At 44.5% G+C, this 63,092-nt stretch overlaps 1 protein-coding gene and 1 long non-coding RNA gene across 2 annotated transcripts; both read left to right on the plus strand.

Annotated features, from left to right (window-relative positions):
- Positions 1 to 31,681: 31,681 nt before the first annotated feature.
- On the plus strand, positions 31,682 to 37,627 carry LOC132388945 (NACHT, LRR and PYD domains-containing protein 3-like). The gene is made up of 5 exons (XM_059961358.1): positions 31,682 to 32,868; positions 34,708 to 34,794; positions 34,956 to 35,126; positions 35,280 to 35,447; positions 35,612 to 37,627. Exons 1-5 carry the CDS (start codon positions 32,000 to 32,002, stop codon positions 35,697 to 35,699), a joined length of 1,383 nt encoding a protein of 460 aa, XP_059817341.1. The 5' UTR covers positions 31,682 to 31,999; the 3' UTR covers positions 35,700 to 37,627.
- A 7,936-nt stretch (positions 37,628 to 45,563) lies between these two features.
- On the plus strand, positions 45,564 to 52,651 carry LOC132388938 (uncharacterized). Its single transcript, XR_009510371.1, has 3 exons — positions 45,564 to 45,959; positions 47,895 to 48,057; positions 51,261 to 52,651. It is a non-coding gene; the product is annotated as an uncharacterized LOC132388938 (long non-coding RNA).
- The last annotated feature ends 10,441 nt before the right edge of the window (positions 52,652 to 63,092 follow it).

Raw genomic sequence — 63,092 nt, forward strand, 5'->3', positions numbered from 1 at the left:
GTTACCAATAAAATAGTGTTTGTTCACTGCAAAACCAGACTCCCAAGTGTGTTCAATTGTTGCTGGTAGTTTTATAGGTTTGCGTCTGTGTGACACCTGAAGTAACAAATGGTACATAATATGTGATTACACTATTAAGATTTATAATTCTTACTTTTAATAAAGGGTCAGTAAAGAAAACAAAAAAAAAAAAATGAAAAAGGGCCCACTCTCTCCATTCACGTCTTCTCATCTCTCCCCAGCAAAAGGCCATGAAAATCTCTCTTCCAGACTCACAAGGAAGAACATTTCTGTCATTGGATAGTCCCACACTCCAAAACCCTGTTATCTCTAGTCGTAACCTAAACATTGCTGCTGCAGAGAAACCATTACCTCAGCAGTGAAACATTACAGAGAGGCCATTACATCAGCAATGAATCCTTACAGTGTGTTACACTTTCAAACTGGGAAGAAAGTTTCCCAGCTGCATGCTGGATATTAGTCCATCACCGTTGCTGAATGCAATTTCGAGAGTGACTGTCGGTGCTGAACTCTGCAATTATTGCTGCTGCTCACCACATCCAGTTCTGCACCCTGGTCACTGGGCATGGGAGGAGTTTTTTCTGCTGCACATTCACCTTTAATGGAACTGCAGTTTAATATTCTGGATCTGAGACAAATAAACCAGTTCTATTTTAAACTCCGTCTTCCACCTACTAAATCTGCCTCAGCTATTCAATCGTTTCTCTCTAATTATGATATCGCTGATATATGGTGTTTCCTTCATCCTACTGAGAGAGATTATTCTTTTTTTTTCACATGTTCACCATACCTTTACTAGAAATGACTACTTCTTACTCGACAATCAACTCATTCCATTTGTCTATTCTTGTGATTATCAGAGTGTACTGATTTCTGACCATGCCCCAATTACTCTGTCCTTAAATTTTCCTGGCCTTCCTCAGAGGAATAAACACTGGCGGTTTGATTAGACTTTACTATCGGATGATGATTTTCTAAAATTTATCGAAGATCAGATAACCTTTTATTTTAACACCAATACATCACCTGAAGTGTCATCCCAGATTGTCTGGGATGCCATGAAAGCGTATCTGAGGGGTCAAATAATCTCCTATACAGCAATTCTTAATAGAAAGTCCTGTGCAGATTGATTAGACCTCATTAATCAGATTAAAGAGTTGAATCAACTCCATGCGCAAACTAAGAATCTTGAACTATACAAGAAACGTGTAGAACTTCAAACTAAATTTAATCTTCTGTCCACTCAATCTGTCGAACGCCAACTTCTTGAAAGTAAGAGTGGTTTTTATATTCATGGTGACAAATCTGGTAAATTTCTAGCCAATCAGCTGAGGCATTCCAAACCCAAGCAACATATTACAAAGATCCGGAAGGAGAATGGAGACCTTATATCGGATCACTTAGAAATCAATGACGCATTTAAAAAATTCTATTCTCGACTTTATTCCTCTGAATCATTAAATGACAATATCTCTATCGATCATTTTTTAAATAATCTGAATATTCCTTCACTTTCATCTGATTTTAAAGCCAAACTTAATGCACCTATATCATTAGAAGAAATATCTTCTGCAATTTCTGCATTGTCCTCAGGGAAATCTCCAGGACCTGATGGGTTCCCCATAGAATTTTATAAATCATTCTCTTCACTTCTCTCCCCTCAGTTACTTTCAGTATTATCTGACTCGTTTAACTACAGCAAATTGCCACCCTCTTTCAATGAGGCTTCTATTATTCTTTTATTTAGAAAGGGTAAAGACACAACAGAGTGTTCCTCGTATAGGCCGTTTTCATTGCTTAATGTTGATGTTAAAATCTTGGCCAAAGTTTTGGCATAGATTAGAAACTTATTCCCTGTATTGTTTCTGATGATCAAACTGGTTTTATTAAAAACCGTCTTCCTTTTTTTTTAACATTCGGCGTTTATTTAACATTTTATATTCACCTCCAACTGGGATTCCTGAATGTGTTATTTCCCTTGATGCGGAGAAAGCATTTGATCGTATAGAGTGGAACTACCATTTTGCAGTTTTAGAAAAAATTTGACTTCGGTCAAAGTTTTATCTCTTGGATCAAATTGCTGTATTTGTGTCCGACTGCCTCTGTTTTAACAAAATCTCAGAAATCCCAGTTATTTAACCTCAAACGTGGCACCCGTCAGGGATGGATGCCCTTTAAGTCCCTTTCTCTTTGATTTGGCTATAGAACCTTTGGCGATAGCTTTTCGAAATTGTCCTGAACTGACCGGGATTTGGAGATGGGGTGTTGAGCATAAAGTTTCTCTTTATGTTGATGACTTATTACTTTTTCTTTCAAATCGGTCTACATCCTTACCTCCAATGTTTTCACTTCTTGACCAGTTTAGCCAGTTCTCTGGATATAAACTTAATTTACATAAGAGCGAACTTTCCCCAATTAATAAAAAAGCACAAGAATTAACATTTCGTGATCTCCCCTTTAAAGTAGTCCACGATCAATTTACTTATCTTGGGATTATATTCACAAGGAAGTTTAAAGATCTCTTTCGTGAAAATTTTGCCAATCTTTCATATACTATAAAACAGAGTCTGTTACATTGGTCACCTCTATCTATGTCTTTGGTAGGTCGTATTAATGTTGTTAAAATGTATGTTCTCCCTAAACTTTTATATTTATTTCAATCAATCCCAATTTTTATTCCTAAATCCTTATTTGATTCCTTAGACTCTGTTATTTTGTCATATCTGTGGAAGAATAAGCGCTCTAGAATTAACAAAGTTTATCTCCAAAAATCTAAAGAAGATGGTGGCATGGCTTTACCTAACTTTTGTTTATATTATTGGGCAGCCAATATATGTTGTGCTACCTTCTGGTCTTTTTTCCATGGCCAACCCGAGTGCCCTAAATAGGTGGCAATGGAGTTGAGCTCCACTAAAGAATTATCTATCTCTGCACTTCTCGGCACCGTACTCCCTAGTAGTTTGTCCAGATTAATAGTTAATCCTCTTGTCAGACACACTTTGCGTATATGGGCTCGGTTTAGGAAACTTTATGGGTTCCATGGTATTTCCTTTTCTAGCCCTATCTTACATAATCACCTTTTTTTTTTACCTACTGCATATGACTCAGCCTTCCATGATTGGTATAGGAAGGGCATTAGACATTTTGAAGATTTTTTTATTGATAATCGCTTTGCCTCTTTTCAACAGCTCTCTGCTAAGTTTAATCTGCCTAATGCTCATTTTTTTAGATATCTCCAAATTAGACACTTTATTACTCCTTTAATCCCTAACTTCCCTGAAATGCCTGAGAAAAATGTTATGGACTTATTTCTTTCTATTAATCCACTAGGTAAAGTTTTAATATCATTTATTCGTGATAAATTAGCAGCCCTACGACGTGCCCTTGTGGATAAACTTAAAATGGCATGGGAGGATGATTTAAATACCTCTTTATCCGATGAGACTTGGAACTCGAATCTCAAATCGGTTAACCCAACCTCGCTGTGTGCTCGCCATTGCCTTTTATAGTTTAAGATTGTTCATAGAGCCCATATGTCTAAATCCAAATGATCTCGGTTTTACTGTAACATCAGTCCGCTTTGTGATAAATGCAAAAGGGGCGAGGCCTCTCTCATTCATATGTAATGGCTTTGTCCTAGCTGGAGAAATTTTGGAAAGATGTCTTCATAACATTATCGTATATTCAGAATCACCACCTAGAACCTAACCCTTTAATTGCTTTGTTTGGTTTCGGGGGTGAGACAGATTTACGTCTGAGTTTGACTCAGTGTCGAATATTATCTTTTGCCTCTCTCCTGGCTAGGCGTTTAATCTTCCTTAGATGGAGAGATGTTGCCCCGCCCACACATGCTCAATGGCTTAACGATATCATGGCCTGCTTAGACCTTGAAAAAAAATCATTATTCAGTCCTTAATTCGGATTTAAAGTTCCATAAGGTCTGGGGACCTTTTATTGAGTACTTTCATAACCTTCCTCTTGACTAAGGTTTTTTTTCGGTCCCTTGCTTTCAGCTCCTTTTTTTTGGTAGTAGGCATTAATACCTTCTATTGCTAAGTGTATTCACAGTTCGGGGGTTTGATTGTCCTGATTTATATTCTCTATATTGTGTTGTGGTTGGTCTGGAGTTTTTTTTTTGTTGCGGGGCTTGGGGAGGACACTAATTTTACATGTCTTCAATTTGGCTGCTTTCTCAATTATCTTTCTTCGTATCATATTATTATTGTATGTTTATTTTTGCACTGTATCAATGTTCTTCATTTTGATCCGGGCTTTTTTTTATCTGTAGCTATGTAGAAAATGTATAAAAAAACTAATAAAAAAACTCTGTGTTTGGTACTTAGTGAATTTATAACACAACTGGTGTACTCAGGCCTGCTGAACCCGGCCAGTGAATCTGTTCCACATCCGTCCATCTGAATCCTCCCCTGTCGTTTCCCTTGAATTCTCTGCAGACTGAGGAAGTCGAGATGACTGCAGTTCTAATCTCTGGGCTGATGAAGAATGACATTGTTCGTTAACCTCCTTAATCACAACTCATTTCCACATTATGACTCATTTTCCCTGCTTTTAAAGGGTTGTTGGAAACGCCACTGTCCTCTAAAGACTTAAATTGGAATGGGAACCCATAAATTGGATGTTCGAAGGAGCAGGGTCAGAAACCAGAGGCGGGTCTGCACAGGGCAGAGTTTGGGACTCTGGGCGATGGATGGACTAAGAACGTATGATGAGGAAAAAGGACTCAACAGTGGGGCATGGCAATGGATGACAGAGTAGCAACATTTGGGCGCTAATTGGCAGACGAAATAACTTGGTTACCTGACTGACGAAAAATGCCTGTGGTGAGGGGCCCCATTGGTCGAAGCACATGTGTGTGTTGAGAATGGTTATACCTACTGCTTGTTTATCCTGTAATATTATATCTGAATGGTTATTTGAGATGATCCTATCTGAAACAATGTATTGATTATCATATAAATTGTGAGATTATGTCCTTAACTGAATCAGGCTTGAAGTCATTGTGCCTTAATGAAGTTACCGTGGTCATTCATCAGTTTGTGTTTTAAAGCAAGATTTTGGTGAATGATTTTTGCCACTTGATTTTACCTGCATAAGTAATCAGATTGAGTTCAACTACTGCAGGATCCTGGAATGTGTTGGATTGTGTCTGGATTCTCGTGGCATTTTCTGCGTTTAGTGTCTTGTTTGCTTGTATTGCATGTATTTCAGATTTTTTTCTTTTTCTTAAACACCTTGTCCTGTATTTCCGCAAGGAACTCCTCTGTTTCTGGGAAGAGATCTCCAACTCTCAGTCAGGTGCTCGGTGCTTCCTTGTCACCATCTAGTCTGCTCAGATCGTTGGGATGTCTCCCGTGGAGGGGTCATGCTCATTCCACTGGTTCATGTTTTCTTCCAGAGTGATGATTCATTTTTCTGAGTTGACCTCTCATTTAAGTTTTCTGCTCTGTATTTCTTATCACGATTGCATATACACACATGGAGTGCTGAATCCAGTTCATTTTTGATGAAAATACATATAACTAGAAGTTTAATCTGACTGTTGTGTGATTTCGTTTTATTTCATGTGTGTTATTTCTCTTCCTGCTCCTGTCCAAGGTAGTGTTAATCTAAGTGGGTTTGAGTGTAAATGGTCTTTTCTAAAGCTTTCTTAAGTTCTTGTTTATCATTCTAATTTTTACTGATTGAAATGGGACAATGATATTTTTATTTAAAAAAATTCAATGTCGGTATTGATGAAAATGTTTATTGCCTGTATTGTATTTGTTAATTATTGAGCTCTATTTGGTAGTTTTTTTAAAGCCTTGGACTAAATTTTGTCAAAGGTTTTCCCTATTCCGCACTACTTTCTATTTTCTTTGGTTGTTGATATTCCAGATACGTGGCTATCAAGAGTCCCGGTGAAGGGTCTTGACCTGAAATGTTGATTCCCATCCATAGATGCTGCCTGACATGCTGAGCTCCTCCAGCACTTTGTGTGTAGTTCTCTAGATTTCTACCATCTGCAGGTCCTCTTGTTTCCCAGATACTTATGTTTCTTGAAAGAACAAGCCAAGAACAAGCGAGTAGTGGGGTTGTGTGGCTCTGTTGGTGAAATATTAAATAAAATCATTAGAAAGAGGTAGTAAAGGGTTGGAAGGTGTAGAATCTGTGGGTAGCATTAAGGAACAGCAAATGTTAAGAAAAACCCTGATGGGAATTTTGCAGAGACTTCCAAACAATAGTAAGAATGAGGTCCCCAAATTACAATGGGAAATAGAAAATGTGTGCCATACGGGCGATGTTACCAGAGTCATGGGGGATTGTCATTCAGGTGATTAGGAAAATTAGGATGCTATTGGTCTCAAGAGGAGGAATTCCTGGAATGCCTACGAGATGGGTTTTTTTTTAGAGCAGCTCGTGGTTGAGCCCGCTTGGGGATCAGATATACTGGATTATTGTAATGAACTGGAATTAATTAGGTCACTTAAGTCCAAAGAACCCTTAGGGGTAAGTGTTCTTAATATGATAAAATTCACCCCGACATTAGAGAAGGAGAAGCTAAAGTCAGATATGGAATAAAGAGAATTAGAGAGGCATGAGATTAAAAATTGGTCAAAATTGATTTTAAAAGAACATGGGCAGGGACGAAAACAGAACAGCAATGGCTGGAATTTCTGGAAGCAATTTGGAAGGAACAGGATATATACAGGGGCATGCAAAAGTTTGGGCACCCCGGTCAAAATTTCTATTCCTGTGAATAGCTAAGGGAGTAAAAGATGACCTGATTACAAAAAGCATAAAGTTAAAGATGACTCATTTCTTTAATATTTTAAGCAAGATTACACTTTTAGTTCCATCTTTTACAATCTCAAAATAATAAACAAGGAAAAAGGCCGGAAGCAAAAGTTTGTGGGCCCTGCATTGTCAGTACTGAGTGACACCCCCTTTGGCAAGTATCACAGCTTGTAAACATTTTCTGTAGCCAGCCAAGAGTCTTTCGGTTCTTGTTTGGGTAAATGTCTGGGTTCAGTCATAAGTAGCAAAGTACTGACTGTGGAAATTACAAATCAGATATTATTAGAGTCACAGAGAGCAGCAGCACTGAAACAGGCCACTCGGCCCTTCTAGTCCATGCCGACCTGTTTTTGTTGTTACTGCCCAGTTCCATCTACCTGCACCACAGCCTCCATACACCTCCCATCCACGTGCTCACACAAATTCCCTTTTAGTGTCTAAAGCAAACCCACATCCTCCATTTCCACTGGCAGCTCATTCCACACTCTCACCAACCTCTGAGTGAAGAATTCCCCTTCAGACTCCCCGAAAATAATTCACTTTCACCCTGAACGAATGTCCAATGTCAGGGTGAGAGGGAGGACGGGGCAGAGAGGGAAGACAATAAAGGGAGGGGGTGGTCAAATGCAGAGAGGGAAACAGAGCAGAGAGATTATACTGAATATATTTCAGAAAAAGTAATTGAACTTGCTGCAAACCTACTCTCCATATCCTGTACATTCTTAACCAAATTATTGATCTAGATGACAATAATGGTTGATGTTCAAAGTAAATGTTATTTATCAGAGTGCATATATGTCACCACGTACAACCCTGAGATTGTTTTTCCTACAGGAACGCTTAGCAAATCTATAGAATAGTAACAGGAGCAATGAAAGATCAAGTGGAGCATCGAATTCAACAAACTGTGCAAATGCAAATATCATTAAATATCAATGAATAATGAGCGCAATGTGGTGTAACCCTGGGGAACCTCACTAAACCCAGGCCTCGAGTCCAATAAACAGCCTCCCACCATCACTCTCTGCTTCCTACCATCAAAACAACTGTGCATCCAGTGAGCCAGCTCTCCCTGGATCCCGTGTGATCTGACTTTCCACAGCAACTTACCATGTGAACCTTAACAAAGGCCTCACTGATGCCCAAATAGGCCACGATGCTGGGACAGAGGTTTCACAGATAAAAGGGCATGGATTGAAGCAGAGGATGAGCAGGTTTAGCGGGATCTGAGGAGGAGATTTTTCACTCAGACGGCAGCTGAAATCTGGAACTCTCTGTCCGAGGTGGTGGTGAAGGCAGGTCCCTTCACAACATTTACGAAGTGGATGAGCATTGAAACTGCCGAGATACAGTCGGCTATAAACCAAGTGCTGATGAATGGGACCAGTGTAGACAGTGAGTGGATGGTCAGAACAGGTATGGCCGGCCAAAGGCCTGTTTCCGTGCTGTGTGATCCACCACTCCGGACATGCTAAATTAACGATAGGGACACCGCAAGGCATTGATTTCAAAACTCCACGCCCCTCTCCAACCTGAAATAAACCAGACTGCACCCCTTTGTCACCACTGTGAGTATCTGTTTCTGTCAAAGTAATATACAAATTGATCACTTCTGCTAAACAACTGGCAATTGATGAAGTTCCTGTGTCTTCTTCCATTAATGTTGCTGCCTTACAGCAAAACTAACCCTCTCACTGTGGCAGAATCAGTGATTAAATCCGGCCCCAAACATCGTGATTTCATCCCTGCACATTGTAACTTGAACCATCTCACTGACGGTATGATGGAAAAACAGCCCCTGCCCTCTGCACGTGTGATCACATCTCCCCTGCCTCTGACAATTCAAATACCCTCAGAATGGTTTTCTGATTCAGTCTGAAGGTTATGGTACATTCAGCTCATCATCTGACCTGAAAAATCATGTCTTCCCACAGCTGGTTCCACCTGTTGGTGTGTCCTCTTTCCTCCTCCTCCAGGGAAGCTGCATCTCTGCACAAACTCCTCACTTGAGACGACTGTCTATACCCGTGACACAGGAAATCACATCACTGTCACTCTCCTGATACCGTGTCTGACCTGCTCACCTCCGGGTCTCCTCCCTCAACAAGCTTCTTCCTCAGTCACCGTCTGTGAGATTATATAAAAACACTATTACTGTAAAACGATCTATCAGACAGCTCCTGCACCCCTCCACCCCGGACGATGGTTTGCTGGTTAAAACACTTTTTCCTCACCCCTTCCCTATCCCCTTTCCCTTTGCAAACTCCAGATATGCCAGCTGATCCGAATCCACAGTGAGGACATTTATATCTCACAGGAGGATATAGAAACCCGTGTTGTTCTCTGATACAGAGATCACTGACACCCCACCGCCATCACAATCTGTACCAACAGCCCATGACGGTGACAGCTTTTCCAGACACTGGGGCTTTGTAACAAACATAATGTTAACAGCAAGATTAGACAACAATTCATTTGAAGAGAGCATTGCTGCTTCCTGAAAGAACACGCGAGCGTCCGATACAACGGAGCAGATCCTCCCCTGTTTACAACTTTATTTGAACCGGGTCACGGAACGTCCGATCATCCCACTTTCTCACAACATCAGCCCCACACCCATCCCCCACCCGACTACAGTCCACCTATAACCTCTACCCACACACACACACAGATCCCCTTCACCCTAAACCCCACCGAGCCCGGGAACCACAACTAACTGATCCCTCAGCCCGGGCTCGGGCGCAAAGCTAATACCGGGGCTGCGGGATCGGAGAGCCCGGAGCCTCCAGCCGTCCGGCAGAGCTCGTTCCCGGTACTTTTCATAGAAACATGGAAAACCTACAGCACAATACAGGCCCTTCGGCCCACAAAGTTGTGATTCCACACCAACCGGCCCCCGTTTTCCACAAACCCGAGATCAGACCCTTCTTCACGGACGCCTGGACAGAATAATAGCTACGGTCGGCACTCTGCTTGCCTTTAGCAGGAGCTTCTGGGCTGCACCAGCCGTGGCCGGAGGTCCCAGTGGCCGGAGGCGGGAGGGACAACGAAGAGGTAGATCGCAAACGTGACAAAGTCTGCAGATGCTGGAAATCCAAAGCATCACAAACAAAATGCTGGCGGAACTCAGCAGGTCGGGCAACATCTATCGAAAAGAATCAACAGTCAACGTTTCCAGTTGAACCCTCCTGCGTTAGTGATCCTGGAGCCTGAGGCACAAGTTGGGCTGACACGGTGGAATGGAAATCGGAATGAAAATGTTTGTGCACTGGGAAGTCCCGATCGGAGCGGATGGTTCAACGGTTAGTTTATTCTCAAAGCAGTATTCCATAACCAGCGCTTTGTTTTTTCTTCTCCAGAGAACCACGAAACAATGAAAGCATGAAAGTCGGTCAGAGAGAAAAAAAATGGAACTCCCTCCCCACCCCCCGTATCAAAAAGGACGGCATCCTGATTATCAACCCCAAAAAACCCACCACTCCCGCACAAAAGGGAAGAAAAATATTGACACCCGTTAAAAAATATTCCTACCCGGCACAACTGCGGAGGAGCCGGTGTCACCAGTGTCGAGGCGGCCGCATCGGGAGCAGCGGACACAACAGGCGACCCCGGAAAATTCACAGGTGTTGTGTCGCCTCACCTGGAAGGATGTTTGTACAACGGGTAGAGTTCGGCCGTCCGGCCCTTTCACTGTGACACCCCGAACTCCACATCAAATCCGTCCAAACGGATCTGGGTGAACTTTAATGACCAATAAATATAATTCTTCTCAGCGATCAGCTGTATGAATGATCCCCTGACTCTGAGAGGAGGGGATATCTATGGTCCGCACTGTCAGGGTGTTGAGTTTACCAGGAGACAAAGACTGCAGGGACGAGAGGTTTTCTGTTGACTAATACACTGTGTGTGGACCCCGCTGGCAATTCTGGTGTTGTGACCCGAATCGAGACAAACACCACGCTGCCCACTCCACCAACAACACGGCAGAGCCGGACACATAACAGGGGACTTTCCATCCCACAACACTGGAGTCAGTGATGAAACCCGTGATTAATGTTGTTGTCCCACTGAAATCATAAGAAACTTCCATTACGGTGCTATTAAATACCGGCGCTCCGCCACAGATGACATCACACCCCCACGAGCCTGACGTCACACATGGGCTCCCCGCACCGGGATCTGCCGTCACGCGCGTGGTGTCTTACATCACCCACGCGCTGCTGTGCTCGAGGTTTATCGGTTTAACGGCTGAGCTACCAATCGCGTGACTATCCCCTCCCCCTCCGCTGAAAACCAATGCCTCAGGCGCTGCGCTCTTCGTATTGGTGCGCAGGAATATCAATCAGTGGTTACACCCAATAGCGGAAGCGGAGCAGTGTAGAGGGCTTTACCCCCTCTAAATCCATCACCCGCTCTCGCACAAACTCTGAATCAGAGCGGAACAAATCTTAAAGTAAATGTCCCATTTTTAGATTTATTTCCATTTCCCCCTGATGGAAGTTGGGACTTTTGTGAAGCGTCAACTGCGGCCAGGTATTGCTGAGAACTAGGAGAAGACCACTCGGCCCGTCGGTTTGATGCCGGTTCCCCGGGGAGGGAGAGAGAGAAGGGATTTTATTGGAAGGATGAAGATGGTGAGAGAGGGGGCGGACAGGATGTTTGTCCCGGTGCGGACAGGAGGGGCTCATCTGTGGAAATGTCTGAGCCCACGGTGGTGTCGAGCAGAGGGATTCACCACACTGGGGGAAACACCGGCAGACTGTTGACCTGCAAGCGGGGCCTATCGTTCGGGCAAAGTGACAATTATTTGTACTTTGTTGAGATTGTACCTGGGATATGGTGTCATAACCCGTTCCCCATACTGACACGGGTTATACAGACCAAAGAACAAACTGCCGGAGGAACTCAGTGGGTCGGGCAGCATCTGTGGAGGGAAATGTACCGTCAACATTTCTGGCCGAGACCCTCTCTCTGGACTGAGAGTGGACGGGGAATATTCAAAGAAAAGAGGTGAGGGGTGGGGATGGGGCAGGAGCTGAGGAGTGAGAGGTGGATCCAGGTGAGATGGAGGTGGGAAGGTGAAAATAGTGACGAGGTGGGAGGTGAGTGATTGGGGCAACACGGGGCTGCAGAAGATGGAAATTAATTCCATGATCGAGGAAATGAGGATCGGGCAGAAACGTGTGTCTGAGATGGGAGATCTGTGAATGTGAAATAATGTAGGAAATGAGGCCGATGTTTCGGGCAGTGTGTGAGGGGCGAGGAACAGTCACCGGTCACGTGGGAGACCCTCCACCGTTACGTGATCATGTTTTACTGCAGATCGGCAGCATCTGCGTGTTTGTCTCCGAGGCCCCGCCCCCTCTCTGATGACGCAATAAGCACACTGCGCACTCTCACATCCCCGGGATGGGTTGTGAATCTTTTACTTTGTCTCTGTTCAAGCGGGTACGGTGCGGCTTATTTTCTGCGGAATCCTGCTCGGCAGAGTTTGCTCGCCGCCTCGGACGGAGAGCCGGGGGTGGAACGGATGATTCTCTGCGGAGCGAGACCGACAAGATCCATGCGGTGAGTACTGAGTCCGGTCCCGACCGATGCTGGTCAGTGAGTCCCGTTAACTTTCCCGAACTTGCGATCTCACCCTGCTTCCTCGACAAAACCTATCGGGGTCTGTCCGGGTTGTAAGACCTTCACTCCGAACGTGTGGATACTTTCTATGGTGTGTTGATAAAAGTTGGTTCGGGGAGAAGGGTAAATGCTAAAGTTCCTGTTGTTCTATCTTTGTCATTTTAGTACATAGTAGCATGTACTGTTAATTCAGTGTCTGTGCATTGCTGGAGGACCGTCAATGATCGTCCTTGATCCCTGCTCCCCCCCCCCCCCGTTCCATCTGCTTAATCCCTGCCCATCTTGTTCAACCTCGGTCCAGCTTGCATCCCACCACCTCGATGATAAATATCGCCAATAAAGACAGTCACTACAATTTTAGTTTCAAAGTTACCAAATGGCCGTTGTGTTATTCTTTGCCAGACGGAACCACCCAGTATTTAAAGTTGAGTCTGATATTTCCTGTTTTGGTCATGTTTGGAGAGGCAATTTTCCTGTTACCGGGAACAGCCAGGATCTACAGGGAGTGGTGCACATTTTAATCGCTCTCTGGTCATTTCCTCTCATTGAGAGTTAGTGGCCTCGGGAGCAGATGGAACAGCCTGATAGTGGGGTGGGGAGGATGTTGTGAACATTCACTGTGTCGACTGTATTAACCCTGTGTTGGAATGAAGAGAAAACTGATGAATGTGGGCATTAAATTTGTGCAACTTTGTTCATGCCGTCACAAACAGCTTGTAATCAGTCAATAGTTGTGCATCGTTTAAAGTAAAAAGAGAAAATGCTGAAACCGTTCAACAGATCGGGCAGTGATAGTGAGTCTTCCACAGTTTCTCTTTCCACAGATCCAATCTGATGTACCGAGTTTCCAGTATTTAATTTCAATTTGAACTGAAAAGCCTGTTATTCCTGTTAGCCCACAGGAAATGCGACGGCCAATTGTGCTGGGCAAGATCTCATTTAACAATCGGATAATGATAAAATGCTTTCAGTTTATCTGCTCGAGACAATGTGAAACGTATTCCTGCCTGCTGGTGACCCACGCCCAGGTTTTCCAGCCCAATATCTGGCCCAGTCAAAGGATTATCAGGTTCCCATTCTGCCATAGGTTGATGCAGGAGTGTCAGCTTTTGAACTCTGAATGGCGGACACACTGCAGCATTGTACCGGCCGCAAGGGAGTCCTGGGAAATTGGTGCTTGGGCTGTAAACCTGGGATGTAGACTCCGGGAAGATGGAATTGTCAGTTTTTGAGATTTGACCAGGACAGTACTTCTGCAGATCGGGCTGAATGTTCCTCCTTCCACAATGAATCACAAGTCTCGGGTTGCTGGAAACCCCTGGTTGTGGGGAAATCCCCGATGTGGGGACGAAGTGTGAGGATTCTGGGTTAGGTCAGTGGTACGTGTGACCCTATCACGAATTTTGATCAAGGTAAAATGGATCTGTGGCTCGAGCTGCTCGGGCTTATGAGGTGTTAAACGAGTATTTCTGGTCTGGTCTCTGCTGTTTGTTTCTGGGGTTCCTTTGGAGGCAATGACTGCTAATCTGAGGTGAGAATGAGTTCCTATACCATCCCTCACATCGAGAGGAGGTCATTAAATGTTTGCAGCAATAGAATTGGACCCAGGGGTTCAGTGTTCAAACCATTTTGCATACTTCCCCTCACTGTCACCTGTCTGTTAGTCACTGGTTCTGGGTCTGTGCTCAATGGAGTTCAGAAGGACAGTAGGGGCTGTGTTGGTGCTTGTTTGAGGAAACCTACCAAAATGCTGAAAGAACCTGGTTACAGTGGACATGGAGAGGATGTTTCCATTAGATGGAGAGTCTGGGAACTGACAGCCCAGTCTCAGAATAAAGATGGTTTCCCTTAAAATTGAGAGAAGGAGAATGTCTTAAGTAAAGGGTGACTGATCTGTGTGTAAAGGGGGCATCTTCTTTTTCTTTATTAATGCGTATGTTAATCAAAATGGCTTACAAAGGAATACAATTCTTGTGATCAGTAACTTTTAAACCAAACAAGCTTCCAGCAGTCTCTCGCAACAAAGAAGCATTCCTGCTTTTAACAAAGCAAAGAAGCCATTTTGATTAACATACGCAGTAACAAAGAAAAAGAAGAAACCCCCTTTACATGTGGTATTTGTTGCCACAGAGATTGGCTGAAACTGGAATTTGGGTATATTTATGGCAGATATTAATACATTTGTGATAGTTCCAAGTAGCGGCAGGGTTACAGGAGGAAAGCAGGAACATGGAGTTGGAATAAAATCAGCCCTGGTTGAGTGGTGGGCAGACCAGATGGATCGAATCACCTAATTCTGTTCCTGTGTCTTAGGCCCTACCATGACTGAATGATGGATCCTTTGTGTCCCATATCAGGTTTTGTAACATGTGAGGGACAATTACAGATTTGTTCACTCAGATCATTATATTTGTCTTAATGTTTAAATTTCAGTGAGTCTTATTTTTAGGAACATTGAGCAGTCATGTTTTGTTCTCCTTTGTATTGTTAACGTGCTTCATTATCTCTCTGGTTAAAGTTAGACCTGCAGTGAGAGGTTTATTGGAATAAAAACCCACAATGGGAAGCAAACCACGACTGAAGACGAGGGAACGGCAACAAGTGAAGCAGCCCGAGGACTGAGAGCACCGACTGGAGAGAACCCATCTGACTCAGAGATTCCATTGATTCAGTCAGCAGAAAGTTTGGTGAGTCTCATTTACTGTGATACTGGTCCTTTAGACATTATATACCTGTACAAAGGAAGATAGGAAATAGTTGGAGTGAGACTGAATGTACCCAGAAGTACCAGTTATGCCTCTGTCAGACCCAGATGCAATCACTCCAGCTCTGGTGATGTGCTGTCAGTATCCCAGCTCTTTAAAGTCACTCACATTCCCTCAGTGTTTGCTCATTTCAAGGTCTTCCACCCTGTGAAGTAGCGTTTGGGCACTTCTGAGTGGGGAGATGGAAACAGAGGGGGGAGTTTATACATAATAACTTTCAAAAAAAGTAATTCTTTGAACTTACTCGCTGCAAACTTGCTGGGCCTTTTCTCCTTGTAGTGACGGAGAATGAGAGATGACCTGATAGAGCTGTATAAAATGATGACATGTTTTGATCATGTGGATAGCCAGAGATTTTTTGCCAGGGCTGAAATGATTGACATGAGGGGGCACAGTTTTAAGGAGCTTGGAAGCAGGTAGAGGGGGGATGTCAGGGGAGTTTTTCCGCACACAGTGGTGGGTCTGGAATGAATTGCTGCCGACGGTGGTGGAGGCGGACGCAAAAGTGTTTTTTAAAAGACTCTCAGATAGGTACATGGAGCTCAGAAAAACAATGTTATACAGTTGGGTAATTCTAGACTGTTCCTAGAGTGGGTTACAAGGTCAGCAGAACATTGTGGGCTGAATGGCCTGTAATGCGCTCTATATTTCTATGTTCCATGTTCAAACTTACTACCTACACCCTGTATATTCCCAACCAAATGATTGATATAGATGACAAGTAACAATAGGTATAACCGTGGGGAGCATCACGAGACACTGGCCTCGAGTCCAATGAACAGCCGTTCACCATCACCCTCTGCTTCCTGCCATTCTGCTGTTACCAGATTCTGGGGCTTTGTGACAAACACAATGTTAACAGGAAGATTAGACAGTAATTAATATGAAAAGAGAATTGTTGCTTCCTGAAAGGTCACGGATACTGTCAGATTCAATGGACCAACTCCTCCGTGGTTTACGATTTAATTTGTCCTGGGACCCATCTTCCTGGGTGAGTCAACGTCCGATAACCCACATCCCCGACCTCCCTCCACCCCGCCAATGGCCCCACAACTGCTCCCCATTTACCCCACACCCGCACACGTAAACAGATCCACTTCACCCACATCCTCCCTCCCAGCTTGGGGAACCACAGCTAATTGATCCCATACTCTCGGCTCGGGCACAAAACTAAACCCAGAACTGCAAGACCAGACAACCTGTACTCTCCAGTCGTCCAGCTCGGTCCAGGCTTTTTTCCACTGCAGCCGATGCTCAATTTACACAGATCTGGGATCAGTCTCTTCCTCACCGCTGCCCGAACATGAGAAACTCTGGATGACACCTGTTATGTTTCCTTCATTGTTCCCCCTAAATCATGAAAAACGTCCATTGAACAGCTTTTGAAAACAAGTTCTCACCCACATGTGACGTCACTCTGCGCCCCCACATGCCTGATGTCACGTGTGTACCCCACACCGGGATCTGACGTTGTGTGTGCAGTTCTTTATGTCACACTGGCGCTGAGATGGTTGAAATTTACCGGCTGATGTAACAATTAAATGGCTCACACACCCCACCCCACAGTCAACAGAGGAGTTACACTCTTCCCATTTGTGAAAAACAATGACAATCACTGGTTACACAAATAGCTGAGATGGGCCATACGAGGGGGCATTACCCCTGCTGATCACTTCTGACGCTCCCGTCTTGAACTCGACATCAAAGCGGAACAAACCTCAAAGTAATTGTCCCACCTTTTGAATTATTTCCATTTCTCTCCGAGGAAAGTTGGAAGTGTTTCTGAAGCATCTTCTGCTCCCGTCAGTTGATGCTGATTCCCTGGAGAAGGAGGGATCCCGGCCAAAGGAGGAGCGAGAGGGAATTAACAGGGAGGATAAATATGGTGTGACGGGTTGGATAGAATGGAGTCTGAGTGGTTGTTTGTCCTGGTAGTGGATCAAGGAGCAGGATGGGGAAAGGAGCCCATTGACATTGGGGAAGGGACATGAGGGACACGTGTGATGGAGAGCACAGATATTCACCTTATTGGTGGACAAACATTGGTAGACTGTATTTTCATATTGCTTGTGACACAGGATTGCATAATATCTGTTCCATCTGTTATCTGAATGTACTTGCCTGTGATGCTGCTGAACGTCAGTGTTTCTCTGTACCTGTACCTTCCCGTACTTGTGCACTTGGCAATAAATTCAACAGGACCTGAGAAATCTCAGTGAGATTTGATTAGTGATGATCACCTTGGCAGCTCGGTAGGACAAGTGTAAAGAACATAGAATATAGAAATCTAAAGCACGTAACAGGCCCTTCAGCCCACAATGTTGTGCTGGCCATGTAACCTGATCTAGAAATTTACTAGAATTTACTTGCTGCGCAGCCATTTATTTTTATAAGCACCATGTAGCTATTTAATGAGTCTCTTAAAATGCTCTATTGTATCTGCCTCTACCACCATCACTGCCAGAGCATTCCACGCACCCACCGCTCACTGTGTGAGGATCTTACCCCTGACGTCCCACTTGTACCTACTTCCAAACACCTTAATTCTAGGCTCCTTCTTGTTCGTCATTTCAAGCCTGGGGAAAAGCCTCTGGCTATCGATACAACCAATGCCACCCATCTTTTACACCTCTGTCAGGTCACCTCTCATCGTCCATCGCTTCAAGGAGAAAAAGCCAAGTTCACTCAACCTATTCTCATCAGCAATGCTCCCCAATCCGGACAACACCTTTGTAAATCTCCTCTGCACACTCTCTATAGCATCCATATTGTTTCCTGTAATGAGGTGACCAGAACTGAACACAGTACTCCCAGGTGGAGTCTAATCATGGTCTTATATACAGTCGGCCCTCCTCTTAAAAGACCCCATTGGATGCACCTCTACCACCGTTGGTGCCAGTGCATTCCACGCACCCACCGCTCACTGTGTGGAAAACTTACCCCAGACGTCCCCCTTGTACCTACTTCCAAGCACCTTAATACTATGCTCCCTCTTGTTAGCCATTTCAAACCTCGGAAAAAGCCTCGGCTAAGGATGCAACAAATCCCTTTCATCTTTTACACCTCTGACAGGTCACCTCTCATCGTCCATCGCTTCAAAGAGAAAAGGCCAAGGTCACTCAACCTATTCTCATCAGGCATGCTCCCCAATCCAGATGTCATCCTTGTAAATCTCCTCTGCGCTCTCTCTATAACATCTGTATATTTTCCTGTAGTGGGGTAACCAGAACTGAACACTGTACTCCCAAGTGGAGTCTAATCGAGTTCTTGTATAGCTGTAACATTACCTCACGCTATTGAACTCAATTCCATAGTTGATGAATGTCAACACAGCATATACTTTCTTACCAACACTGTCAACGTGTGCAGCACCTTTGAGTATTCTATCGACACGGACCCCAAGATCTCACTGATCCTCCACATTGCCAAGAGTCTTACCATTGATGTTATATTCTGTCTTTGAATTTCATTTATCAAAAAGAACCACTTCACGCTTATCAGTATTGAACTCCATCTGCCACTTCTCCACCCAGTTCTGTATCCTAGCGATGTTGCACTGTAACATCTGAGAATCCTGCAGATGATCCGCAACACTCCCAACTTTTGTGTCATCAGCAAACCTACTAACCCATCCTTCACCTTCCTCATCCAGGTCATTTGTAAAAATCACAAAGAGAAGAAATCCCAGAACAGATCCCAACGGAACACTATTAGTCACTATCATCAATGCAGAATACGAACCATCTATAATCTGCCTTCTCTGGGAATGCCAGTTCTGGATCCACAAAGCAAGGTCTCCTTGGATCCAATACCTCATTATGTTCTGTATGAGCTTTCCATGCGGAACCTTAGCTAACCCTGAAATCCATATACAGTACTTCCACTGCTCTACCTTCATCAATGTGTTTTGTTACATCTTCAAAGAATTCGATCAGGTTCTTAAGGCATAACCTGCCCTTGGCAAAGCCATGCTGACTATCCCTAATCAGACCCTACCTCTCAGGATCTTCTCCAAAACTTGCCCACAACTGAAGTAAGGCTCACTGGTCTAAAATTTCCTGGGATATCTCTACTCCCTTTTTTGAACAAAGGAACAATATTTGCAACCTTCCAATCCTCTGGTACTTCTCCCGTCCCTATTGATGATGCAAAGATCATCGACAGAGGCTCAGCAATCTCCTCCCTCGTTTTTCCGAGTAGCCTGGGGTATATCTCATCCAGTCCCGGCAACTTATCGAACTTAATGACGTTGAAAAGCTCCAGCACATCCTCTTTCTTAAAGTCTATTTACTCAAGCGTTTTAGACCGCTGTAAGTCATCCCCACAACTTCCAAGCTCCTTTTCACTTATGAATACTGAAGCAAAGTCATCATTAAGTACCTCAGAATATTTTAACTGATCAGCAGATTGAGAAACGTCTGTTGAGAATGTAGTGGTGAAATTTAACCAAACCAAGTTGCCGTTGCTGGCGACCGCACGGATTTGTTATATTGGCATGGCGTCCCCTCAGCTCCAATGATGGTTGTTACAAATGTCGGTGATATGTATTCGATCCGTTATTAGCAATCAGCAAACATACAATCTTGAAGGGATAAAACTGAAGTGTACCCAAGTGTAAGTTTAGCGTATTTAAGAGGATAATAACAAAATATATGACATCGGTCAGTCCCCAGCTGTGTACTGCACGGAACAAATCAAAACTATGTAACTGATTCCCTTTGCGTTTACCACACCACAACGGATCCATATACGTTCTGGACATTGGGGTGAAAGAGAAGGTTTTCACGGTGGACCGGCTCAAACCAGCCCATGTGGTCTTGGCGCAGCCGGTCAATGTTCAGGCACCGCGGCGTAGAGGCAGACCGCCCAAACCGAGACTGGTCCTGACTGTAGAATTTGGGGGATGTATCGCCGGATCTGGGGTGGGGAGTTATGTAGCGACCCACTATCTACACAGGCGAACCAGCTCACAAATAGCCCACGCGCGGGAAGAGTCTTTTGTAATGCATCTCTGACGTCATATCCGCCCGGAGAGGGCGGGAACAGTACTGAGTAAAAGCCAGCGCCGCGAAGTTTGAATAAACTAGTTCTGAGTGCAGCTTACTGATTGAGTGTCATTATTCCCAGCTCTGTGAGTAGCACATCGCTACAATGCAAAGCTCATCCTCAGAGGCTCAGCAATCTCCTTACTCGATTTCTACAGTAGCATGGAGTATATCTGATTCAGTCCCGGCGACTTATCTCACTTAATACCTCTCAAAAGATCCAGCGCATGCTCTTTCTTATAGTCCATACACTAGTGCGTTTCAGTCTGCGGTTAGTCATCCCCACACTTCCCAAGATCCTTTTCACTGTGAATACTGATGCAAAATACTCGGTATCTCAGAATATTTCAATGATCGGCACGTTGCGAAACATCTGTTGAGAACGTAGCGGTGAGATTTACCCAAGCTAATTTGCCATTGCCGGCGACTCCGCCCCCCCCCCCCCCCCCGCAGATCTGTTATACTTGCATGACACACCCTCAGCTCTCATGCTGATTGTTACAAAAGTCGGTGATATGTATTGGGTCCTTTATTAGCAATCAGCAAACATACAAACGTGAGGCCATGAAACTGAACTGTACCCAAGTGTAAGTTTATCGTATTTGAGTAGATAATGACAAGATATATTGCATCCGTCTGTCCCCAGCTGTGTACTGCAGTGAACAAAGCACAAATGTGTAACTGATTCCCTTTGCATTTACCACACCGTCACTGACGCGACTCGTTACCACAAAAAAGCATCATAAATACATAACACAGAATACAGTGCTGATAGAGAACAGATACATGGCTCCTACACTCAGGCTCAGCTCCGATACAGGGTCTTCCACCTGAAATATTAACATACTCTCTGTCTTGTTGAATAATTCCAGCATTTGCTTTTACTTATTTTGACCATTTTTCTCAACTGGCTGTTTTGGATGCATGGCATGTCGACATTGTGTTTAACAAGGTGTCATATAACTAACTATCTGATAATAGTCAAGTGATATGCTCAAAGAAATCTTAACCGAAATCTAGTGCTAATAATGTTCTTAATGTCCTGCCGGAAAAAAAAACAACCAACTATAATGCTGTAGGACAATGCTATGGGTGAGATTTCATTGTTTAAGATGTCAGAGTGTTTCTCTATAGACTCAAATCATATATTGCCATAGGTGTCAATGGCAGGCGACGTTCACTTGAAAGGAAACGATGAGAATCAGGTGTGACTGAGAAATCTGTATAATCCAGTGACGAAAGGAATAGAAGTGTCATCGTCAGCAGAAATGTTTCAACCCACACTGGCGTAACAGTTGTCCATTACTCAACACAGCGCCACCAGTGGTAGGAGGACCAAAACAATGGGCACTGTCTGCTCAACCTGTCTTCCCATTCCATTGACACATCACTCCCGGTCCAGGGCACAAGATTGGCTCCTAAAAGGGAATTGCCTGCAATATCGGAAGTAGATACCCTGGAGAATCCCGACCCAGTGTACAATCCATGGAGAGTGTGGAAATGGACATTGTGTGACTGTGGGTGGATGGGCACATGTGGACTAGGCCATGTCAAGGTTTCAGTGGACAGGCCCAAGATGTTTGGAAGTGTTTGCCTCCGTTTAGAAACAAAACAGTCTTTTCCTTTAAACCTCAATTAATGTTTGACCCTCCTGTTATTTTTTTTTTTTTGTGACAGAGCAGTAAAAATTGATCACACCTGTCCACAAAATGGATCAATGTGCGAGCAGGAGAGGAGTTCCAGTAACGTCAACATCGGGAAAGGACACGGGTATGTTGGCGAATTATTTTAATTTATAAATACTCTGCTGATTCTGCATCTGGCTTTAATTCAACATCGGCAATTCACAAAGTGTTTGTGAGAACTGAGCAGAGAGATGAGAGACAGAGATAACATCTCTGGGGAAAACACAGTCACCCGTGGAAGGAGTACAGTTACCGTCTGCTCCATCTCTTCGAGCAGATTGTGATGCACAGTAAAATAGCGAGTTACTCCAGAAGACAAGACATTCTACAGATGCTGAAAGTTTTGGGCAACACAAAGACACAAAATATTGGCGGAACTCAGCAGGTCAGGCAGCATCCATGGAGAGGAATAAACTTTTGACGTTTTGGGTCAGGATCATAAGGAATAGAAAGTAATGTGTTACGCAGAGAGGTTAGAGAGACTGGGATTGGACACGCTGGAATTAAGGAGATTGAGAGGGGATCTGATTGAAACAAATAAGATTATTAAGGGATTGGACAAGATAGAGGCAGGAAATATGTTCCAGATGCTGGGAGAGTCCCGTACCAGAGGGCATGGTTTGAGAATAATGGGTAGGTCATTTAGTACAGAGTTAAGGAAAAACTTCTTCTCCCAGAGAGTTGTGGGGGTCTGGAATGCACTGCCTCGGAAGGTAGGGGAGGCCAATGCTCTGGATGCTTTCAAGAAGGAGCTAGATAGGTATCTTATGGATAGGGGAATCAAGGGATATGGGGACAAGGCAGGAACCGGGTATTGATAGGATTTGATCTCAAAATTGATCTCATAGCCATGATCTCAAAATGGTGGTGCAGGCTCGAAGGGCCGAATGGTCTACTTCTGCACCTATTGTCTATTGTCTATAATATCCAGTCTGATGAAGGGCCTTGGCCCGAAACGATTACTGTTCATTCTCCTCCACAGATGCTGCCTGACATGCTGAGTATCTCCAGTATTTTGTGAGATATTCCAGAGATTTGCTGAGGAAGGGGTTGACTAGGCAGGCAGACAGTAACCCAGAGCAAAGCGGTGTTGATAGGCAGTACTAGGAGAGTATTCTTTATTCTCAGGAATTAGCAGAGTTCTTTCCAAGGACAGGTCCCAGATAAAGACGGTATATTCCTGGGGACAGGAAAGAGCAGCCTTCAGCCGCAGGAGCTATACCCTATGCCCATCCACCCTCGCTCCACACTGCACCCTCCATCCCCATCCCACATCCCCTTCCAACCCCTCCCACCCATTCCTGCTATCCCTCCTGCCCCTTTTCCCTCGACCCCCCTTCTCTTAAACACTTTCCTCCCTACCACTCCCCTTCCCTGTCCCCGTTACCCTACCACACACCTCCACTTTCCCCTACTCCTTGTTGTTTCCCCCACGCGCTCTCTGATTCCTTCTCCTCACCCCTCCCTCTCTCACCTGCCCCTCACTCTCCTCCTCCATCTCCCCCTCCAGTACCTTCCTTCTATCCCCGCCTCCCCCCCCCCTTATATATTTCGTACTGTGCTTGGTGACCTGGAACCCCATCTTTAGGTTCCAGATAAATTTGCTGACCCATAGGAGGTCGGTAATGCCTTTCATGTTCCTCATTTTCCTTCACAGTGATCACCGAGCTCCTGGCAAGCTGGGATGATTCCCAGCTGCTGCAGTTGACGGACTCCTACCGGGACAGGGTGGAGCAGGCGATGGAAGGAGGGGTGCACGGAGTGAGCCTGGCATTAACGGCCAAGAATCAGTTCAGCGGAGATGAACATCGGGTGAGTGGGAGGGAGAATGGGTTTGAATTTTCACACATCACAGGACTGATGCAGGTTGGAATTCTGGTTAATCGAATAATAAAGCATCAAGACAAATCAGAAATATGTGTTTGTGTGTGTGTGTGTGTGTGTGTGTGTGTGTGTGTGTGTGTGAGTGTGTGTGTGTGTGTGTGTGTGTGTGTGTGTGTGTGTGTGTGTGAGTGTGTGTGTGTGTGTGTGTGTGTGTGTGTGTGTGTGTGTGTGTGTGTGTATTTTTTTCTTAAAACTGTGAATCTGAAGCAATGATTGAAAGAAGTGTAAGAAGTGTAAATACACCGGCGGCGGCTGAATGTTCAGAGCGAGGGGAGCAGGGAACAATTGTATGAGGTTGCAATAAAGGAGTTTAAATGGAAATACGGCTGAGAATCAGTCCAGTGGAGAGGAATGTCGGATGAGTGGGAAGTAGACTGGGTTTGAATATTCGCACATCAAAGCACCGATGGGTGTCGGAATTCTGACTTATTGGATATTAAATTAGGTGAAGGAATAACTGGGAAATAAATACTGTACATATAATTACCAGTGATAGAAAGGGGTGAAAAGACCCCGCGGACTGGTGGGTAGCTGCTCAGAATTCAGATTGAGTTGAGCACGTAACAGTTGTGTGGTTGAGGTTGCTATATTGAATAGGAATATGATGGGAAGTTTTGGTTTGTGAAGACTGCACAGCGTGACTGCAGAATGACAGTGAGAACCGGGACATCATCAGTGGATGCCACAGGAGGTCGAGCGTGTTCTGTTCTGGGTGGAGATGATGGTGTAATAATCTGTAACTGAAAACAGTGTGAATCGGGGAATACTGCCATGTTGTAATGTGTAATCACTGAATAAACCTCCACTGGAAAAAGCAAAGGGAAGGCATCAGGTGTCAGCCGGTAATCCGCTGTCATGTTGGACACTGGCGGACTGAGGAGATGAATCACATCATCTTTTCTGCAAATTCCCTGTGAATGCTTACTGTATTATAAAATCCCGCCTGACTTCTTTCTTCATCTGTGATCGTTATTTTATTATTTCTGTTTTACACCGTCAAATCCGGTGAGGAATTATTTATGGATTTGAAGCAACAATGAAGGGGTCACAGACCAACAGGGATCTCATTGACTGGTGGACCAGGTTCCCGGTGAATGTCCGTCCGTGTGCTCTGCACTCAGAATGTACAGACCATGTCCCGACAGGATCAGCACCCGTACGGGTGATTGCTCAGTGTGATCACGTTAAAGAGCAAATCATTTACTTCTCATTCTCTGTGTGAATCTGTCAGTCCCCAATATGTTCACCGTTACTCTTCACAGAAAATCTCTGATCTCGCTGATAAGGGAGAGCGGGCGGACAGTTCTAAACTCCTCCTGAGCCTGGTGATGGAGAAAGGCTCCCGCGCCCGGAGGGTGATGTGGGAAACCTTTGTGAAAATGCGGATTGGTGTCCCAAAGTTGGACAAAATACTGAAAGAAATACAGGAACATGGTGAGATAGTATCAGCGATTAATTCAAATTTCGATTGAATACGGTACATGTAACAATTTGACAAAAATGATTTCCTCAATTTGTTTAAATTCAAACAGGTTGTGATTCTTCCCATCGACCAATTCCCGCTCAACATTTACTAAAGCTTCTCAGTGAGCTGAAAGGTAAGTGAACATGCATTGAACACTGAAGAGTATAACACAGGAACAGGCCATTAGGCAAATAATATTGTGCCAAAAGAGCCAAGAAGTAAATCAAACAAACCCAAACTATAATCTCTCCTTCCTACACCATGTCCATATCCCTCCATTCTCCTTACAACCATGTAAGTATCCAAAAGTATAGGCAGCATGGAGTAAATGAGCTGCTCGAGGAATATAAAGAATGTGAAATGAATCTTAAGAAAGAAATTAGAAAAGCTAAAAGAAGATATGAGGTTGCTGTGGCAAATAAGGTGAAAATAAATCCAAATAGTTTCTACATTTATATTAACAGCAAAAAGATAGTGAGGGATAAAATTGGTCCCTTAGAGAATCAGAGTGGACAACTATGTGTGGAGCCAAAAGAGATGAGGGAGATTTTGAACAAGTTATTTTCTTCAGTATTCACTAAGGAGAAGGCTATTGAAGAGTGTAAGGTAAGGGATACAATTAAGGTATTTATGGAAGCTATGATGATTGAAGAAGTACTGGCACTTTTAAAGAATATATAAGTGGATAAGTCTCTGGATCCTGACAGGATATTCCCTAGGACCTTGAGTAAAATTAGTGTAGAAATAGTAGGGGCTCTGACAGAAATATTTCAAATGTCATTAGAATTGGGGATGGTGCCCGAGGATTGGCATCTTGCTCATGTGATTCCATTTTTAAAAAGTTTTCTAAGAGTAAACCTAGCAATTATTGGCCTGTAAGTTTGAAGTCAGTGGTGGGTAAATTAATGGAAAGTATTCTTAGAGGTGGTATATATAATAATCTGGATAGACAGGGTCTGATTCGGAACAGTCAACATGGATCTGTGCGTGGAAGGTCATGTTAGACAAATCTTATTAAATATTTCGAAAAGGTTACCAGGAAAGTTGACGAGGGTAAAGCAGTGGATGTTGTCTATTTCTACTTCAGTAAGACCTTTTTGACAAGGTTCCACGTGGAAGGTTAGGATGTTTCAGTCGTTTGGTATTAATGTTGAAGTAGTAAAATTGATTATACAGAGGCTGGATGGGAGATGCCGAAGAGTATTGGTGGATAACTGTTTGTCAGGTTGGAGGCCTGTGACTCGTCGAGTGCCTCAGGGATCTGTACTGGGTTCAATGTTGTTTGTCATTTACATTAAAGATCTTGATGATGGGGTGGTAAATTGGATTAGAAAGTATGCAGATGATACTAAGTTAGGTGGCGTTGTGGATAATGAAGTAGGTTTTCAAAGCTTGCGACAAAATTTAGGCCAGTTAGACGAGTGGGCTGAGCGATGGCAGTTGGAGTTTAATGCTGATAAGTGCGAGGCGCTACATTTTGGTAGGAATAATCAAAATAGGGCATACATGGTAAATAGAAGGGCGTTGAGGAATGCAGGAGAACAGACTGATCTTGGTATAATTGTGCATAGTTCCCTGAAAGAGGAATCTAATGTGGATAGGGTGGTGAAGAAAATTTTTGGTATGCTGGCCTTTATAAATCAGAGCATTGAGTATTGGAGTTGGGATGTAATGTTAAAATTGTATAAGGCATTGGTAAGGCCAAATTTGGAGTATTGTGTACAGTTCTGGTCACAGAATTATAGGAAAGATGTCAACAAAATAGAGAGAGTATAGAGGAGATTTACTAGAATGTTACCTGAGTTTCAGAACCTAAGTTACAGAGTTAGGTGTTTATTCTTTGGAGCATATAAAGTTGAGGGGTACTTGACAGCGGTATTTAAAATTATGAGGGGGATGGATAGAGTTGACGTGGATAGGCTTTTTCCATTGAGAGTTGGGGAGATTCAAACAAGAGGACATGAGTTGAGAGTTAGGAGGCAAAAGTTTAGGGGTAACACGAGGGGTAACTTCTTTACTCAGAGAGTAGTAACTGTGTGAAATGAGCATCCAGTAAAAGTGGTAGAGGCAGGATCGATATTATCATTTAAAAATAAGAAAATTGGATAGGTATATGAACAGGAAAGTAATGGAGGGTTTTGGACTGAATGCAGTTCTGTGGGACTAGATGACAGGAAGCATTCGGCACAGACCAGAAGGGCCGAGACGACTTGCGTCCGTACTATAATTGTTATATGGCTATGTGGTTACTATTCCTCATGTTGCTTTCCGAGGGAACAGGCATGACAGTGAAATTCCCACACCCATTTCTGATTATGACACAGATACACTTCCTGATTTTTGAAGAATATCATTTCTACCATTGTCACATTCTCTAAAGTAAATATGTCCACAATCAATGTTTTCCTACGCTCCCTATCACAGCCGAATACATTGATTGGAGACGCCCCACACGCCTGACAGAGTCATAGATACATAGAAAACTTACAGCAGTGTACAGGCCCTTCGGCCCACAATGCTGATCCGAACTGTCCTTACTTTAGAAATTATTTATGGTTACCCATAGCCCTCTATTTCTCTAAGCCCTATGTAACCATAATACAGAACATTATGAACTCATAACTTGGCTGGAGAAGTCTGAACACAGAATCTAAGGTACTAAGTTACATTTGTTTTCCAAATCAGTCACGATTGATTTTCATAGATACAACTATATCTGACTCAATACTATCAAAATGTGATACTGAAGTTATCAATACTTTTCTCATGTGGAAGGCAATTCAACTATGCACCATTATACCTAGATCACTCTGTTCTACTGCATTCCTCAACGCCCTACTATTTACCATGTATGTCCTATTTTGATTAGTCCTACCAAAATGTAGCACCTCAGACTTATCGACATTAAACTCCATCTGCCATCGCTCAGCCCACTCTTCTAACTGGCCTAAATTTTGTCGCAAGCTTTGAAAACTACTTCATATCCACAACGCCACCTATCTTAGTATCATCTGCATACTTTCTAATCCAATTTACCACCCCATCATCCAGATCATTAATGTATATGACAAACAACATTGGACCCAGTACAGATCCCTGAGGCACACCACGAGTCACCGGCCTCCAACCTGACAAACAGTTATCCACCAATACTCTCTGGCATCTCCCATCCAGGCGATATGAGAAACTTACAGGGGGAGTGGTGATCAGAGCTAGGAAGTTGGTTAGTGAAAGAAGGCCATGTAAGAAAGGAGAAAGGGGCTGGAGAGAGCACCAGAGGGAAGCGTAGATGATCTTAGTGTGGCCATTTGTATTTCGGTTAGACCCGACGTAGATTGAGAGACCGTTTCACTGAGCATTTACGCTCTGTCCGCCAGAACAAGCGGGATCTCCCTGTGGCCACCCATTTTATTTCCACTTTCCATTCCCATTCCGGTACATCAGTCCAAGGCTTCCTCCAATGTCGGGATAAGGGCACACTCAGGTTGGAGGAACAACACCTTATGTTCCGTTTGAGTAGCCTCCAACCTGATGGCATCAATATTGATTTCTCAAACTTCCAGTAAAGGTCCCTCTCCCCCTTCACCGTTCCCCATGCCCTCGTACGTCTCACGTTATCTCCTTGCCGGTCATCGCCTGCCTCTGGTGCACACCCCCCCCCCCCACCCTTTTTCTTTCTTCCAGGGCCGTCTGTCTGTCAAGAATCAACTTCCTAGCTCTTTGTTTCATCCCTTCCCCTCCAAGCTTCACCTATCGCCTGGTATTTGTCTCTCTCCTCCACCCTCCCCCACCTTTCAAATCTACTCCTCAGCTTTTCTTCTCTGGTCTTGCTGAAGGGTCTCGGCTCGAAACGTCAACTGTTCCAAAGATGCTGCCTGGCCTGCTGAATTCCTCCGGCATTTTGTGTGCGTTGCTTGGATTTCCAGCATCTGCAGATTTCCTCTTGTTTGTGAAATTGTAGGCCAGTTAGCCTAACCTAAGTGATTGGTAAACAGTGCATTATTTTAAATTACTATGATTGCACATTGCACATTCAGATGGAGACGTAATGTAAAGGTTTTTACTCCTCATGTATGTGAAGGATGTAAGAAATAAAGTCAATTCAATTCAATTATTAATGTTCAGGTTTCGAGGTATTTGGAGGTACTTTTCACATTGTTTGTCAATGATTTAGATAATGGAATTGATGGCTTTGTGGCAAAATTTGTTGATGATACTAAGATAGGTGAAGGGGTAGTTAGTGCTGAGGAAGCAATGCGATTGCAGCAAGACTTAAAGAAATTGGAAGAATGGGCAAAATGTGGCCCATGGAAAGCTGTGTTGGAAAATGTATGACAATACATTTTGGAAAAAAGAATAATAGTGCAGACTATTAACTAAATCAGGAGAATGTTTAAACATCACGGTTTAATGTGGCATCATGCTGGCACCAACGTTGTGGGCCGAAGGGCTTATTCCTGTGCTGTTCTGTGATCTATGCAGGTCCTGTGACAGCTGAAATCCTGAACCGCCTGCTACCGAAATTCCTCGCTCTCTGCTCTCTTCTTCAGCACCCGGCCTGTAATCGGCATAAGTTTCAAACTTGTATTAAAATCACAGACCAGTAGCATCTCCCCTTTCTCCCCTTTCCACAGACGTTGTCTGACCTGCACTCACATCCACACTCCCGTCCTTGTACAGCTGTGCTGCAGAGGTCAGGTCAACATGCTGCATAACAGTGGCGGACTGGAAGGGTCTACAACGGGTAGTCAAAATTGCCCAACGCATCACCGGCATCCCCAGCCTACCTTCCATCAGGGCGTATATACAGAAAGGCTCCGGAAAAGGGACAGGAACTTCAGGAAGGATCCCACCTATCCTGCCTGTGGGCTGTTTGCCCCTCTCTCATGAGGGAGGAAGCTACGTAGCATCCACAGCAGGACCACCAGACTTAAAATCGGTTATTTTCCTCAAGCAGTAAGACTGATCAACACCTCCAATGACTAAGCTAAACCTCCACAACCAACAACACCCACCCCACCACCAGCACGGTTTGAAAATTGTCTGTAGAAACCACCTGATTTCAGAGTGACTCCTGTATCGAGCGCTTTTATATTTATTGTGTTTTTCATTGCGTTCTTTATCTGAGTTTTTGTTCTGCATCAGATTCGGAATAACAATTATTTCCTTCTCCTTTACAATTCCGTATCTTGAAACTTGAATCTGTTGAGTATTTGCAACACATACTCTTTCAGAGACACGAGACTGAAGATCTGCCGTCTCAAACCATTTTCTGAAAGAACAGTGAGCTGAGCAGCGTCTGTAATGATGGAAGAGGTGAATTGTCTGTGTTTTGTGTCAAAATGTTGACTGTCTCAATCTTGACATTTTCTCCCCCAATCACCCACCCACAGTGCACGTGCTGATCAACAAATACACTTTGTACGCTGGATAAAGTAATGGTGGGAGGGGGATCTGTGATTCTCCTTTGACAGAATGCCCATTACCCTTATCTCCATCTCCTCACGCACCATATCAGCACTGGGGATTAAAAGTTTCTTCCAGAGGAACAGTGATATCTCTGGCTGTAGTGAGAGGTTGTCCAGTACGGGACAGTCGGGGTAAGTAAACTACGAGGGAAATAATCAACTTCACAACACAATTAATGTGGAAATGTGATGATCTGGTGTTTATTTAGACCAGGCCTCTCTGTCCAGTCAGGGGTCTGTTAATTAAATTTACTGTACTGTATGAACATCCATTGGTGAATCCAATTAATGCAACAGCTTTGGGCTAACTCCTGTCTGCTTAAATACTGAGTTCTGAGTTGAGGCATCTAATAGTTTGTCCACTGTCTGTTCACATGGAAGATGTTCAACAGAAACACAAGGAGACTCTGCGGGCACAAACTTGAGAGTGAACACGATCCTGATGAGGGAGAAGGTGAAGGTTTTCCAGCTGGTTGATCAATACACTGAGCTCACGGTCATTTCTACTGTTCGAGATCGGAGACTGGTGGAACATGAGCTGCTGGAAAGAGGCAGAGACCACGAGGAGTGGAGAGAAAAACATCTCCGTGGTAAGCTGGAAAAAATCCGGACTGATCAGCTGTTCCAGAGCAGCTTTTCCCGGAGTAACTCTGAATCTGGGAATTCGGCAGCAGTTGCTGGAGACCCAGGGATCGGGAAAACCACAATGGTACAAAAGATTGTTTATGACTGGGTCACGGGGAAAATATATCAACAATTCCAGTTTGTCTTCAGTTTCAAATTCCGGGGTTTAAACTTCATTAACCACAGAATAAACCTGACAGAACTCATTCTGGATCAGTATCCTTACTTTGCAAATATCCTGAGAGAGGTCTGGAAGAACCCAGAGGGATTGCTGTTTATATTCCATGGTTTGGATGAATTCAATGACGCAATTGATTTTGCTGACAGTCGGAGAGATACAGAAACTTGGTCCACATACACAGATCCTGAATTCAAGTGCAAGGTGTCTGATATTGTGTACAGTTTAATCCAGGGCAAGCTGCTCCCAGGGTGTTCAGTGCTGGTGACCACCCGCCCCACTGCGTTACATTTATTGAAAAAGACTGAGATCAGTGTCAGGGCTGAAATCCTGGGATTTTCTGGTGAGGAACGGAAGAAATATTTCTTCAGGTATTTTGAAGATCAGACGGTGGCAGCAGCTGTTTTCAGACATGTGAAGGAGAACGAGATCCTGTACAGCATGAGCTACAACCCCTCCTACTGCTCGATCCTTGCTCTGGCACTGGGCCCCTTCTTCACACCAAATGTCAGGGACCCGCAGCGAGTGCCCAAGACCATCACCCAACTGTACTCCTACTATATTTACAACATCCTGAAAAACCACAGCCGTGAGATTGAGAACCCCCGTGATATGTTACTCAGGGTTGGTCAGATGGCCTTCAGAGGAGTGTCCGAGAAGAAGATTGTGCTTACAGATGGGGATTTGATCAACTACAATCTGCAGCCTTCCCAGTTCCTGTCCGGGTTCCTGATGGAGCTTTTGGAGAGAGAGGATTCTGCCCGGAATGTGGTGTACACATTCCCACACCTCACCATCCAAGAGTTTGTAGCTGCAGTCGCACAATTCCTGAATCCACATCCCGGGGATATCTTGAAATTCCTCACTGGAGCCCACAATACCACAGATGGGCGATTTGAAGTATTTCTCCGTTTTGTTGCTGGACTCTCCAACCCAAAGACAGCTCGGGGCCTGGAGGAGTTTCTGGGTCCATTTCCTCATCAAACAACCTGCCGGGTGATTGACTGGGTGAAGGAGGAGGTTATACGCCAGATAAATATCTCTGCTGGTGAAGATGATACAAGGAACCTCCTGAACACATTGCACTACCTGTTTGAGTCTCAGAATACTGGACTGGCTCGAGGCACACTGGGATCTGTGGAAAAACTTTCATTCAGTGAAATGCCACTGTCCCCGATTGACTGCGGGATCCTGTCTCATGTCATCGGATTCTGTGATACAATAAAACACCTCTGTTTTTGGAACTGCCGTATTCAGTTTGAAGGAATACAGCGGCTGGGATCCGGGCTACACAAGTGCCAGGAGTTGAGGTAACCAGATTTCTCTCTCACTCTGAAATGTGAAACTGTTCCATTGTGTTGTTTCAATGCGAAGGAAATTGGGTAAAATCGGAGTAAATCAGATTGCGAAAAATTGTGACAAATGACCAGGGGACCGGTCAGTAATTCCACAGGGACGAGGGTTCTGTGGTTCTTTCTGATGGGATTTGGAGACTCCCATCAGATCATGAACAACAGCCATTCGTTTAGTTGTAGTAAATCACAGGATTGGCCATGTTTCTCGCTCCCTGTGACACGTCCATTGACATTATTCCTTCTCAATGTTAATGACAACTAGACCAACACAAACTGTAAGCGGGTGTGTAGGAACTTCCCATCATTTTCCCATTGACATGAGAGTGTAAGCTGTCTTTCCCAGTGAGAGCTTTAGAAATGCGGCTGTGAGTTTGTCCTCCTCTGCCCTTCCCTGTGACAGACTATCTCCATCTCTCCACCTGTGTGACTTTTCTCAATCGCCAGTACCCAGGCACTATGTGGGCATCTTTTCTCCCGATTGTGGACCTCAGTTTAGACCAACCTCTCCCATGGATCTATGTCTGCATCAGCTCCTCTTGTAGGAGCATCTTTTCTCAACACTATACTCCTGTGGGATCTCTGTGCACACTTCCATTCCCACTGTTGGACCTCTCTGCGGAAGTCTCATTCCTACTGTGCGTTCATTTCTCCCCATCCTTCTGTCGGGTCTCTCTTCCCCACTCCATTTCCCCCATGGGGGCTTCTCTTCCCACAGCCTGTGGAATCTCTCTTCCACATCCCCATTCCTGCTGTGGGTTCTCTCTTCCCAGTCCTCCTTCCCCCTATGAGATCTCTCTTCCCCACCCCTTTCCTGTTGTCAGCTCTCTTCCCCGTCCTCCTCCCCTTGTGATATCTCTAATCTCCACCCCCATTACCCTTGTGGGAACTCTTCTCGAATCCCCTTCCTCCGGTGGGATCTCAATTCCCTCTCGCCATTCGTTCTTTTGGATCTGTCTTCCCCATCTCGTTCCTCCAGTGGGATCTTTATTCCCTAACTCCTTCTTCCTGTCGGGATCACTTCCCCACCCCCTTTCCTCTGTCGGCTTCTCCCTTGCTCATTCCATTCATCCTGTGGGGATCACTTCCCCATCCCCCTTCCTCTGTCGGGTTCTCCCTTGCTCATTCCATTCCTCCTGTCGGGATCACTTCCCCATCCCCTGTCGGGTTCTCCCTTGCTCATTCCCTTCCTCCTGTGAGGTTCTCTCTTGCCCATCCCCATCTCTCCAAAAGGAATCTCTCTTCCGCATTCCGCTTTCTCCTCTGGAGTCCTTCTACCCCATTTCCATTCCTGCTATGTGGAATCACTCTTCCCCACACCCTTCATCCTGTGGGATCTCTCTTCCCCATCTCCCTTCTTCCTCTCAGAATCACTTTTCCTCATTCCCCATCGCCCTGTGGGGATCCCTGTTCCTTGTTCCCCTTCCTCCTGTGGGGATCATTTTTCCCATCACTTTTCCTGTGTTGCGGGTCTCTGCGCGCATCTCCCATGGAGATTTTCCCACCCACAATTCTTCCTTTCAGTGGGACGATCTCTCACCCTTCAACCCTGCCCCTTCCTACATTCTCACATCAGGAACACTATTCTAACTGTTGGGGAACGAGACAGAATATGGGAAATTACAGTCACATTGACAGTAAATTACTGACATTCAGTAGTGAAATTTGACAGTGGTGGGAATCCCAATCAGTGATATACTGAAGCATTTCATTTTTCCAGAAATATCCGAATGACAGATATTCCCTCATACCCATGGTTTCAATCTATTTGTTCATTAGTTTTCTCTTTGTGTTTAGACTTGGGAGTAATGACCTGGGAGATTCAGGAGTGAAACTGGTGTCTGCGGCTCTGAGGAACCCAGAGTGTAAAATACAGAAACTGCGGTAAGTACCAGACTGTTGGAGATTGTGTTTACAGTTACTGGGTGTCAGAAATTGAACATCAAGCTGATAAGTAATTGTGTTACTGATAAACACTTGGAATTTCTGATGTCTCCTGTCTGTGTGTCCTTCACTCTCACTCTCTCTCTCTCTCTCAACCCCAGGCTGAACGATGTTGGCCTCACAGGTTCTGGTGCCGAGGATCTCGCCTCCACTCTCAGTGCAAACCGTACACTTACAGAGCTGAACCTGAGTGTTAATAAACTGGAAGATTCAGGAGTGAAACTGGTGTCTGCGGCTCTGAGGAACCCGGAGTGTAAAATACAGAAACTGTGGTAAGTACCAGACTGTGAGAGTTTGTTTACAGTCACTGCGTGTCTGACCTTTTACATTGATATGATCAATAATTTTGTTACAGATAAACACTAGGGATTTGTATTGACTCCTGTCTCTCTGTGTCCTTCACCCTCACTCTCTCTCATCTCCAGGCTGTGGAAAGTTGGTCTCACGGATTCTGGTGCCGAGGATCTTGTCTCGGCTCTCAGTACAAACCAATCACTGACGGAGCTGGACCTGAGATTAAACTCGCTAACGGACCGATCTGTCCCTGCTCTCCGTCGCCTGATACTGTCCGTCCAAAGTCTGGCCTATATTGAGTGAGTATTCTTGTCAATGCTCAGTGTGATAAAATATCAGTGGATCCGCGGGTTCACCGGTGATATTTGTTTGTCAGCGTTGTTGAAATATTAACCCCAATCCCCTGTTACACTCACTGTTGTATCATTTGTTTATTTCCTCTGTATTCTTCCCTCTGTTTCAGGCTGTGGAGAAATCACTTCAGTGAGACTAGGGAGATGGAACTGAGATCTCTGCAGGAAGTCAGACCCGGACTGACAGTGAACCTGTGAACATCTGAATGAGTGAACATCCCCGCTCAAGGGATGGGGACATTTTGGTCGATTCCTCACCATCCCCTTTAATGACAACACTCCGGGTTTAATTCCCAATGGTTCTAACGGGTCACGTTTCCAACCAAGCACTCTGTGATGTCGGAGGTGTTTCCGCAGGCATGTAATTTCCCTTTGTGACCAGCGGCGCTATTTCTGCTGGATGTCCCGGTCTGAGAGTTCATTTAAGTGAGACCTTGGGGAAATACACAGATAGAAGAGGCGGGGCTCAGTCTGGGACACCGGTGTCTGGGGTGGGATTATCCTGAGAGAGAACACTATTGCTCACTATGCTGAGGAAAATACATTTAGGAGTCTGTCCGAAATTAGGATGTTAAATGAGTAAGTACCTTGGTAGCGACCCTGGAACTGCAGCGATCTCGGACACTGTCCTGAAATGTGATTTTATAACCATCGGTTTCCTGAAGCGGAGTGATAGTGAGAAACGGGACTGATGATTCAATCTGTTTACTCGTTGTTACTGGTGTGTGACTCTCAGTTAATTGTGTGTGACTCTGAGTGAATCAGGAATAGCTTATTTATTTCCGCAAGTTAGCAGGTTACACGTTGTTTAATTTACATTTACATTTGTCATGTGTGTTGGCGCGTGGCCTAGTGGACAAGGCATCGGACTAGCAACCTGAAGGTCACTGTTTCGAGCCTGAGCTGAGGCAGCGAGTTGGTGTCCTTGAGCAACGCACTAAACACATTGCTCTGTGGCACCGGGGCCTAGTGCTCGTCCCTTGGACAACATCGGTGGCGTGGAGAGGGGACAGCTTGCAGCCTGGGCAACTGCTGGTCTCCCATCAAAAAACCCTGGAAATGAAACCTTCCAAGGCGCAAATCCATGGTCTCATGAGACTAATGGATGACTATTATTATGATGAAATCAATAAGCTGCTGTAACTTGATTTGTGTTGGACTTGATTTGAGTTTGTTCGGGAACCCTATCACACACAGCGAACCAGAGCTTCTCGCAGAGGCACAGCTGAGGGAGAGGAAAGTTTGTTACCCTGGATCCCGTAACCCCCACAGCACCCACGCTGATCCCGCGCTTTTCTCGCTCCTGCCCCCCACACTTTCATTGTTCCCGCCCCCACTCTTTCCTCGCTCTCGCTACCGACCTTTCTTCCCGTCCGCCCCGCGCTCCCAAACTCTGTCCACGTCTGAACCAAAACACAGCCTAAAACCCTGTTTTTTTCTGCCATCCCTTTGCCTATCTGATAGTCCCTTAAATGTCTTGAATGTATCTGCCTCAATCACCACGCTCCGCAGTGCTTCCAGACATATGCCTCTTTTTGTATAAATAAAATAAACCCCGAAACCTTTTCCAACACCCTAACCTTGCCTATCTTAACATTTCTTAAAGGTTTCCAATGAATCTGCCTCTATCACCACCCCACGCAATATAGCCCACACACCAGCAGTCTGTAAAAAATGTAAACCCTGCACCTCATATATCCTTTGGAATTACCCCCATCTCACCTTTAAAATGAGTCCTCTGTGATTTGACATTTCAACCTCAGGGAAAATACTGTCTGTCTGGTATATCTATGTCTCTCATAAATTGTATAAAATTCAGCAGATCTACTCTTAGCCTCTCCCGCTCCTGAAACGACAACCCCAGTTTGTCAAAACTCTCAGTATAGTGCATGCTTTCTAATCCAGGAGGCATCCTGGTTAGCGCCGGCTGTATCCTCCGCAAAGCCTCAATGTCTTTCCGCTGATGGGGCCACCAGAGTTCATTACAGACTATCCAGAGTTTTGTAAACTCTCCATGGTAGCATCTTCCTTGAAAATCAACTAGCCCTTATCTCATTAAGTAGCCTCATGTGCAGCACCTTGTCAAACACCCTCTGGAAAAACAAGTAAACCATATCCACTGACTCTCCTTTGTTGATGCTGATTGTTATATTCTCAAAAATTTGCAACAGGTTTCCCATTAAGGAACCTATGCAGACTTTGCCCTAATTTTTCATGTATCCGGACATCTCATCCTCCAACAGTTTCCTAACCATGAAGTAAGACTAATTGGCCTACAATTTCCTATTGTTGCCTCCCTCCTTTCTCAAGAAGTGGCGTGACATGTGCAATTTCCAATCCACAGGAACCATTTCAGATTCAAGCAGTTCACCAAGGACACCAATAATGCCTCTGCGATCTCTTTAGCTACTTTTTCAGAAATCTGGTGTGTAGTAGAGACTGTGTTGACTGGCTGCGTCACGGCTTGCTACGGAAACAGCAAAGGAATTGAAACGAAAATCCTACAAGAAGTAATGGATTCGGCACAGTGGTTCATGGGTAAAATACGCCAAACTATTGAGTACCCCTGAGAGATTGGGGCTGAGAGAAACAGGCCAGTTTATAGATATAGCTCTGAGAGAGTGAAAGTGAGAGACACAGGCCAGTGTGTGAATATGAACCTGAGAGAGTAGACAGAGAGCCCTCCTTCTCCCTTCCCCATCCCACTTTCACTCTGCCTCCTCTTCTAGCTGCCTATCACCTCTCTCATGATTCTGCCTTCTTCTACTACCCAGTGCTTTCCCCTTACATTCCTTCTTCACCTCTTCTGCCTATCACCTTCCTGCTTCCCCTCCCCCACCTCTTGATCTTTCCTCTGATTGGCTTTTCACCTGGCACCTTCCACCCTCCCCGGCATTCTTTATAGGGCCCCTGCCCCCTTGTTCTTCAGTCTTGATGAATGGTCTCGGCCCGAAACGTTGACTGTTCATTTCAACGGATGCTGCCCAACCTGCTGAGTTCATCCAGCTTGTTTGTACGTGTTGAGTGTAAAATATGTCCCTGGGAGAGCAGGACTGAGAGACACTGGCCAGTTTATTTATATACTCCTCAGAGAGTGAGTCGGAGAGATACTGGTCGCTGTATGTATATACAGCGATAGTGAATAATAGTGAATGATCAGCCATGATCTCAGAATGGCGGTGCAGACTCGAGGGGCCGAATGGTCTACTTCTGCACCTATTGTCTATTGTCTATTGTATATATCACTGTGACAGAGGGAATGACTGAACAGAGACTGAGGACGAGCTTGCTCCCAGTGAGGTAAGGCTGGGTAAAGTCCTTTAATTAATCTAATTAGCTTAGAAGAAGGTAATGGAGGCAGCAGTTAGGGCAGTCGAGAGCTCCGTTTGCAGTATTTAGGAAGTCAGGGCGAGCTCAATTGTCCCTGATGACTACACATGTAAAAGGTGCATCCAGCTGCAGCTCCTGACAAACCACGTTAGGGAACTGGAGCTGGACCTGGATGAACTTCTGATCATTTGCCAGGCAGAGACAGTAATAGACAAGAGTTTCAGAGAGCTAGTCACCTCTAAAAGTCAGGAGGCAGGTAGCTGGATGACTCAGGACAGGGAAGGGGAATAGACAGGAAGAGCAGATCTCACCTGTGGCCGTTCTCATCAACAATAAGTGTACCGTTTTAGGATACTGTTGGTGGTGCCGACCTACCAGGGACAAGTTGTAGTGGCCGCGTTTCTGGCACCGAGACTAGACACTCAGCTCAGAAAGGAAGGAGGGAAAAGAGGAGAGCAGTAGTGATAGGGGATACGATAGTTAGGGGGACAGATAAGAGGTTCTGTGGGAGAGATCGAGAATCTCGGATGGTCTGTTGCCTCCCTGGTGTCAGGGTCCACGGTATCTCGGATCGAATTCTCAGTATTTTCAAGAGGGAGGGTGAGCAGCCGGATATTGTCCATGTAGGGACCAATGACGTGGATAGGAAGAAGGAGGAGGTCCTACAAAGAGAGTTTAGGGAGTTAGGTACAAATTTGAAGGACAGGACCTCCAGGGTTGCAATCTCAGGATTGCTCCCCGTGCCACGTGCTAGTGAGGCTAGAAATAGGAAGATAATGCAGCTAAATACGTGGCTAAGGAGATGGAGCAGGAGGGAGGGCTTAATGATTCTGGCCAATTGGGCTTCCTTCCAGGGAAGGTGGGACCTGTTCCGACGGGACGGTTTACACCTGAACTGGAAGGGGAATAACCTACCTGAACGGGTAGGTTAGCTAGTGCTGCTCTGGCGGTTTTTAAACTAGATTTGCAGGGGGAGGGGAACCAGAGTGTTAGAACAGATGGTGAGGTGGAGGAGGATAAAGTTTCTTGCGATAACTGCTTGTGTAGACAGAAATCAAAGGTTTGTATGTGATAAAAATGTTCTCAGGTGCCCAACTGGGGAAGAGGCGTCTGGCTTTCAAATAGAGAAAGATAGGAGACAGAGTGTGAGGGAGGATAGGTAGGTGATAGAGAAGGGACCGAAGGTTTGAGATGTATATTTTAACGCAAGGATCGTTATGTACAAAGCGGATGAGCTCACAGCGTGGATCAGTACTTGGAGATATGATGTGGTGGCCATTACAGAGACTTGGATGGCTCAGGGACAGGAATAGTTATTTCAAGTTTTTACATGCTTCAGGAAGGACAGGGAGGGAGGCAAAAGAGGTGGGGGTGTGGTACTGTTCATCAGAGATAGTGTCACGGCTGCAGGAAAGGTAGAAGTCATGAAGGGATTGTCTACGGAGTCTCTGTGGGTGGCGATTAGGAACAGGATGGGGTCAATTACTTTACTGGGTGTCCTGACAGGCCGCTCAATAGTAACAGGTATATAGAGGAGTAGATAGGGAAACACATCCTGGAAAGGTGTAATAATAACAGAATTGTCGTGTTGGGAGATTTTAATTTCACAAATATTAATTGGTATCTCCCTGCAGCAAAGGATATAGATGGGGTAGAGTTTATTAGGTGTGCTCAGGAAGGTTTCTTGACACAATATGTAGATAAGCCGACAAGAGGGGAGGCTGTACTTGATCTGCTATTGGGAAATAAACCTGGTCAACTGTCAGATCTCTCAGTGGGAGAGAATTTTGGAGATAGTGACCACAATTCTATCTCTTTTACCATCGCATTCGAGACGGATAGGAACAGGCAATTTAGGGAAACCTTTAATTGGAGTAAGGGGAACTATGAGGCTATCAGGCTGGAACTTGGAAGCATAAATTGGAAACAGATGTCCTCAGGGAAACATACCGAAGAAATGTAGAAAATGTTCAGGGGATATTTGCGTGGGGTTCTGAGTAGGTACGTTCCAATGAGACATGGAAAGGATGGGAGGGTACAAGATCCGTGGTGCACAAAGGCTGCTGTAAATCTAGTCAAGAAGAAAAGAAGAGCTTACGAAAGATTCAAAAAACGAGGTAATGATATGAATCTGGAAGATTATAAGACTGGCAGGAAGGAGCTTAAGAATGAAATCAGGAGAGCTAGAAGGGGCCATGAGAAGGCCTTGGCGGACAGGATTAAGGAAAACTCGAAAGCATTCTGCAAGTATGTGAAGAGCAAGAGGATAAGACGTGAGAGAATAGGACCAAACAAGTGTGACAATCGAAAAGTGCGTATGGAACCGGAGGAAATAGAGGAAGTATTTAATGAATCATTCACTTCAGTATTCGTGGCGGAAAAAGATCTTGGCGATTGTAGGGATGACTTGTAGTGGACTGAAAAGCTTGAGAATGTAGATATTAATAAAGAGCATGTGCTGGATCTTTTGGAAAGCATCAAGTTGGATAAGTCTCCGGAACATGATGGGATGTACCCCAGGCTACTGTTGGAAGCGAGGGAGGAGATTGCAGAGCCTCTGGCAATGATCTTTGCATCATCAATGAGGATGTGAGAGGTTTCGGAGGATTGGAGGGTTGCGAATGTTATTCAATTATTCAAGAAAGGGAGTAGTGATAGCCCAGGAAATTATAGGACGTCATGGGGTGGGTTGTCTACGGCGTCACTGTGGGTGGAAGTTAGGAACAGGAAGGGGATCAATAACTACTGGGTGTTTTTATATAGACCACCCAACGTTAACAGGGACATCAAGGAGCAGATAGGAAGACAGATTCTGGAAAGGAGTTTTGATAACAGGGTTGTTGAGGTGTCGGATTTTAATTTCCCAAATATTGATTGGCATCTCCTTAGAGTGAGGGGTTTAATGGGGTGGAATTTGTTAAGTGTGTTCAGGAAGGTTTCTTGACAAAATACGTAGATAAGCCTACAAGAGGAGAGGCTGTACTTGATTTGGTCTTGGGAAATAAACCTGGTCAACTGTCAGATCTCTCAGTGGGAGAGAATTTTGAAGATAGTGATCATAATTCTATCTCTTTTACCATAGCTTTGGAGAGAGATTGGAACAGACAAGTCAGAAAAGCGTTCAATTGGACTAAGGGGAATTATGAGGCTATCAGGCAGGAAAATTGGAAACAGATGTTCTCAAGGAAAAGTACGGAAGAAATGTGGCAAATGTTCAGGGAATATTTGTGGGAAGTTCTGCATAGGAACGTTACAATGAGACAGGGAAGTTATGGAACCGTGGAGCACAAAGAATGTAATAAACCTTGTCAAGATGAAAAGAAGAGCTCATGAAAGGTTCAGAGAGTTAGATAATGTTAGAGCTCTAGAAGATTATAAGGCTAACAGTACGCAGCTTAAGAAGGAAATTAGGAGAGCCAGAAGGGGTCATGAGAAGGCCTTGGCGGGCAGGATTAAGGAAAACCCCAAGGCATTCTACAAGTATGTGAAGAGCACGAGGATAAGACGTGAAAGAATAGGACCTATCAAATGTGACAGTGGGGAAGTGCTTATGGAACCGGAGGAGATAGCAGAGGTTCTAAATGAATACTTTACTTCAGTATTCAATATGGAAAAGGCTCTTCGTGATCATTCTGACGAGCTGCAGCAGACTGAACAGCTCGAGCATGTAGATATTAAGAAAGAGGATTTGCTGGAGCTTTTGGAAAACATCAACTTGGATAAGTCGCCGGGCCCGGATGGAAAGTACCCCAGGATGCTGTAAGAGGCGAGAGAGGAGATTGCTGAGCCTCTGGAGATGATCTTTGTATCATCAATGGGGACGGGAGAGGTTCCTGAGGATTGGAGAGTTGCGAATGTTGTTCCTTTATTAAAGACAGGGAGTAAAGATAGACCTGGAAATTATAGACCAGTGAGTCTTACCTCCGTGGTTGGTAAATTGATGGAGATGATCTTGAGAGACAGGATTTTTGAGCATTTGGAGAGGTATAATATGATCGGGAATAGTCAGCACGGCTTTGTCAAAAGCAGGTCGTGCCTTAGAAGCCTGATTGAATTTTTATGAGGATATGACTAAACATATTGATGAAAGAAGAGCAGTAGAAGTAGTGTATATGGATTTCAGCAAAGCATTTTATAAGGTACCCCATGCAAGACTTATCTAGAAAGTAAGGAGACATGGGATCCAGGGGGATATTGCTTTGTGGATCAAGAACTGGCTTGCCCATAAAAGGCAAAGTGTGGTTGTAGACGGGTCATATTTTGCATGGAAGTCGTTCATCAGTGGTGTGCCTCAGGGATCTGTTCTGGGACCCTTACTCATCGTGGTTTTTATAAATGACCTGGATGAGGAAGTGGAGGGATGGGTTAGTAAGTTTACTGATATCACTAAGGTTGTTGTTGTGGACAGTGTGAAGGGATGCCAGAGGTTATAGCAGGACATTGATAAGATGCAAAACTGGGCTGAGAAGTAGCAGATGGAATTAAATCCAGATAAATGTGAAGTGGTTCACTTTGGTCGGTCAAATATGATGGCAGAATATAGTATTAATGGTAATACTTCTGGCAGTGTGGAAGATCACAGGGATCTTGGGGTCCGAGTCCGAGTCCATAGGACGCTCAAAGCTGCACAGTTTGACTCAGTGGTTAAGAAGGTGTAAGGTGTATTAGCCTTAATCAGTCGTGGTATTGAATTTAGCAGCCGACAGGTAACATTGCAGCCATATAGGACCCTGTTCAGACCCCACTTGGAGTACTGTAAACACGAGGAGATCTGCTGATGCTGCAAATTCAAGCAACACACACAATAAGCAGGTAGAACGCAGCAGGCCGCGCAGCATCGACAGGAAGAAGCACAGTCGACGTTTCAGGCCGAGACCCTTCGTAAGGGCAATCTGAAAGAAGCAATAGTAAGATTTGAAAGTAGGAGGGGCAGGGGGAAATCCGAAATGCTAGAAGACAGGGGGGGAGGGGTGAAGCTAAGAACTGGAAAGGTGAGTGGGAAAAGGGATGCCGAGCTGGAGAAGGGAAAGGATCATGAGTCGAGGCCTAGGGAGAAAGAAAGGGGCAGCGGAGCACCAGAGGGAGATGGAGAACAAGCAGGGAGTGATTGTGAGAGGGGCAGAGAGCGAGAAGAAAAAGGGGCTGGAATAAATAAATAAATTTGGGATGGGGTAAGAAGGGGAGAAGGTGCATTAACGGAAGTTAGAGAAATCAATGTTAATGCCATCAGGTTGGAGGGTACCCAGACGGAATATAAGACTGTTTTTCCTCCAATCTGAGTGTGGCTTCATTTTAACAGTAGAGAAGGCCATGGACAGGCATATCAGAATGGGAATGGGACGTGGAATTAAAATGTGTGGTCACTGGGAAATCCTGCCTTCTCTGGCGGACAGACCGTAGGTGTTCCACGAAACGGTCTTCGAGTCTGCGTCGGGTCTCACCAATATATAAAAGGCCACACCGGGAGCACCGGACGCAGTAGACCACACCAGCCGACTCACAGGTGAAGGGCCGCCTCACCTGGAAGGACTGTCTGGGGCCCTAAATGGAGGCGAGGGAGGATGAGTAATTGGAGGTGTAGCAGTTGTTCCGTTTACAAGGATAAGTGCCAGGAGGGAGATTGGTGGGAAGGGATGGAGGGGGGGGGGGTCGACGAGTGGACCAGGGAGTCACGCAGGGAGCGATCCCTGCGAAAAGCGGAAATGGTGGGGGGGGGGAGGGAAGAATGTGCTTGGTAGTGGCTTCCCGTTGGAGGTGGCGGAAGTCACGGAGAACTATATGTTGGAACTGGAGGCTTGTGGGGTGGTAGGTAAGGACCGGGGGAACCCAATCCCGAGTGGGATGGCGGGTGGATGGGGTGAGGGCAGATGTGCCGGAAATGGGAGAGATGCGTTTGAGAGCAGAGTTGATGTTGGACGAAGGGAAGCCCCTTTATTTAAAAAAGGAAGACATCGTCCTGGAATGAAAAGCCTCATCCTGAGAGCAGATGCGGCGGAGACAGAGGAATTGTGAGAAGGGATAGCATTTTTGCAAGAGACAGGGTGGGAAGAGGAATAGTCCAGATAGCTGTGAGAGTCTGTAGGCTTATAGTAGATATCAGTAGATAGGCCGTCTCCAGAGATGGAGACAGAAAGATCATGAAAGGGACGGGAGGTGTCGGAAATGGACCAGGTAAATTTGAGGGCTGGGTGAAAGTTGGAGGCAATGTTAATGAAGTCAACGAGCTCAGCATGCGTGCATTTTGTCAACAGGGGGTTCTCCCTCACACAACATTTATTAGCTAAGTTTGTCTTACATTTCAGAAATTCTGCTGACAATTTTTCAATCCATTTCATGTCATTCACATATTCTGTGCGCTCCTGTATATCAGCTCCCCGCTTTCATTATGAATGGAAGGGAGAGGCAGGCAGAACAGAAGAAAACTGCAAAAGCAGTGTGTCAAAATGCGTCACACGCCTACGTTGGCAATCTTTTTAGTATTGACTGATCTTTGTCGGCATGCATAGTCTTTCGATCCCAGTTCCGAAAACCTCGCTATATCTCTAACGTCAGGTTTTGTTTTCAATGTGTACGGGCTGTTTCTAACGATCTGCCTCTCAGAGAACGCGGTGTCAATGCAATTCAATTAAAAGCAGGTTTTAGTCAAAATGTCCCTTGTTCACGAGTGGCAGACAATTGAAAACATTCAACATATTTTCTGCTCAATTCAAAGCTACGTTTTGAAAACTATCGCCCTGACTCTTCAAAGCCCAATAAAATACGAATATAAAGGGATTATCCTTGAACAGGAAGAACTTATAGACTGCGGTATCAATTAAATTGAGAGAAGTGCAGTGAATACTGAACTGGAGGCTGACCAACCTTTAATTGCTGCTTTTCAGGTCGGGGTGGAAGAAGCTGTTGGAATAACTGCGTTCCAGATTGAGATGGTCGGGATGCGTGAGTCAGAACTGCTGAGCCTGTGGAGAGAGTTGCAGGGGCCAGAGAAGAAACTGATATCTCGATTGCAGGAGGCTGAAGAGGCTGCAGGAGCAGTGCAGGCCACGTGTTTCCGTTTGGAGAAGATCAAACAGCAGCTACCGATCGCAGAAATGAGGAAGAATAAGGATTCTATGTGCTGGATGTGTGGTACATGCTGCCTTTTGCTGACTTTCCTTCGATTCAGTAAGAGACCTTTGGTCCCTCTCCCACTGAGTCAGGTGTAGCGGGGAGGGTTAGCAGTGTGCAGTGGGGGGCATGAGTGAGAGGTTGAGAGAGGAGTTGGTAGCGGGCCCGAGATATCCCCAGTTGTGACCGAGCCTGAAGGGTTTAGATAAGTGGACACGGAGGTCTTAGAGGGTTAGGAAACTCCCAGAGAAGTTGGCCTATGTAGCGCCTGAGGAACAGCGCGTGAGGTTTACTGTTTGGGAAGCAATGTCACTGTTTGTGCCTGGGCTAGGGTTTGTGTTGGCAGGAAGAGTGGGCGAGTTATTTAATAGTTATGAGTACATGACTTTTATTTGCTGAGGGGAGAGTGTAAAGGTTTTTTTTTCTTTTTCTTTGTTACTGCGTATGTTAATCAAAATGGTTTCTTTGTTTTGTTAAAAGTAGGAATGCTTCTTTATTGCGAGAGATTGCTGGAAGCTTGTTTGGGTTAAAATTTACTGATAACGAGAATTGTATTCCTTTGTAAACTAATTGGGATTAATGCTGCTCTTTCTTCTGAGTCTGTAAGCTATTGTTGACGGGCTTTTAGGTAGTCGGCGCGAGGGGGCGAGATAGAGAGGACGCGATGCTGTAAACGGGGCGAGGAACGGACCCCAAGCAGGGGTCCAAGGCCAGGGGGTACCCCGAGGAGAGCAGATGAAGCTAGATGTGCTTGGTTGACCACTTCGGATGGTCCTGAGCTGCGAGTCGAGGAGTTCGGAGGGGAGCGAATGGTGGCAAGACGACTTCAGTAATTGAGCTCCAAAGGTTGTGCACAAAGTGGTTTGGACTTTGTTAATTTTGGCGCCTTTTCGTTATTTTCTTTTCCTTCATATATACTGCATGGTTATTAATCAGTTATAGTAATCTTTATAAATTGTAATCATTTAATCGCATATGGTGTCCTGTTTGTTCTTTCGTGAAGCGGGGACATCAAACAGCATTCACACAAGCTGATTACCCAGTTTGGTGGGGCCGAAGGCTGCTACCCCTAGACGAGAACGAGCAGAGCGAGCCTAAGTCGACCCAGGGGGTTACAATTACATTTCCTGGCCTATATTTCCTGAAATGTAACTGATTTAACCTGGAAATGAAAATTAGTCGTCTGTGATAGTAGAACAGTAAATAAAGCACAACTATTCCCTGGTCATTATCCAGTTATCAATTTGTCTGTTATTCCTGGAAATGTGTTCAGTACAGTTGTTGCTAATGAAGTTCACAAGAATAATCTCCGGAATGATCAGCTTTATGTTTGAGGAGCATTTGGTGTTTCTGGACCTGTGCTCAATGGAATTCAGAGGGATGGTGGGGTGGTGGAGGGATGTATGCTTAAGTAAACCTACCGAATGCTGAAAAGCCTGGATACAGTGGACATGGAGAGGATGTTTCCATTAGACAGTGAGTCTATCATCTGACAGAACAGTCTCAGGATAAAGATGTTTCCCTATAAAACTGGTATGAGAAAGATTTTTTGGCCAAACTTTGTCTGATCTGTGGATTTGTTTTGCCGCAGAGGTTGGTTGAGGATGCCATTTGGGTATATTTATGACAGAAATTAATATATTCATGATTGGCGAGTAGCTCAGGATTACAGGAGGAAGGCAGGAATATGGTGTTGGAATGTAAATCAGCCATGGTTAAATGGTGGGGCAGACCAGATGGATCAAATCACCTAATTCTGTTCCTGACTGAATGATGGCTCCTCCTTATCCCATATCGTTTTCTGATGTGTGAGGGACAATAAAAGATTGTTTACTGCGATCATTATATCGACTTCAACTTTTAATTTTCAGTGAGTTTCGTTCTTAGTAACATTAAGCAGAAATGTTTGGTTCTCGTTTTTATTGTTAATGTGCTTTATTGTCTCTCTGGTTAAAGTTAGACCTGTGGTGAGAGGTTAATTGGAAGAAAAAAACCTAACTGGAAGCCAACCACGCCTGAAGACGAGGGAACAGCAACAAGTGAACCAGCCCGAGGACTGAAAGCATAAACTGGAGAGAACAACTCTGAATCAACTGACTCGGAGTTCTCATTGATTCAGGTAGGAGAAAGTTTGGTGAGTCTCATTTACTCAAACACTGGTCCTTTAGACATTACACACTTGTACAAGGGAAGGTAGGATTTAGTTGGAGTGGGACTGAATGTGCGGAGAAGAACCAGCTATGCCTCTGTCAGACCCAGTTGCAATCACTCCAGGTCTGGTAATGAGATTCCAGCAGTACAGCCCTTTAAAACCACTCCTATTCTGCGGAAGTCGAATCAGGATAAAGTCTCTCAGAGACCGTACGGTACAAACTCTTTATTCCAAGTACCCGGGGATACTTTATTCCAAGTACAGTCGATGACTGTTCCCGCCCAATCCACTAACTGACTAACAATTCAATAATTCCCCTTACACCACAGATATATCCGTTGAGATACTCCCCACACAATACAGGCTGGAGCCAAAGATATTTACTACATGACAGCCCCTGAAGACAAATTACAAAATAGTCATAATGGCTTACACACACAGAACAGTCTGACACTATCCTATCTCTGTGCATAAACACACAAGGAGATAATCATCCTGAAACCCTAGCCAGCCACCCTCAAGAAGAAATATGGCGCAGCATGGCTTAGTTTATCTGTTGATCATCAGCAGTTTCTTTCAGAAAAACAGGCTGTTATAGTTTAACGAAGTGTTAACCTTTTACATACTTTATCATTCCCTCCTTTAGATCATTACATGATCAACAAAGCAGTAATGTTTTACAGAGAAAGCAACCAAGTGCAGCATTGACTTCTCAGTGGGCAAAAACAGTGTACAACAGTAATTATAACAATGATATGTACAACTATTAGGCCATAATGCAATATCATGCCCCACATATTACCAAACAGGCCTTCGAAGTTCACCATTTCGGCCCTTCGGTGAAACCGTGAAAATCCTGCCCTACTTTCTTGATGCTGTCAATCTCCTCGGCATTGTGCATGGGGAGGGATGTAACGTTAGTAGACTCATCAGGGATACAGGTGCAGCATTCTGTGTCAATAATAGCACAGGTTCCCTCTTTCTCAGCTGGGATAGACTCTACAGCCGTACGATTCTGTACAACTGTTTGCCGGATTGCAATCATTTCAGTGGATATTTCTGTTACTTGGGCCTATGATTCTGTCAGGGCCCCTGCAATATTGTGGCCAGCTCCTCAAGTGCTTGTAGCCAAATTGATTCTCTCTCATGAATTCCTGGCTACTCCATAGGAGAGAAAAGCGATCATCCAAAATCGCTCAGTCTCAGTTATTCCTCTCGGCTTCTGGGCAACTGCGGTTCTGGCCAGGATGCATGTTTCCCAGTACAGGAAGCTCAGTTTGGTGGGGGCCTGAGATACCATACCTCAAAACACCGACAGCCACAGTCATCTCTGACTGGACCACAGTTTCTCACTCTCTTCCCCAGCTGTTATTTAAGGAAGCCCAGGCTGAGAGTTCCTCACTCTGGTTGAGCAGGATTACTGACATTGGAATCATAGTTTTACCATGCTGTGGAATTTCGACACAAACCCAGCAGGCACCTGGTTCTACCTGTTTGGCATAGGTGTGACAGAGAGACAGAAAGGTGTTAACATGGGGCCCCCCAGAAAGACATAAACACGAAGACATCTGTTACATTTTCGTAACGGTTTAAATGAACCAGCAACAATAGACCACACCTGGAGTGTGGTTTTGATGTTAAAACCACTGTCTTTATTCGTATCTACTTATAATATAAAAAAATAAGCAAAATAATCAAAAGCTAGAAGTGTTATGAGTACACATATGTGTAAATATAATTCCCAAACCACTGAGCTCAGGGAATACCAAGCTTAAAGTCTTGAGATGGTAAAGTATGAAAGTTCAGTTCATCCACGGAATCAATGACGAGGGAGAGATATTTTTAATCCAAGGTGAATGTCAAGAGAAGGCAATTACGTTGAATTCCACAAATTCCACAGTGGCAAAACAGGATAACAGTCGCTGTAGGTCTTTCCGTCGTTGTTCTAAATCCACATACGAATTATCTCCAAAAGAAGCTTATCACAGGAGTACTGTCTTCAGAAGGAACTACCACCCAAGCAAGGGTTAACACACAGGTATATTCCGCAAGGTACTCCCAATCCAGATCCAACACACAAAGTATTACCGACAGTGATTACCACAGAATATCCCTTCTCACAAGTGTTTACCACATAACACACTCGAATCCAGCTAAGGGTTAACAAAAGTGGTAGCCACGGGATACTCCAACAAAATCCCCAGATGGATTATACGAATTAACACCAACAGTGATTTGTCACAGGGGTACCTCTTCAAGTGAATTACCACACCAAGGCAAGGGTTAGCACAAGTGGTCCTCACAGGATACTCCCAAACCAACAGATCCACTCCATTGGATCAAACCAAATGACAATCACGCATTCGGTATACGCTGGATCAATAATCAACCCACCTTGTGGGCACAGGAGAGTGCAATCAATGACCCTTGGCCACTAGGCCATTTGTTTCAAAGCTTCCATCTTCTTTCTTTCTCTCTGGCTGACTGTGACTGTCCTTGCTTAAATAAAACAAACTGTGAGCTATGTAAACACAAGCTGCGAGCAAGTGTAAACACGCTGCACAGTCAAATAGTTCCGCCCCTCTCTCTCTCTCTCTCTCTCTCTCAGTAAGAATCAAACAGGAGCCGGGAAAGCCAGGCATGTATACAAAGGAATTTAGAAGGAGAATTTAGAATTTAGTATTTTCTCCCCTTCTTGCCATTTTAGTTATCTTCTGTTGCACTTTAAAAGTATCCCAATCCTCTCACCTCTCCTATCTTTGCTATGTTATACATCTTCTCTTTCATTTTTATACTGTCCTTGACATTTCTTGTCATCCACGGTCGGCCCCTACTCCCCTTAGCTGGCTTTTACCACTGAGATGGGTGGGACTAAAACCAGAGGCCATGGGTTAAGGGTGAAAGGTGAAATGTTAAGGGAAACATGAGGGGAAACTTCTTCACACCGACAGTCATCCGGGTGTGGGATGAGCAGCCAGCACAAGTGGTGCATGCGAGCATGTTTTCAACATTTAAGCGGTTCGTGTAGGTACCTGGATGGTAGGGGTGTGGGAAAGGGCAGTTTAATTAGTTCAGCACAAACCAGATGGCCCAAATGGCCTGTCTCTGTATTGTAATTTTCCACAAGAACCTGAAGTAACACTAATATTCACTGTAAGTCCTTTTAACAGCTGTGCAGTCCAACCATTCACCTCAGAAGGATTTTTTTATATGGCGTTAAAATTGTGGAACGTTAAGTTAATAATACGTAAAAGAAAATCCCAGATGCACGTCAAGAAAGACTATTTGTGTGAGACTGTTTCAGTTACTGTGGGGCCAGTCACCCATGCAGCTCAGCAGGAACAGGGAATCATACCAATGGAGAGAGTCAAACTGAGCCAAGGCACAGATTGGAGACGGCAGAAATGCCCCAGTCTTATTTAAGACAGGAAGATCATCAGGGAATTAATGGTCATTCCAGACACCAGCACTCTGCCCAGTCAGGAGATGATTTCTCTGTCCAACTCGGGTTCAACCTCATTGTAACAGTGAGGAACAGCCAGATCAAAAATTGGCGACTCAAGTAATCTCATCTGAAATGTTGTCCTACAGCCATTGATGGACGTTGTAAATCATTTTACAGGTTAAAAACGAGAAGGAATTTGTCTCCAGGAATCTCAAACACAGCCCGCCAGTTTTGCTGTCTCTGTCCAGATATTTAAGAAGTGGAGCGAGGGATTCAATCGACCATCCTTCCTGCTCAGACTGTGGGGAGGGATTTATTCGGTCATCCTTCCTGCTCAGAATGAGGGAAGAGATTCACTCGGTGATCCGACCTACAGAGACACCATCGAGTTCACACTGGGGAGAAGCCGTTCACCTGCTCAGTCTGTCGGAAGAGATACACTGATTCATCCAGTCTACAGAGACATCAGCGAGTTCACACTGGGGAGAAGCCATTCACTTGTTCAGAATGTGGGAAGCGATTCACTCAATCTTTCACCCTACGGATACATCAGCGTGTTCACAACGGGGAGAAGCCATTCACTTGCTCAGTCTGTGGGAAGGGATTCACTCAGTCATCCCACTTACAGAGTCACTTGCGAGTTCACACTGGGGAGAAGCCATTCACTTGCTCAGTCTGTGGGAAGAGATTCACTCAGTCATCCCACTCACAGAGTCACTTGCGAGTTCACACTGGGGAGAAGCCGTTCACCTGCTCAGAATGTGGGAAGGGATTCACTCAGTCATCCCACCTCTTGGCACACCAGTCAGTTCACAGTAGGGAGAGGCCATTGTTATGATTCCTTCGGTTTTGTTTGCTGTAGACTGTCATTTTAAGAGAGAGAGAGAGATTAAGAAGGAGAATCAGTCTGACTTGCAGCTTGTTTACATCGCGTGCAGCTTGTTTAGTTTTAACCGAGGACACAGACACTCAGAGTCAGACAGAGACGAAGGAGAAAAAATGGAAGGATCAAAACTAGGGAACTACTGACCAAGGGTCACTGATTGCAACTTTCCTATGCCCACAAGGATGGGTTAATTATCGATTCATCGTACATCGAATGTGAGGTTGTTACCTCTTTTGATCCATAGGAGTAGATCTGATTTGGGGTATCATGTGAAGACCACTGATGTGTTAACCCTTGCTTGGGTGTGGTGTGGTTATTCACTTGAAGACGATACCCCTTGTGACAAGACACTTTCGGTGATAATTCGTATGTGGTTTTGGAACGACGACGGATAAAACCTACAGCAAATGTTGTCTTGTTTTACCAGCATGGAACCTGTGGAATTCGACATAATTGCCTTCCCTTGACATTTATCCTGGATTTCAAATATCTCTCTCATCACCTATTCCGTGGATGAACTGAACTTTCATACTTTACCATCGCAAGACTCCAATGCTTGTTTCCCCCGAGCTCAATAGATTGGGAGTTTTATTTACACACATATATACACATAACACTGTTAGCTTTTGTTTGTCTTGTTTAAATTACTATTTTACGAGTAGATTCTAATAAAGATAGTTTTAACATCAAAATAGACTCCAGGTGTAGCCTATTGCTGCCGGTTCGTTTCTAAAGCATTACGATTCATAACAAAATTTGGGCCTGCGTCCGGGATATGAACAGATTTGGGGGTGTAGTCATTAATTATCGATTTCATCGGGGAAATTCCTTTTGATTTATTTGTGTGTGGAAAATCAGTAGCAATGGATGTTGATAGATGTCTGGAAGCGCTAGCCTCTGAGGCATGGGAGGACGCCAAAAGGATTGAGTTGTTGAGTACTGCTAAAAGGTTAAAAATTGCTAAGGTGAAATCAACAATGAGGAGGGCACAGAAGCAGAGGATAATAGCTGAAGATTATGTATCTGAGGGTTTGTTTAAAGTGGAGGAGTTGGAGGCGTTTCCTGGAAGTAAACCTCGTGAGCTTGTGCTCCAGTACAAGTGAGAAAAATTAAATGCGGAGGCTGCGGAAAGGCAGAGGCAGTTTGAGGCTAGAGAGGCAGAAAAACAGGGAGGAAGCAGAAAGGCAGAGGCTGTTCCAGCTGGAAAATATAGAGAGATTGCAGCAAAGGGGTCTTGCGTTAGGCTCTAGTGATAAGTTTAAGGCCAGTGGGGAAGTTAAATTGGTATCTGCATTTGACAAAGCAGAGGTTGATAAATACTTTCAGCATTTTGAGAAGGTTGTTCAAAGTTTAAAGTGGCCAAAAGAGGGTTGGCCTATTCTCTTACATAGTGTAATTAAGGGGAAGGCTCAGCAAGCCTATTGTGCTTTGACAGTTGAAGAAACAGCTGATTATGACATCGTGAAACAGGCTGTGCTCAAAGCTTACAAGTTGGTCTCAGAATCATACAGGCAAATGTTTAGAAATTTAAGGAAGTCTATGAATCAGACTTGTACGGAATGTGCTTATGGGAAGTATTTGTGTTATCATCGTTCATATTTTTATATGCGGTCAACGCTGGTGCACATATAAAAATATGAATGGTGATTTTGACAGCTTGAAAGAGTTGGTTTTAATTGAAGAATTTAGAGGGTGCGTGCCTGATGACATAAAGAGATATTTAGATGAATGGGATGCTGCCACTTTGCAGGAGTCTGCTAGATTAGCAGATCAGTTTGCTTTAACTCATAAGGTTAAGTTTAACTTGAATAAGAGTTTCCAAAAGAGTAGCAGGGATCTCCAGGGTAAACCCGAAATTAAAGCTGGGACTAGTAACAAGAGTAATGATGAAGGGATGCAGTTGAAGGAGAAATATTCCTGTCTTACTTGTTACTATTGTAAGAAAGCTGGTCATATGATGGCGAATTGTTGCCTCCTGGGGAAGAAAAAGGAAAAGGAGGCAGTCCCGAATGCCTGTGTTCAGTATGTTGAAGCACCAGTGAACCCACAGAGTTCTGAACATTCTATTGAGTCTTAGTTAAGGATTTGAGAGGTCTGAGCCAGTTAAGAAGAGATTTGATTATTTTATGTCAGATGGAATTGTATTATTAAAGGAAGGGTCAACCCCGGTACCACTGAAAATTGTTTAAGATACAGGGGCTTCTCAGTCACTTATATTTGACAGCATTCTAAAGTTTGGTGATGAGACAGAAAATGGTGAGGTAAATCTTATTAAAGGCATTGGGGGCGGTGTGGTTTCTGTACCATTGTACAAGGTAACTTTACAGTCAGGGTCGGTTTTGGGACCTGTTAAAATTGGATTGTGCTGCAGTTTACTGGTGAGAGATGTTACTTTGCTGTTAGGGAATGCCCTGGCAGATGGTAAAATTGTTCCTGCAGTGCAGTTGACAACTAAGCCGACCACTGACGACCCACAGATGGATTTTAACATTTATCCTTCCTGCGCAGTAACTCGAAGTATGGCTTAAAAGTCTGCCGACGCAGACGGTTCTGTGCTGCATGATTCTGATACCCATGATAGCCAAAATCGTCATTCAGTTTATGATGACTTGTCAGGGACTTTTCTGCCTTCATTGTTACAACAGGATTCAGGTAGTAAGTCTGATGAGAAAGATTTATCCCTGTCTAGGAAGGAGATTATAGCAGAAGAGAACCGAGACCTTGAGAATGAAGCTTTAAAAGAAACAGTTCTCTCAGATGATGAGATTAAGAAAGTGCCAGTAGGGTATTATCTCAAGGATGGAGTGTTAATGAGGAAGTGAGGGCCTCCTGCTATACCAGCGAGTGAGGAATGGACAATTGTTCACCGTTGTAGTTCCTAAAGTTTATAGTACTGAATTTTTAACTTTGGACCAAAGTATGCCCTTAGGTGGCCATTTTGGAGTGAAAATAACTGTAAACAGGTTTATGAAATAATTTTACTGGCCTAATTTGAGGAAAGATGTGACCTTTTGCAAACCTGTCACACTTGTCCAGTTGTGGGTAAACCCTACCAGGTCACCACAGTGGACCCACTGGGGTCTATACCTGCATTCTGTGAACCCTTCTCTAAAGTTATAGTGGATTGTGTTGGCCCATTGCCAAAGCCTAAAGCTGGCCATCAGAATCTGCTAACTATTATGTGTATTTCATCCAGATTCCCAGAGGCAATACCTCTCAGAAATATTGAAGCTAAAACTGTAGCGAAAGTTCTTACCAAGTTGTTTTTTTCACTTTTTCTGGATTGCCTAAAGAAATCCAGTCTGATCAAGAAAGTAATTTTACACCTGGATTATTTCAGTAGGTAGTTTATGAATGGGAACTGAACAAATAACATCATCTGCGTACCATCTGGAATCACAAGGGCTGTAGAAAGTTTTCATTCTACACTCAAAACAATGATTAAGACATACTGTGTTGAAAATGGAAAGACTGGGATGAAGGAATATATTTGCTTTTGTTCTCAGGAAGACCGTCAGCACAGGATCACTGGGCTTTAGTTCACTTGAACTTGTATTTGGTTGTAGACTGAGGGGACCTTTGACCTTGTTAAAGGAAGAGTGGATTGATGAGGATGTACATGTCAACTTGTTAGACTATGTTTCGAAGTTCAAAAAAAAACTACACCAAGCGTGTAGTCTAGTGAGACCAAACTTAAAGATTCTCAAAACAAAATGAAGTGCTTGTTTGACAAGCGGGCTTGCGAAAGAAAATACCAGGTGGGGAATATCTTATCTTATGTTATTTTATCTCAAATGTTGACGAATCCACTCCAGGTGAAACTCAATGGACCGTATGAAATAGACTCTCAAATTAATGTTGTGAATTATGTTATTAAAACACCCTACTGACGTAAACTAACACAGGTTGTACACATAAATATGATAAAGCCTTATTTTGACAAACAGGCACCATCTGTGAGTGTTGTTGTCAAAATATATGAAGCTAGTAACCCTGAGAATGAAACAATTTACTCGTCTGAGACTTTTCACAAGCCAAACGTGGTCCCAGTTAGGCTAATGAACTCGGTTGTTCTAGAAAACATTGATAACAAGTTGGCTCATCTGCAGCCAAAGCAACAACAATAGCTGAAGGAATTAATTCTGAAGTTTAAAGATTTATTTCCTGATGTTCCCAAGGAAACTACGATCCTAGTACATGATGTAGATATTGGTCAAGCTAAACCTATCAAACAACACCAATATCGTATGAAAGTAGAAATGTGTAAATTGGCTGAGCAAGAATTTGAAAATATGCTGGAAAATGGTATTATTAGTCCTTCAGCATCAGATTGGAGTCACCCCCCCGTTATTGTGCCCAGACCTGATGGTAGTGTTAGATTTTGCACTGATTATAGGAAGGTAAATGCAGCAACAAACCCGATGCCTATCCTGCACCTAGGGTGGATGATTGCATCGATAAAGTTGGAAAAGCTGAATTTCTTACAAAGAATGATCTGTTGAAAGAGTATTTGTGTGTTCCATTGATGGACAGAGGTAGAGAAATTTCTGCTTTTGTGACACCTTCTGGGTTGTATGAATACAACGTTTTGCTGTTTGGAATGAAAAGTGATCCAGGATCATTCCAGAGAACGTTTGAATCTGTAATTCGAGGGTTAGAACACACAGATGCCTATATTGATGACTTAGTCACATTTAAGAAAAACTTGGACAGATATATGGATGAGAGGGTCTTGGAGGGATAAGTCGCAGGTGCAGGTCAGTGGGACTAGGCAGAAAAATGTTTCGGCACAGCCAAGAAGGGCCAAAAGGCCTGTTTCTGTGCTGTAATCTTCTATGGTTCTTAGAGAAAGAGTTGTTGTCACTCATCTTGGCTTTGCGGCATTTCGATGTTGATGTTTGTCCTGAGAGGAAACCTCTTGTAGTTTATACAGATCATAATTTCTTGGTGTTTTTGAATAAGGTAAAGGACAAAAACAGAAGAATGTTATACTAGCATCTGATTTTGCAAGAATATGATATTGTGATAACGCATATAAAATTCATGGATAATATTATTGCCGATTGTCTTTCCAGATGCTAAGCTTACAGTTTTAATAGTGAAGCAGAATCTGGTATCTGTAAACGCTGCTGCAATGTGTTACATGATAACCGTATGTGTATTGTTTTATATACTGTAGTTCGAGGTAAAAATTTTGCTCTTTGAGATCAAAAAAAAAATTTTGGTGAGAGGGGAAGTGTTATGAATCCCTCGGTTTCATTTGCTGTGGACTGTCACTTTAAGAGAGTGCCTGAGTGAGGTGGGGACTAACAATGACGTCAGCCGCTGACTTTCTCAGCTCACTTTTGATTTTTACAGAGAGAGAGCTCAAGGAGGCGGGACAGTCTGACTTGCAGCTTGTTTACATGACTTCCAGTTTGTTTCATTTTTAGCGAGGACACAGACACTCACAGTCAGAAGGACGCAAAGAAAGAGAACAAAAAGATTTAGACAAGGAAGCTAGTGGCCAAGGGTCACTGTTTGGAACTCTCCTGAGCCCACAAGGGTGGTTTGATTATCGATCCAGTGCACTTCGAATGTGCGCCTGTCACCTCGAATAATCCACAGGAGTGGATTTTGTTTTGGGGAGTCCTGTGGAGACCACTTATGTGTTAACCCTTGCCTGGGTATGTGCTGTGGCGATTCACTTGAAGACGATATCCCCGTGACAATTCACTTTTGGTAATAATTTGTATGTGGATTTGGAACGACGATGGATAAAATCTATGGTGACTGTTAACTCATTTTAACCACCGTGGAACCTGTGGAATTCAACATCATTGCCTTCTCTCTGCATTTACCCTGGATTACAAATCTCTCTCTCACATCCCTTATTCCAGGAATGAACTAAACATTCATACTTAACCATCTCAAAACTCTAAGCCCAGTTCTCCACCTCCATCCCCCCCCCCCCCCCCCCCCAACACCAAGCTCAATAGTTTGGGAGTTATAGCTATACATAACACTGTTAACTTTGGTTTATCTTGCTTAAGTTACTAGATTATAAGAAGATACTAATAAAGATAGTGGTTTTAACATCAAAACCAGACTCCAGGTGCAGTCTATTGCTGCTGGTTCGTTTCTGAAGTGTTACGGTTTGGAACAAAATGCTAGAATCTTTCCTGTCAAACCCTATGATCATAACTTATAACTGTTACCCCACCAGGTGCTGCATTCAATTAAACCTCTTGTCGTTCTAGCGAACAAAAACTGATTATTGGAGAACTCAGTGAGATAGAAGGTGCAAGATAATACTTCATAATGAAGTCAATTGTTGCAGGAAACTTTATTGATATACTGTACATCATTGCCTCAGTCAAAGTAAGAATTATAAATCTCAATTGTTTAATCACATATTGTGCACCATTTGTTATTTTGGGGTACAGTACTGACTTATAACAGGGGGCACATCATGCAGCATCCACCCAAATGAGATTTCTTTTCTAGGCTGGGGTGCTATGACCCCCTATATTAAGTTGCTAGCGGAAGCAATATTTACATAAGGTTAGATGACTCAGTGAATCGCTTCCCACCTTCACAGCAGGAGAACAGCCTCTCCCCAATGTGAACGCAATGATGAACATTTAGTTGATTTGGCTGAGAGAATCTCTTCCCAACGTCTGAGCAGGTGATCAGCCTCTACCCAGTGTGAATTCGCTGGTGTCTCTGTAGTTGAGATGACCAAGTAAATCCCTTCCCACAGCCTGAGCAGGTGAACGGCCGCTCCCCAGTGTGAACTCGTTGGTGTGCCAGAAGGTCGTATGACCGACTGAATCCCTTCCCACATTCTGAGCAGGTGAACGGCCTCTCCCCGGTGTGAACTCTCTGATGTTCCTTCAGTTGAGATGACCAAGTGAATCCCTTCCCGCACACGGAGCAGGTGAATGGCCTCTCCCCGGTGTGAACTGACCTGTGTACCAGTAGGTGGGATGACCGAGTAAACCCCTTCCCACAGTCTGAGCAGATGAATGGCCTCTCTCCAGTGTGAACTCGCTGATGTACCTGCAATTTAGATGAGCAAGTGAATCCCTTCCCACAGTCTGAGCAAGTGAATGCCCTCTCTCCATTGTGAACACTCTGATGTTCCTTCAGTTGAGATGACCAAGAGAATCCCTTCCCACAGTCTGAGCAGGAGAATGGCCGCTCCCCAGTGTGAACTCGCTGATGTACCTTCAGATTAGATGAGCAAGTGAATCCCTTCCCACAGTCCGAGCAGGTGAACGGCCTCTCACCAGTGTGAACTCTCTGGTGAGCCATTAGGTTGGATGACAGAGTGAATCCTTTCCCACACACTGAGCAGATGTACGGCCTCTCTCCAGTGTGAACTCGCTTATGTACCTTCAGTTTAGATGACCGAGTGAATCCCTTCCCACAGTCTGAACAGGTGAACGGGCTCTTCCCAGTGTGAACTGACTTGTGTACCAGCAGGTCGGATGACCGAGTGAATCCCTTCCCACAGTCTGAGCAGGAGTACGGCCTCTCTCCAGTGTGAACTAACTTGTGTACCAGTAGGTCGGATGACTGAATGAACCCCTTCCCACAGTCTGAGCAGGTGAACGGTCTCTCCCCAGTGTGAACTCGCTGATGTAGCTTCAGTTGAGATGATAAAGTGAATCCCTTCCCACAGTCTGAGCAGGTGAACGGCCTCTCCCCAGTGTGAACGCGCTGATGTACCTTAAGATCAGATGACGAAGTGAATCCCTTCCCACAGTCTGAGCAGGTGAATGGCTTCTCCCCGATGTGAAATCGCTGATGTACCTTCAGTTGAGATGATGAAGTGAATCCTTTCCCACATTCTGAGCAGGTGAATGGCCTTTCTCCTGTGTGAACTCTCTGATGTACCTTCAGTTGAGATGAGCAAGTGAATCCCTTCCCACATTCCAAGCATGTGAATGGCTGCTTCCCGGTGTGAACTGACTTGTGTACCAGTAGCTGGGATGACCGAGTGAATCCCTTCCCACATTCTGAGCAGATGAATGGCCTCTCTCCAGTGTGAACTCTTTGATGTTCCTTCAGTTTAGATGACTGAGTGAATCCCTTCCCACACACTGAGCAGGTGAACGGCCTCTCCCCAGTGTGAATTGACTTGTGTACCAGTAGGTGGGATGACCGAGTGAATCCCTTCCCACAGTCTGAGCAGGTGTACGGCCTCTCCCCAGTGTGAATTCGCTGATGTACCATCAGTTTAGATGAGCAAGTGAATCCCTTCCCACAGACTGAGCAGGTGAATGGCCGCTCTCCACTGTGAACTCTCTGATGTTCCTTCAGTTGAGATGACCAAGTAAATCCCTTCCCACACACTGAGCAGGTGAACGGCCTCTCCCCAGTGTGAACTTGGTGATGCTCCCTCAGTTGGGATGGGTAAGTGAATCCCTTCCCACAGTCTGAGCAGTTGTACGGCCTCTCACCAGTGTGAACTCGCTGGTGTGCAGCTAGGGTCCATGACTGAGTGAATCCTTTCCCGCAGTCTGAGCAGGTGAAAGGCCTCTCCCCAGTGTGAACTCGCTGATGTACCTTTAGTTTAGATGACCGAGTGAATCCCTTCCCACAGTCTGAACAGGTATACGGCCACTCCTCAGTGTGAACTCGCTGGTGAGCCATTAGGTCAGATGACCGAGTGAATCCTTCCCCACAAATTCAGCAAATGATCAGCCCCTGCCCAGTGAACTGACTGGTGTGCCCACAGGTGGGAAGACCGACTGAATCCCTTCTCACACACAGAACAGGTGAATGGTCTTGCCCAGTGGGAACTTGCTGATGTAACTTCAGTTGAAATAACAGACTGAATCCATTCCCACCGTCTGAGCAGATGATCGGGTCCCTCCTGTGTAGGATGACGGATATGCCAGTCACACAGATGATCAACTGAATCCCTCCCACAGTCTGAGCAGGAAAGATGATCGAGTGAATCCCTTGTTCCACTTCGTAAGTATCTGGACAGCGACAACAAAACTGGTGTGTTGTGTTCAAGATTCCCGCAAATTCCTCGTCGTTTGTAACCTGTAAACAGATTTACAAAATCCATCAATGGGTGTAGGACAACCTTTCAGATGAGATTACTTGAGATGTCAAGATGTGATCTGTCATCACACTATTACAGTGAAGTTCAACACAAGTTGGAGAAGGAAATCACCTTCTAACTGGGCTCAGTGCTGGTATCTGGAATGACCATCAAACTCTTTGATGGTCTTCCTGTCTCTATAAGAATGGGGCATTTCTGCCATCTCCAGTCTGTGACCTGGCTCAGTTTGACTCTCTCCATTGGTATTATTCCATGTTCCCACTGAGCTGCATGGGTTCCTGGCCACAAAGTAACTGAAACATTCTCACACAAATAGCTGACAGTGCATTCCACTCTCTGTGTAGAAAACTTACCCCTGACATCCCCACAGTATCTATTTCAAATAACCTTAAACTGTGCCCCCTTATGTGAGCCATTTCAGCCCTGGGAAAAAACCTCCGGCTATCCACAAGGTCAATGCCCCTCATCATCTTAAACACCTAAAAAAATGCTTGAAACATAAAGAATGAAATTATGCGTTACTTTGAGGATTTGTCAGAAGTATACCAAATTATGAGGGTACAGATAGGGTAAATGCAAGCAGCTTTTTCCTCTGAGGTTGGGTGGGATGACAACTAGAGGGCATGGATAAGTGAGGAAGGTGAAAATTTAACAGGAAAATTTGGAAAAGCTCTTTACTGAAATGGTAGTGTGAGCATGGAATGAGATGCCAACACAAGTGGCAAATATGAGCTTGGTTTCATCATTGAAAGGAAGTTTGGATGGGAGCATGGTTGGGAGGGGTATGGAGGGTGATGGTCTCGGTGCAGGTAGATGCATTAGACAGTTTAAATGGTTTTTTTTCGGCATTGACCAGATGAGTCAATAGCCTGTTTCTGTACTGAACTGCTCCACGTTTCTATAACAAAGAAGCTGGCCAAACTTGTTTGGAAGGGAAAAGGTAGGAGTGACAATGGAGCAGCAATGGCTGGAGTTTCTTGGAGCAATTCGGGAGATGAGTGATCGATACATCCCAAAGAAGTGGAAGCTTTGGAAAGGCAGGAGGACACAACTGTGGCTGGAATGAGAAGCCAAAGCCAACATAAAAGCCAAGGAGAGGGTAAAGAAAAGAGCAAAAGCTATTGGGAAGCTAGAAACCAACAGAAGACAATTAAAAAAAGTCAGATGAGCTCAGGGCGTGGAATGATGATTAATGAGTCAGTCATCAATGAGTCTTGGTCGCACCTAACAGTCTGAGGCATATAGAGGAACAAAATATCCAGGGCCTCAATATCTCCTGAAAGCCAAGTTTCCCTGAACCAGTTACGTTTCAACTTTCATTTTGTAAGGCATGTACAAATTCTATACCCTGAAAATTTCACTTCTCAAGGCCTCCCACTTACAAAGTACTCCTTTGTCAGAAAACAGCCTGTCCCAATCCACACTTGTCAGATCCTTTCTGATACCATCAAAATTGACCTTTCTCCAATTTAGAATCTCAACCCATGGTCCAGACCTCTCTTTTTCCATCTTTATTTTGAATCTCATGGCATTATGATCACTAATTTCTGTCACCAGCCCTGATCATTGCCTAACAGCTTATAGCACACTTCTTCGTCAGGAATTCTACG

The sequence above is a fragment of the Hypanus sabinus genome, unplaced genomic scaffold (assembly GCF_030144855.1).
Source record: "Hypanus sabinus isolate sHypSab1 unplaced genomic scaffold, sHypSab1.hap1 scaffold_440, whole genome shotgun sequence".
In the NCBI taxonomy this organism is placed as follows: Eukaryota; Metazoa; Chordata; class Chondrichthyes; order Myliobatiformes; family Dasyatidae; genus Hypanus; species Hypanus sabinus.

Bases quoted from the DNA above. Each gene is read 5' to 3' on its own strand.
- LOC132388945 (XM_059961358.1), top strand. From the start codon at position 32,000: ATGAGCTACAACCCCTCCTACTGCTCGATCCTTGCTCTGGCACTGGGC. The intron at 32,869-34,707 runs GTAACCAGATTT...CTTTGTGTTTAG, and splicing joins CACAAGTGCCAGGAGTTGAG to ACTTGGGAGTAATGACCTGG. The intron at 35,127-35,279 runs GTAAGTACCAGA...TCTCATCTCCAG, and splicing joins TGTAAAATACAGAAACTGTG to GCTGTGGAAAGTTGGTCTCA.